A 72,089-nucleotide genomic window follows, 5' to 3' on the forward strand; every position below is an offset into this window, starting at 1 on the left:
GCCATGGACACGGCTCTGATAGGTTTATAACCCTATAAACCACAAATCAATCCCCAATAAATGACCATCTGCAGGTCCATGAAGACAAAGATGGATGCTCCGAGTTTGAGGAGAAGGATTCAGATGAAGCATCCAAGGAAAAGAAAAAAAACTTTCACATTTGAGATATCGAAGTTGACGTTGAGACTTCATCTGCAGGACGTGTGTTGAAAACAGCCGTTACTAACTCTTACCAGCTATTTGGCCCCTGACCTGGGTTTTTTTGGTCACTGAATGGGGGTCTCTGAATTCCCACCCCTGTCAGAGCCTTTACAAGCCTGAGCGCTGCCTCAGCCCCCCTTGACCCCAGCATCACCCTTGCCCAGTGCATGCACCGAGGCATCCTGGGAGGAGAATAGGGCCAACAGAGGGAGCGAGTGGCCGACGGCCGCGAGCCCACCTCGTCAAAGTTTACAACCCAATCAGGCTCAGCCTCATAAACCCACGCCTCCTCCTACAGCATGCAACAATGCCAGCCATTCACTGCGTGGTGCAGGTTTAATAGTTCCTCTCCGGCTTCCTTCCACTTCTTAGCGAACAGCCCAGCCCCCACCTTTCCTCCTCTTGCAAGTTTATAGTGGGAGCGATGAGAAAGCCCAGGCCGGAGGAGAGCTGCACACAATCAGGTCAGCACAGTCATGCGAGGTCAGCATTTTCTGAACTGTGTCTGACCTCTGACCCCCCCATGGTACCACCTGGTGCTGCAATGGCAGCCAAGGGAGTCCCGAGTGAACTTCGCCTGAACCTGGAACTTAACATTGGACCATTGCCTCACCCCTGGCCCTTTGCTCCCAGTTTCCTTTGGACCAAGAGTCACACATGTCTAATATTTGTCACATCTCCAGTTTAGGTTTGCATTTAAAACATGATGCAGAGCTGCTACTGACAGGAGCACAGTTGTAGCCTTTAACTTAGGAGGTAATGATTTGACCACTCGCATCTACAGACTGAGGCTACCCAGGCAATAAAGCAGTTTATAGAAAATAGAATAGAAATCATCCTGGTATACATATTGAACTACTTGTAGATTTCCCTTTTACCATCTTGTTTTCATTTTCCTCCTACTGTACTGAAGGGCCAGCTGATTCATGCTTGTGGAAGTAGCTTCTCCATCTTTATTGAGTTTATACTCCCCTCTTGTGGATATAAGTGGAGTTAAAAGCCATGCAATTACATTACAGCCCTCCACTTCACCACTAGATGGCGCTACTATCATGATTATTGTAAAACTGACCCAGACTGCATTATGAACAGAGACAGATGTCTGACATGTCATATAGTGAAAGGTTAATTAGTGCTACTTCTGAAGTGAAGTCAATTGGAAATGTACTGTGCTTCAAAAAAGTAGCCCTAGTGAGCTGTATCTTTACTTCCTGGTCTGAGAATAAATGTGCGTTTGTGAACTCACCCATGCTGTCGTTCTGTTCAGATTCCAGTGGAAGGTCACTGAAGAAGCCTGGAGAAAAAAGGACAGGTCAGCTGTTGGACAGCTTCACAGAGGGAACACAGCAGGCACAATATTGTAGAGGTTTCCTTTGGACCAAGAGTCACACATGTATAATATTTGTCACATCTCCAGTTAAGGTTTGAATTTAATAATGACGCTTCTGACGGGGGCACGGACGTTGTAGCCTTCACTTAGGTTATGACCTACAGACTGAGGGCTTTCGTGTATATATATATATATATATATATATATATATATATATATATATATATATATATATATATATATATATATATATATATATATATATATATATATATATAAATATAATGCAGCTGTATAACAAAGTACACAAGCTATTTTCAACCCAGTAGATCAGGAACTAAAGGAAGTGCCCTTTGTTCATTCCTGTTGGCATGTTCACCACATCTGAAAGCTATAGTGAAGATTAGGCAGGTGTGTCAGTTCTATGTTAGCGTTGCATTTCTCTGATGTGTTGAATAAGACCAAAGGAGCCATACAGAGGTCTGAGGTTTGGATACATGATGGGCTTTGTACAGACCACTCATGGAAAGAGGATTTTAGAACCTAGAATAGATTCCTATTCTGCAGCTTTTCAAACGGAGGTCTTGTACCTCACACAGCACATGTCGCCTCCTCTCCTGCTTGTTTGAGCAGAACATGGGCTAGTTCTGTCCAACACTTGAACGAGCCTATAGCAGATAATAAATGTGGACCCACATTATTTAGAGAAAAAAAAAAATGGACTGTACTTGTAAAACACTTTTTTTAGACTTCCGACCACTCAAAGCACTTTAACACACATGACATCATTCACCCATTCATGAATCAGGATTCTACCGATCCATCTATCTGACCATCCAAACAGCATAGGCACGGGAGCCGGGGATCAAACCACCGATCCTCTGATGGAAGGACGACTGCTCTACCACGGAGCCACAGTTGAGTAATTCAGTAATTTCACCAGAAATGGAACTTACTGGTGATTACTGACTAATTGAAGCACCAACTTAAACTACAATTCCTGGTTAAAGTTCAAATTGACCCTTTACTAAGTCTCGCCCCTGAAACACAGACAGGCCAATCATGGCGTGCATCGGCCAGCTCCGACCAGGGTCCAACAACCATCCAGCTCTGCTCCATGGACTCAAGGGTCTCAGAGGTTCTTCATGTTCAGGCTGGTTTAGTGGATCTGGAGCTCATCCTGGTTAAACACGGAGATCTTTGTTCTTATAGTTAGGTCTGGCTCATGTTTGCCCAGGTCCAGCCCCTAGATATGCTGCTAAAGGCTCTTTGGGGGGGGGGGGGGGGGGGGGGGGGGGGGGGGGGGGGGGTGGGGGGGGGGGGGGGGGTGGGGGGGGGGGGGGGGGGGGGGGGGGGGGGGTGGGGGGGCGTTTTAGGATACACTGAGCTCCTCTCCTCTCCATCTTCTTCTGTATGAATTAATTTCCCATTAATGTACATTACCAACTTTACTTCTTCCCCGGAGTCTGTGCTTTCACTCCTCACAGGTTTACATGGATCAGGGTTTTATCTGGACTCTGCTCAACACTCCTGCTATTATCATCATTATTATTAGTATTACAAAGTTTAATATTAGCGCTTTTATTGTCATTCTACTATACCACCCACTGTTGCTGGAATTGTTGGTAGTTGTAACACTCAGCCTACTACTCTCATTATATGAATCATCATATTCATTGAATGCGTTTATGTAACACTGTTCATTCTGTACACATGACATCTATTGCTTCCGTTCACCCTGATAGAGGATCCTCCTCTGTTGCTCTCTCTGAAGGTTTCTTCTTCACTTTTTCTCCCCTTGAAAAGGGTTTTTTTGGAGTTGTTCAAGATCCGATGTGAGCTCCCGGACAGAGGATGTCGTAAGTGTACAGATTGTAAAAATCAGAGTATAATTTGTCATTTTGGGCTGTACAAAATAAACAGAATTGAATCTTTCAGTAAGTTTAACCAATTTTGTATTTTATTTTTTTACAAACCTAAGCCAATTTTAACCATAGTTGCAATTAAGATAAGTTGAAGTAAAGCAACAAGTGCACTTCCTAAATGTCTCCTTCTAAGTTTGACCACTTCTATGTCAAACAATATACACAAGTAGGGACTATCCAACTCTGCCATAAGAATTACTTTAGGTTCATGGTTTCTCGTAGGCAATCTGTGGAATATGTATCAACTTTACAGAAAAAACGGAATCAATCACCGTGCACCATAAATCGGAGAGGAGGACCACACTGACGGAATCAAATTAGATCTTAAACGTAAGGCCTGATATCATCCGACTCCCACACAGGTCTGAGCGTAACCCCAGAACAATCTGTTGGCTTCATATTGGTTACTCTTGCCATGTTTTATACCCTCTTTTCCCCCACATCTCGCCTCCATCAGCAGCCTTGGCCATCTGTGCGGGCCGGCGTCTGGAGACACCAGCGTCTACTTCTCACTTACAACGGTGCCCGGCCAGCTCCATCACTCATATCCAGACGGTGCAGAGTGTGGGCTGTCGGTGCATCAGATCCCCCTATCTGTGTCAGTGTACCACCCTGCTATCAACAGCTGTAGACCCCTGACCCGACACACGCCAGCTGCCCCCCCCCCTCCCCCTCCTCCTACCACAACCCCTGCCCCACAGTCAACACCAGCATATGTTCTCCCTGGAGCATACACCGACACACACAAGCTCTGTTCCAACACACACGTGCCTCAGTGGCCCTCCCTCAACAGACACACACTTACACTGACGTGTAACACACAATCACGCATGCAGACAAGGATGAATGACTGAGCCCTCCCCCCCCCCACACTTGGTTCCTAGAAGCCATCTCTTCTAGCAAGCTGACTCACTATAGCAGCTCTACAGAAAGTGATGAGTTGGAAGTTAATGTCTCGTGTGAACCCTGTTTTTCCTCAGTTATGTGTACAAAAAACTATCCATGTAATAAACTGTCAAACGTCTGTAAGGTTAAGCTTGCAGATATGAAAATGAATGCACAATGTTATACAACCCAAAATATATAGGCAGAGACCACCTGAACGTTTAGACTAAATATACAAGTTTAAACATTACCATTACAGTATAATGTATTAATTATCTTAGTTTGGCCTTTTATCTTGCAGCTCACTTTATGGTCCCCGTGCTAAAGCCAAAGCCTCTGCAAGAGGCCGTGGAGCTTGGTCGGGCACCACGGAATTCTTGCAGCGCTTTTCAGAACCGACTGCCACAAATAGTTCACCGATAAAAGAGCGATGTACATTTGAGTAAATATGCTCCAGTCAAATCAACTGCTTGATAATGCATGCGATACTTGACTTGCGTATTTTACGGGGTAGTCCTTGAATATGAGATATGCGTTTAAAGATAATTACATCTCCTTCTCTGCATTGAGGAGGTTGGTTTACGGCGTTTTTGGCGGTTACACTGGTTGCCTTCTTTCTTCTTCAATTTGTTTGTGGCGTTTACGATAACAACAAACAGCCCACTGAGCATAAATGGCGTTGTGGATGCTCACTACTGTGCCTCTGAACCAAGCTTTAGTTTAAATTCAATCAATTAACTAAACATTTAGTTGGAGGAATGACATTAGTTTTACAGGTACTTTGAAATATCAAGGGATCTCCAAAGTTCATACGTTAGCTGTTGCGAGATCAGTCTGGACCAAAGTGGTGTGCTGACCAACATTGCCATCCCCAGCAACAGGTTGTCACTCCCAACTCGTCACATAGCGACGCCTGGTCACTGGCCTGTACGCTTCAGAAGAGTCGGGACAGCGTGCCAGTCTCCACTTGTTACATGCAGAGAGCTTCTACAAAAAGACTTCCAGTAGAGGTCAACTTTGTGGTTTGACTTAGTACTGATAAAGAGTTGTTGCCTAAACCTAAAAACAATCTTTTCCTGATACTAACCCTTTAAATGTTAGTTTTCTCCCGTCTTCCACGTGTGAAAAACTATCCGTAATGACTTTAAAGTAGCGCGACATCATTCATCATGTCTGCGTCTACTTTTGTCAAACATATGTTCGGTCTGTGTGTGAATGCTCTCATGTTTCGACTCGGCACAAGACAATGTCCATAGTGATTGGACATGTTGGCAGCCTGGATTGAAAACACTACAGCATACTTTGGAAAATGGTCAGCTTCCTATTTAAATGATGTCTGTACAAGGACACACTGGAGGTTATTGGTCATTGTCATTTCCAATTTGCTCTCAGCTGCTTTCGGGTCAGCTCGTATGAGTGGCATTTCTGGGATCAGGATTAGACCTGGTTTTAGTCCCGCTGATAATGGAGCAGCACTAGAGAAGAATGGAGCTCTCCAGTGTGTGGTCTCTGTTGCTAATCCTCATGACAGTTTATTGACCATTATAGCCCAAGGCTGGGAAGGCTTCCAGCAGCAGCCAATACAGGCAGCCTGCTCCGCTGTGGCCCATTGTGCGTTGACAAAGAAAGGCTGCATCTTTAACCTTTCACCTCTAAAACCTCTGCAACCTCCAATGCAATCAGCTCACCATCAAAACAACATCCCAACTCTCGTCTCCTCCGACTCCCTCCTTGTGGCTATGCGTGCCCAATACGGCATTTAGCTACTCCAATAGCTCCTACCTACAGTACTGCCTCAAATATCAGTCAGATTGAAAGTAGGTCTGGGCTCTAGAGCTGAAACAGTCAATAAGGGCATAAGAAAATATCGACAACGTGTATCGATTCTCAAAAACACTAATGTTTTTTTTATTTATAGTTTGCATAGATTGGTGGCAGACAAACTCAGATTGCACAAAAAGTTATGTGATGATGTTGGACGTTACAGGGACTATGATATATGCAAACACAATCAGTGTTCCGATTGCATTAAAAAAAAAAAATTGACTTTGTTTTACTCAGCTTTTATGTTAGAATGTTCTTTATACCGTGACAGCTTTCCTCAAATTAGTTTTAATAATTGCAATATATTTAAATGTAATGCACTGTATCAAGATACAGCCAGACAGGAAAAATAGCAAATTCCAATAATATACCGCTTCTTGCTTCATACATTTTTAGGATCTGATGCTTTTTTTTTTTCCACACATGATAGTAAAACTGAATATCTTTATACTTTTGGTTGGAACGAACAAATGATTCCTTTGACCGATTTGGGACATATTTGCTGATTGGCAGCTGTCTCAGGCTATCACAGTAAGCTTTGCCAAGCCTGCGGCTCCAGTGAGAAGACAGACGAGTCTGCAAGTATTGATTACTTTTCAGATCAATTCAGCCATTGATTATATTTTTGTTTTTAATTATTGATGTAGTGCAAAGTCAATTTTGTCCCACGGCTTTTCAGGCTTGACAGCATATAGCGCATTCTATTTTTAGACCATCAATTTAGATTAGGAATAAATACCCTGGGAAAAATCCAAACATTTTCTCAGGAAAAAATTGATTAATAATAATAATAATAATAATGCATTGAATTTATATAGCGCTTTTCATAATACTCAAAAGACACTAAACATAATTATAACATCCTAAAAGCTAAAAAAATAAATATATAAGAATAACTAAAATACAGGTAAAACAAATAGGGACTTTAATGGTGGTTAAAGATTAAATGATTAGTTGATAATCGGCAACTATGCATGCATTCGTTGTGTGTGTGTGTGTGTGTGTGTGTGTGTGTGTGTGTGTGTGTGTGTGTGTGTATATATTATACACACGTGTGTAAATATGTGTAAACATAAATACTCTGTAGAACCAGTTAATCAATTTCACAGAGTTTGTTATATTTTATTCTGGTTCAGTGAAAACAAGGAAATTAATTGGAAAATTGTGTTGGGCTTCTTTTTAAAAAAAATGTTTACACCATTTAGGAAACTAACACATGATGTTATGTCCCTACAATTACAGACTGTCCACAAGGCTGCTAGCCACATTCCTTACTAGAAAGTGCCATATGGCTGGACTTGTTGGTGCACAAGGCCACAATGTATTGAAGCGGCTTCATCGGTTATGTACATATACTGAAGCCCCCCAACCTCTGAAAGCCTCAACCCTGAAGCCATTAGCACTGCCCAGGAATGCCTCCAACACTTCATACGGCCCCTATACTCAGTCCATCACTGTCCTGCTGCGGGTCCCAAGATGGCTGGGGTTCCGCATGGCCAACGGAGGGCAACGCCAGGCCTGTTATCCGAGTAGGGTTGGCCTCTACCTGCCAGCCTGGCCGGCCCTCAGCCAGCCCTGCTCTTATCTAGCACTACAAACCACAGGGCCACCATCTATCACATGTCTCACTGCAGGTCGGAGCTCCAAACAGCCGAGGGTGAGCAACCTCGCTATTGGCCATGAGTGAAAAAAAATGGTCCTTTGAACCTCTGACACCCACAGAGCCCCCCGTCTCCGTGACGAAACCCATAATGCACATTGTGTCCCACTTTGACTAAGCTGTAGGAGCTGATGGACACATCAAAGTCAGTTTTTAATGCGTTACGAAATCAGTTTTAAATTAAATTGTTTAGTTTGTTCAAAACTTGGCAGCCTGACTCATATCACTTGTAACCTTCTGAACACACAACTCTTTGAATCCTATACATCTTCATGGCAGAGCCGCACCGTTACTATAAAACTCCTGATTTTTATAATTCAGTGGGTCTTTTTACTGTTTTTTTGTCATGGTCTAGTAGTTTGTCATGTTTTTTTTAAAATGTTTAATCAAGTTTATCCAGGTTGTTTTTATTGATCCATTTTTCAAATCCAGTCAATTATTGTATAAATAATGTTTATTGTTCAGTTTTTTTAATAATCCAATTTGACATATGCGTATGAGATTTCCTCCTCCACCCCAATGGAGGTGAATGGAATTATGATTGTGTTTTGATTTGCAGAAACAGCAACAAATGTCTCAAAATGATCGGACGAGAAAAGCGCAACACACAAGTAGAAGTCTAGGGTGACTGTGGGTCAGTGGTTAGCAGGTCTGTCTTTCAATCAGAGGGTTGGTGGTTCAATCCCCGCCCTAGTCGATGTGTCCTTGAGCAAGACACTTAACCCTGAGTTGTTCCCTGTAGCTGTTCTACAGTGTATGATTGTAAAATGATTGTAAGTTGCTTTGGATAAAAGCCTCAGCTAAATGACATGTAATGTAGAAGTCCATTTACCAGTAGCCTGATGCCACACCTCTGAAGTGGTAGATTACATAACATGGTTGCGCTACATTTGAGTGAAATAATTGAGTACCGCTTTCATTTATTGTATGCAACAATAGAATCAAGCTATTTTCAATATTGTTGTTCTGTTTTACTCATCTGAAATGTTAGTCCATTGCTGAATGAGTCACTGCCCAAAACGGATGCAATGCTAAATGGACTGTACTTCCCTTTTCTAGTCTTCCAACCACTCAAAGCTCTTTAACACTACATGTCATCATTAATACCCTGATGGGAGGAGCTATCATGCAAGGTGCCACCTGACCATCAGGACTAACTAACATTCATACACTGATGGGAGGAGCTACCATGCAAGGTGATACCTGACCATCAGGACTAACTAACATTCATACACTGATGGGAGGAGCTACCATGCAAGGTGATACCTGACCATCAGGACTAACTAACATTCATACACTGATGGGAGGAGCTACCATGCAAGGTGATACCTGACCATCAGGACTAACTAACATTCATACACTGATGGGAGGAGCTACCATGCAAGGTGATACCTGACCATCAGGACTAACTAACATTCATACACCACAGTAACAGTCTGCGGGGCTATTTGGGGTTAAGTGTCTTGCCAAAGGACACGTACGAGTGGAGCCGGGGATCGAACCTCCGATTCTGTGATTGAAGGACAGGTCGTTTTGTGATACAATGATTTGTGATACTTTGTTTAACTGACCTGACCCAGATTGCATAACAATAATGAGCTGAAGTGTTGGTCTTACAGAAGCTCTGTGTAGGCAAAAATAAATTTAAAAAAAAGGACAATCGGGGGTTTAACATGTGCCAATCTTCTCACTACACGTCCTGTCTGTGTAAGCAGACTGGCTGATGCAGTGAGGACAGCCCAGATGGGAAATGTTTTGCAAGATCGCAGGTGTGTGTTATGCGACGTCAGCTTTTCACTCACTCAGCCCTCCTGACTGTAAGATGGATGAGGGGAAGCAGCAGCCACAGGTATATCATTGTTTTCACTCCGTGGTCCTCCGAGAGGTCAGAGCAGAGAGGGCTGTGTTACCCTTTGGGCACCATTCAACCCCGCCCCCCCCCAACAGAGACACCCAAGCATGACAGTAAGGGTTTCAGTTTGCACTCAGACAGCCTTGAAGGAGCAGATGGGGATATAACCAAGTGGAGAGGGAAGACGGGACCACCTGGCTTTAGGGGACTGTTGGATAACTATCTAGCTGGCTGCTATCAAAGCCTTATTGGTCCTTTATGGGGTCAATGTTGCTTCCAGTGGGTGTGAATGGGAGAGGGGTGCTACCTCACACTGGCTCCCCAGGTAAACTGTAAATCAAAACACGGGAGCCTCCTTACAACCACCCTCTTCACCACCACAAGTCTGGGTCCTGATTGGCAGTCTGTCTTTGGCTTAGAGCCTCTCAGCTCCCCGTGGTGGACAGGGCCTTATGACGAAGTCAAAATCGTTTACATTCGTTTTCATCTTTGGACCGTGATGTTGTAAAGCCAGCAGTCGGATTGCTTTCTAGCAATATTCACATCAGCTGGACGCTGCCTTACGTTCTGACCCTTGCATATGGGAGGGAGCACAGCTGTTTTGCTTTGCAAGGGCACAACATGCGGAAACACTCAGACTCCAATCCAGCAAAACAAGAGGCGTTCCTCGGTAAGTGTGCCACACGCCGGTCCCTCTACAGGCATAAGGGGCTCCATCACCTGAAACAGACTACAGTCTGCGGTACACAGAAATGTGTGCACTGGGTTTTGTACAAACAGTATCTCTGCTGTACCACACACATACAATGGCTAAAGGATAACACATCTATGGATAACAGATAATTAAGTGGACATGAATGTTTCCTTCGCCCTATGTCAGCTGGGATAGGCTCCAGCGCCCCGCGACCCTAATGAGGATAAGCGGTATTGAAAATGGATGGATGGATGGATGAATGTTTGATACAAGAGGCCAAAATGAGTTTCCTCCCTAGAGGGGCCAGGCTCAGCCTTAGAGATAGGATAAGGAGCTCGAACATCAGGAGGGAGCTTGGAGTTGAGCCGCTTCTCCTTTGTGTCCAAAGGATTCAGCTGAGGTGGTTCGGGCATCTAATTCGGATGCCTCCTGGACGTCTCCCATTAGAGGTTCTACAGGCACGTTCAACTGGTAGGAGACCCCGGGGAAGACCCAGGACACGCTGGAGGAATTATATCTCAGCTGGCCTGGAAACGCCTCGGGATCCCGCAGAATGAGCTGGAAAATGTTGCGGGTGAAAGGGAAGCCGAGGTCAGCCTTCTGGGGCTGCTGCCACAGCGACCCGACCCCGGGCTAAGCGGATGAATGTTTGACGCTATCACTCTACATGCCCAATGACCTAACAAGCAGGTCTAAGACTAGAACAAAACCTCCTTGACAGCTAACGTGAGTTATTATAACCAGTGAGGTTATGGAGGCTCTCTACACCTTCATTCAGGAATAGTTCAACAAATTATCTTGGACCTTAATGTCTACTTCCTGTCCTGTGAAATGCTACTATTAGCTAATCATTTTGTTGCTGTTGAGAATAGGAAAAGAAACAGGCCATGTGGTGAAATCCCCGAAAACGTATGTCATGACGTTATCGAGATGTGAACCTGTATCGTGTTAGAAGACTTTGGCCGAAGACCCAGCTCTAATGGTGGATATTCGCTTAAAAAGCTTGTGAAGGAACTTGAGCGTCGGCTTCACAGGCTGCTCCGCGGTCGTCCGTCTGACCTCTACACCTGACCCTTGACCTCTGTGTGTAACACATCGCAGCACAATTGCCTAATCTGTCCTCCCCGCCGGCCCGAGGTGCTGCAAGTTCACAGATCACCGGCTCATATTTTGCCCAGCGGATTGCATCTCTAAAAGGAAAAGAGTTCTACATTTTTGGAAATATGCTCATCTGCCTTCTAGTGAGATGAGGGTTGATATCTCATGTCTGTGGGTGACGTAGAGAGCTGGAGGAGCTGGAGCCCGTCTCTTCTTTACCGATGGATAGGGACAAACACACAGGAGATTCATTATAGATCACTATTAATTAATATGTGTAGTTCCCAAAATGTTGAAGTATTCCTTCACGGATTCCAATGATAACAAATAAGTGCATCTTCACTTTGAAGATTAAAAAGAAGAAATCCAAAAAGTGAGTAACCGATATAAAATATTTGACTTGTTTTGTAGTGTACTTAGAGAACTATGACAAATAGGCCACCATGGGTCAAACTACAATCATCCAATGGAAGTAAGGAAACACTTCCATATACTACATAGAAAATGATTTAGCACTGGCTTTTCATATTTTAAAGCATAAATGTCTCTTTTACAAAAAAATGTGATTAATCATTGATGATGTCTGAGGGTTATAGTTCAGGCATCTTTTTTATTTAATGCTACATTGATGGCCATAACGCTGCCTTGGGGGTCAAGCAATGGGTTGAAGGCCACTTTTTATAGCCTCACACTTTGGCAGAGTGCAGTCGTCAGTGTATGTTGTGTTAAGCCAATTAATGTATGGCTTTATCTGTGCTAATCCGGGTCGCCGGGCGGGCTGAGGGTCACGCTGTGGTCAGAGGGGCGGGGGCGCCGTCACCGCTACTTGACACGCTCAAAGGAGCAACTTCCCTTTCATCATACCAGGGGTCAGAGTTTTACTACCTCACAGAGCCAGCCAGCGCACTGCACTGTGCAAACTGAGGCGTAAAGCAGCCATCTGATAATAATCATCTTACAAAACAAACCCAAAACTAAAAAACAAACCAGGGGTCGCCATGCTGCAATCTTTCAGCTGCATCTCACTCCTTGTTAATCCCAGAGGGTCTTCTGACACCAACGTTAAATCTGGGTGACAATTTGATCAGATAAATATTTAGGGTGATTTGTTTTTGTGAAAAATATAAATAAAGTCTTCAGTTCAGGTTTCCCTATTGTGTCACGTACTAACACTTGAACTCATCTGTAATATGTTGGGTAACTATGGGTGACTTAAATTAAAATCTGTAACTTTTAAACATTTGTTGCAAACTGAAAGTCACCAGCTTAGAAGCCCTCCCTCCCAGTGCGACAATGGAGTCGCAGTAAATGTCACCAGTTTACCAAAGGGCACGAGGTTCAATGCATTTACTCCCCTGGTCTCACACTACATGAATCATCTTACAATTCTCACATCAGTATTGTGATCAGAGTTCTCTTGTTTTCTGTTTGCGAGCAGTTAGTTTACTTGCACTTGACTAGGAAACTGTAAATAAAACAATTATAAAAAATCATGAGCTGCACCACGTTGTAATTAAATAATATCTAACATGTGCTGAACTACAACTTTAGCAGTCACTTCCCTACAGCTGGCCATCTGAGAGAGGCTCATCACTTCTACTTGGCACTAAAGTGTCAACAGCATTCTCAATGCAACTGGTCTGAGAGTTATATTTAAAACAACTTCATGTCCTCAAACTGACAGACCACGACTAACTTGGTTGGCCAAACTGAAATATGGATGCCACTTTATATTAAGCAAGACATTTAGATATACTACGCAGTTCATCCGATGTGAGGTCCTGGGACAGGGATGTCGTATGTGTACAGATTGTAAAGCCCTCTGAGGCAAATTTGTAATATTGGGCTATACAAAATACACTGAATTGATCAGCTTAATTAAAATATAACAAGGGGAATAAAAGCTTTATTACAGAAACATACTAATTATTTGTGGTTTGCGTTTTATCCGATACTTAACTTGAGTTGATGTGTCCACCTAAACCTCCTGGTCTACTGAACATCAGTAGATCAGCCGTCATGATCCTCAGAGCCCTCAAGAAGGAATCCAGCCAGTCTCCGGTTGCTGGTTTTCTGGATTCCCACCACAGATCGATTAGTCTTGGATAGTTGGTCCATCCTCTACTCTCAGATGACCTCCAGTCTGTACCGATCACTTTGTTTTACATGTTAAAAACAAACCGAAAATGTGGTTGCCAATTCCTCAAAATGGTTGCCACCTGGCAACCCCTCCTGTCGTGCCCTGCTGAAACCATTGTTAATTTCTAGAAAATCCTAAATGTTATGCAAGTGCAGCTTCTCTTGTGTGAGGATTTGCTGCTTTATTCTAGTTCAAACTGAAGGTCTTATCTAACCATTTTACCGACTAAACAATAAATCAACCAGTGGAACTAGTAGTGAGACTCCGCCCATAGGCCGTTCACAGCCCTTCAAAACATAAAGTCAAGTGAGCAATGGGGAATGTTGGCCCATAACTATGGTTATTTGTGTGTTTGGCTAAAGAACAGGAACTGTTTAGCAGATTCCTGTTAAAATTGCCAATGTGTCAACTCTGTGTGTCTTTTCTGTTGACTGCCAAATGACTGTGGTGCCTGGTGATGGGCTTGGCCCATCGCTCAGTGAGGATGACTGTGCTACATCTTCAACAGATTACAATCTTCTCAGCATGGAAGGACCGTTGCATCTATACACAAAGTCAAATCACTCGTGTGAGCTGAAGTGAATCTTCAAATATAAGTGACTCCTAATAGTTAGGACTGCTAACAGAAGACCGTTTCCTTTTCTCAAATGGAAGTAAACTGCAAAGGAAGAGACATCCCTACTATACATACCAAGTTCAGTGTTTTACAGCTGCCTGTAAACTCATCCTCCACCCAAATTCAAACTCAAATTGAAGATGTTTATGGCCTCTGGCTATGCTACGTGTTGAATATCAGAGGCATGATAATCACCAGAGTCACTGTACCAACTGTCCCCAGTACTTACTGTAATGTCTTCCCTTTCAAAATATGCTTTATGGCTGCTCCTCCCCCATCCTCCCCTGAAGCTCATTAGCAGCTGTTAGATCCTCAGGTTGTGGAACCAGCGACCATGTCAGAGAGCAGCCTCACTGCCACCCCGGCCTGTAGCTCATGGATCAAGTGGAGGCTGTAAATACTTTGCTGGGTTACATGGAGGTCAGCAGAGAGCGGGCCATTAATGCTTCAAGAGCAACATCCCACCGACCCTGGTCACCGTTCCCATAGGACCCACTGCCACCTCCCCCACGTGTCCGTCATAGTCCATACAACAACAACAACAACACAAGCACAGCCTCGGGGGAAGAGCTCGGGGCTCAGTGTGAGGATGGACGTTTAGTCCGTCAAAAGGATTTTTTTTTTTTTAAACAATGATCAACTTAATAGATAAATACATGACATCAAAAGTCACACATAATGATGAATTGCCGAGTTACCGATGACTGGCCGTGTCCAAAATCACTCACTTCATACAGTGAGTATATCCGCCATTTTGTAGTGCTGTATGTATAGTGAGAATTATTAAACCCTATATAGATCCATATCAAAGTGCCCCGTCTCTATAACTGTGTGTGATAGGCCTGTTTGAATGTTGTCCTGATAACACTGATCTGAACCCGCTTGTGGTTGCTGCTTTCGTCACCTGACCCTCTTCATTCAGAGCACACACGCATGTTGCCTAGAAACCGCAGCATCAGGATGAAGGACATTCAGCCTCTAGACCTCAGAGGGGAGGAGATTCTGTGTAAATGACCAGCGTGAACATGATGAATGCAACCAGTGCAGAATATTGTAAATGGGCATAGTCATTGCCCCAATAATACCATATAAAAGGCGAGGAGAGGGCTAAGGAAAGTCTTTCAGTTTTAACAGCTAAAGACAAAGAATGGTGAAAACAACAGAGTCACCTGAGGCTCCAGCTGTCACAAATAAAGAAGAAATGGTTCCAAAGTGATCGATGACTGGAACAAGAGGAGCTCAGATCATTGAAGATGTAGTAAACGGCATCAATAGCCAATTTAAATAAATGGCGATATCTTTAGGGCTCTATGAATACATTTAGCATGATATTAGTCTACACGTCAAACAGGGTTATAATCTATAAATGACAATCCATTAGAGAAAAACTAATGACTCATACGATCACTTTCTGATCACTCAAATTGTGTTTCGTTATTAAGAGAAACATCCTAAATATGAATAAAATTGGTGAAAGCAGAAAGGACAAGCCCCTTAACAAATCAGTTCCTCTCCCTGGTATGTTTTTGTATTATCTTACAGTGAAAACAAACTTTAATAAAATGTAGTTAAATGGCTAATTTCCATAAATAAAATTGCCTGAACACTAGCAACAATCACAGAGAACAACTCCAACAATAGATGACATTTAGTCCTGAACTCATAAAAAGTACACACACGGTATGTGGAATTTAGAGGAGGAAACAAAACACACCAACCATTTCATAACAATCTTTCAATTCATACATTTTTTGTAAAGCAAAAAAAAAATTGTATTTGTTAATGTGTGAATGTGTATACAATAAAGGTGAATCCATGAATCAATCCTCTCTTTATTAAAACAAATGTTTCAAATCAAAGTGCGTTTTATTGTTATATAACTCTGAAAAAAACAATACTGTGCGTCATGTCAAGGTTTTTCTTTATGCGCCATTAGGAAACCGGGATAATCAATACAAATTAAAATAAGTAAATGCAATCTATTGCAGGGCCAAATGTGTGAAGTTTCTCTCATTGTCCCAGCACACTTTGAGATCCTCTCATTCATCAAAACAGTCTTTAAAAATGGTGAAACCATCTGCTGCGGAGCGTGCTGCCAGATAAATCACTTTGTTTGAAATGCTAATCAGGCTGGGAGAGCAATGCTCTTCAATCTGGTGAAATTATCTTGGAGTCCCAACATTTACACCCTTGTTTCGCTCTGAAACTAGTGAAGACCCTGATCCGCTCCTTCAGTTTTTAATGGATTTTATTGAGAATAAAAGATCAGTGCCAACGGAGTCAGCCCCGTTTCACTTGGTGACAGGAAAATAGAAACTGCTGCCAAGTTTACTGTCTAGTATTATTCAACTAAATCAGATATGACATGTTTCTTACATTCTGCGATGACGGAAATAATAATTAGATTATTTCTTTCAAAATATATATTTAAGGTTAGCAGGGCTGCAACAATTGTTTTAAATCAAATTAATTTGTTGATTATTGTTAATTGATATAATTGTTTAAAACAAAATTAACAGTAAAAGAAAAAAGCTGTTACAATTTCCTTAAGCCCAAGAGGATGAAATGAATAAGACAAGTGAAAACTGATTCAAATTGTAAATCATAAATCAACTTTTGGAATGCTAATCATCCTGGGTGAGGAATTGTCTTCAATCTGGTGAAATTATCTTGAAATAGGTGGAGTCCTAACATGTACACCCTTGTTTCGCTCTGAAACTAGTGAAAATCCTGATCCGTTCCTTCAGTTTCCAATTGATTTTATTGAGAATAAAAGATGGAAAAAAAGGAGGCCGGACCACGATGTGATTGTCCCCGTTCCAAGACAGTGTCACTTGATCAAAGAAAAACTGTTGCAAAGTTGCTTTACGAAATGCAATATTAACGTTTAGTATTATTGAACTAAATCCGTGTCAGAACACACAATTCAATTCAGTTTATTTTGTATAGACCAAAATCACAAATTATCCTCAGAGGGCTTTACAATCTGTACACATACGACATCCCTGATCTTTGACCTCACATCGGATCAGGAAAAAAAAAAAGAACTTATCACAGGGAAAAAAGTGAAGAACCCCTTCAGAGGAGGATCCCTCTCCCCGGATGACACAAAGGACACTCTGCTGGAATTACTTTACTGCGTCTAAAATGGGAATCAAAATACTTGATGAAAATGACTGAAAATAGCTGTTAAGTGTGTTTGTTGAAGAGTTAAACCAGAATGACATCTAAGAAGACCGACAGCCCTGATCGTGATCTATGTTTGAAAAAAAAAAAAAGAAAGAATGGTTTCATTTCACCCCTAGTTTGCTGTAGATCCTTTCTGTTGCAGCCATTTAGAATACATCATTTGCTGTGTCTTTGTTAGTGTGTGTGTGTGTGTGTGTGTGGGGGGGGGGGGGGGGGGGGGGGGGGGGTGTCACTGTGCTGCTGTTGACACAGATCTAGTGATAGTGGAGAGAGTCAAGTTAAGAAGAAAACACGACATGATGGATCACATCTGCCTGCATTGCCCCTCCACCCAGCAGCAGCCCCTCCTCCTCCTCTACTGTACTCCTCCAGGCTCATCATTCAAGCGTCACGGCAGGGGGTTTCGCATCCTGTCCCTGTCCCACCCACTGCCAGCCGTCCCCTTCGCCCTGCCCCGAGGGAGAGGACAGACCCCCGGCCGGAGCAGGGGCTGACAAAGCCCTTTCTTTCAGCCGGTCGGCCCTGCCGTGCCAGCCTGCAAACCCCCGAGGCCCAAACATGGAGCCACACAAAACACGGGACTCCTCCACCCAACCAGTCTCCTTTCTGCGCCTTCTTCTTCCACCCAGTTCAATTACATTAAAACACTCACACGTCACTGAGTAGAGTGGGAGGTGGGATTCCTAGTCAATTCAAAGATCAATCAAAATTGAGTTCTTCCAATGTGGTTATGTGGAGAGCTGAAGCTGGAAGGAGGGATTGGCTGCTTTGTTTTCTCTGGAACAATGTGAGCCGACAGGTTTAACAGTCGACACTTCTCACCAGTCAGAGATGGGTTAACCAGCTGGATTCAACATCTGCAACTAACAATCATATTCTTCATCGGTCAATGAGCAGACTACTTCTTATGGGCGTGTGCTTTTCTCTGCCTCTGTAAAGAACTGGAACTGTCTCGTTTGAAATGTGCACAAAGCGGCGTTGACTATTTTCTTTGTTGAATTGAATCATGATTTAAAAAATGGCAAAATGTCAGAAAAATAGAGATCCTGCTGATATCATTATGAGCTGCAAGATGACTCAAGAAGTTATACACTATTAAATTAATCCACAACTATTTGGATTATCAATTGAGTTTTTTTTTTTTAAAAAGACATACAAGTTATGATTCCAGCTTCTTAAATGTGAATGTTTACTAGTTTCTTAACTCCCCTGTGACACAAAACTAAATATCTGTAAGGGGTCTATTTGGGCTCTGGGAAACATTTCAGATCAAACCACTAATCAATTAAATCAAGAAAATAGACAATGAAAAGATATTGTTAGCTGCCTTTTTTTCCCTGTCCAAAACCAAACATTGTGCAGTTTACGGTCACATAACTAAAAAACAAAACCTCATGTGATGCAAAACATCTCAACTGAAAAGATACTAGAATGTTTGGCCTTTGTTAATCACTTCCATAATTAAATCGATTATGAGCGGTTTCTATTGATATAGTTATGATTTAAATGACTCCTCAATTCAGCTCTACATTACGTAAAAGGCCTTATACACCCAGATTCCTTTGACTGTTTATTACTACATCTTTATAGTCTCTATTGTTTGAATTAAAAAGAGCTCTTGATTTGATCAGTCTTTTAGACAAAAGAAGAAAAAAAGCTGAATTTGCAAATTACTCAAACTGACTGAATAATTCCATCAAGGGCTGACAAAACATTCAAAACACATTCAGCTTTCTTTGGTCCATACCATAAGGTTATTTGTTTATGCATGCATTAAGTTATTTATGCATGTTTATTTACTTACACTTTGCGATGACGGAAATAATGAGCATTATTTCTTTTAAAATATATATTTAAGGTTAGCAGGGCTGCAACAATTAATTTAATCATTGATTAATTTGTTGATTGATATTAAATGTAGGGTTTTTTTTAATAAATAAAAATAGTAAAAGAAAATGGCTGTTACAATTTCCTAAAGCACAAGGAGGATGAAATGAATAAGACAAATGACAACTGAATCATCTAATTGGTGACAGTTTATTTGGACAAAATAGTTTCAGTAATAAAATGATACTGTGCCTTAAAATAAAGCCATTTACGATCTCTTTTCCATTTATTAAAATAAAAAGGTTTAGGAAAAAATGTCAAGCTAATTATTTAAGTGTTCTCCTTTTCCCTCGTTTTTTGTAATTGTTAGAATCCTCTTTTGTAAAACCAAGATCAGACTAATCCACCACATGTTGGTGCAGGCTTTCAATCTCTTCTAATTAGGCTCATTAATCTGCCATAGTAGTGTGCTCAGAGCATGCAGAGTTAAAGGAATTTGAATGTTGGAAATGTCAATAAATCTTCAGTCCCCCGCGTGGGGGGTTGGGGGGGGGCACGATATGGGACTGGCGCCGGTGACACGCCGCTGCAAGGAATTGTGGAGCTTAGTTTGCGCAATATAGAACATAAGAAATAATAAGCAAACTAAAAAAGGGGGAAAAATATTTTTTAAATGAAAATATTACGTTACAGTGTGACATGTCCACAGGACTCTGAAACTCACGCTGACCCCACGTACCGGCATCATTCCCATCTTTCCCTTCCCGTGAAGCGCATCCGCACCGGGGTTGGGGACTCCAGGGCGTTCGCCAAGTTCAAAAGTTCACCTTTTACGATCTCCCCGAGCCTCGCGGGCCACCTCCAAATAAAAACATTCCGACCTCTGTTCCCAGCGAGCCCAACACACACACGAACACACGCACGACCACACGCGCACGGAGCTCGAGAAGCAAGCAAACAATCCAATCACTTCCCTGGTGCAAAGCACGGGAACAAACATCTCGCTCTCCCACCTGGCCGCAGGCCATGCCCGGCATTCACTCCCCTTGCTGAGGTACATGTGGCGTTCCGAGCCCTAAACTTTCTTTAAGCAGGTAAAACCGGGGGACAAGTCGCACAGTGAGCTCACACTCCAGGTCTCCTTCTCGGGCTTCATTCCCACCGCACGCGTGCCCGTGAGGGCTCGGTAGAGTTGAGAGAGGTGGGTCTGAAGTGGCTGCAGCGGCTGTGAAGTGCTCATGCAGCTGTGATGGATGCGCGGATCCGTTGTGGAGGTGAGGGAAGGTGCACGTCGTGTGGTAAAGTGTGTGGGGGCATGCACGATCATGCTCAGGGTCGGGTTTGCCTACCGTTAACGGACCTGGCGTTGTTTCTCTCCGGGAAGTCGAACCCATTCGTCCTCTTCTCAATCTCCATCCTCCTGCATGGGCTGATCCCGAGTCAGCCCGACGTCGCCGCTCGCCGCCACGAAGAGACCTGCACACTGTTGAGGATGAGCTGACAGCTGCGGCGGTGATGGACTCTGAAGTGAGTCAAAGCTGGCTCTGCTTTGTCCCCGTTCTGCACCTGGTTGGCTCACTGCTTGGACCGCCGTCCCATGATTTAGCCTACTGCTTCCAGTCAGTGGGGAATAACTGGATCCACACCCCCAGGGGTGGTGCGTTCAGGAAACGTGAAAAGGGTGGAGGATAGTTGTTTCCTTTCATCCGATGAGAAGAAGTAGCTTGACTAAATAATAATAATACATTTTATTTGTATAGCGTTTTAAAAAGGTACTCAAAGGCATTTTACATAGTAAAGACAGAAACAATAAAACCATTAACAATATAAACAAAGAGAGATGAGATTATCAGAATCAGCACTGTTTATTGCCAAGTAGGTTAGACATACAATACATTTTACTTGGTGCATAACAATAACAATATGATAAATAAACAAACAAATAACAATAATGAAAAAAACATACATAACTAGCATCACAGATTAAAAGCAGATTTAAATGTGATTGTCTAACTTCTGAATGAAGAAATGAGACAACTATAGAGGGCACAAATTAAATGAAAAGTTTAATTCCAAAGCAATTAGTAGTGCCATACAATGAACTATTATTTAGCCCCCCCGCATATTAAGTCACTTTCTGTTCCCTACTCCTCTAACGTGTTATCGTATAACATGATAAAATCGAATTACTCCCACAGGACTTGAAGGCAGCACGGACACAGAACGGCGATAGGCCTTCCTCCAGCAGACTGGAGGAAATGCACAGGTGTTACTAATAACACTAGTTATGTGACGTGCGCCAATGAGTCAGCGTTCACGAGACCCACATTATTAATCATTAGTTGTATTATTTACACCTGTGCTTTTCTTCCTGTGAATATACGTCGTCCTGCTGGCAGTATAGTCAATGGAGTCTTGTGTCAGTTTTTTACCAATTCAAGCGAAAAGCTAGCAGGCAAATGCTAATGCTATCATTAGCTTCTCGTAGGCTAACATTCAACATTAGCATCCACCTGTGATGCTAGTTACATATATATTTAATATTTAGAAATTATGGATTTGAGACTTTGCACTAATTGTTGGCTCTGGTTTACGAACACCAGAATTATGTGGCCTCTATATGGACTACATTTTATTGTGTTGTACATTATTATTTTTGATATCATTTTTAAAAAACACCTCAAAGCTACTTAAATAGCTCAGTCTGAGGCTTTAGAGTATCCCGGCTGACCGGCCTGATTGTAGAAAACAGAATGAGAAGACGCCACACAGACACCATAGTTCCATTCTGTTCTGTTGGTTCTCAATGAGAAGACTCCACACAGACACCATAGTTCCATTCTGTTCTGTTGGTTCTCAATGAGAAGACGCCACACAGACACCATAGTTCCATTCTGTTCTGTTGGTTCTCAATGAGAAGACTCCACACAGACACCATAGTTCCATTCTGTTCTGTTGGTTCTCAATGAGAAGACGCCACACAGACACCATAGTTCCATTCTGTTTGGTTGTTCCATTCTGTTCTCAATGAGAAGACTCCACACAGATACCATAGTTCCATTCTGTTCTGTTGGTTCTCAATGAGAATACTTCATTCAGACACCACATGTGTATTCTGTTCTGTTGTTTCTCAACGTGTCCACCACCTATAAACTTTGATGTGGAGATGATTGCATATACAAACAATGATCTTGGATCAAAAAGCACTTAGACTTAAAGGTCCAGTGTGCGGGATTTAGTGGCATCTAGTGGTGAGGTTGCAGATTGCAATCAAATGTCATAAAGCTAATATGAAAATATAACACCTGAAACACAGGACTCCTCATAAACACACACACACACTCACTCAGTCAAGCCAAACTCTTCTTTGCTTGTTTGTTTTTCCTTCTCTATGCACATTCACACACCATTTATAATTCTTATACTTATTCTTTTTACTATTATTATGATATACTACTTGGTTTGAAACAGTCAACAAGTACTAGCATCAATACTGTCATTATTGCTGTGACCAGTAATTGTCCTCATCTAGTTCTTCTCAAATACCCACCAAATGAGTTCTTAAGAGCAGGTCAGGACTTCCAATCAAGCTCTTTCTAAACTAACGAAAACACAACAATTATTAGTGTCAGTTGACTATACACTAATGTAAACATAGTTATGAATATTGAATTCCATTTATGCCAATGATTCCCCCCAAATCCTACACACTAGTTTTTTAAAGCTGTTGTATGTCACATGGCACCCTTTACCCGAATGTGTTGGGAATTTGAGAAAACTGATCTCATGTGCTGGGTAGTACAATTTTGAATTTCTAGAAAATAGCCTAGATCATCCTGTTTTCCCATATACAAAAATAACATAATTTGTAATCATTGTGCTGAAATTATAAAAAATAGTATAGAGAAGCTGATAAATACAATCAGGATACACTGTGACTGCTAATAAACACAGTTAAGCCCCTGGCCCCAATGACTCCAGGGCCCCCAGAAGCCCCAGACTCATGTTTCAGCTGGTGTGTGCTCATTTAATTGAAAATGTGTTCGGTAATATTCCTGCTGGCATAATACGGGCATTGTTTACCAAACATCTCATTTGTTTGGTAATGTTTAGTACATACATTCCACAGACCCTCAGCATGGAGTCCATGGGAACCCCTCAAAAGGGACTTAAACTGTCGCATTGGTGTCAACCTAACAATTGGCCAGCTGATGGCGCCAGAAGCCCTTCAAACATCTAACGGGTGCTGCGCTTTGATTTGTTTTACACTTACACATAGTGACACTTCAATGTCAGATAAATAAATAAAAGAATAGAACATTTGACTACAGAATTGTTTTTGGTATGATTATATAAATTCTTCTATCGTATTGTATTAATACGCTCGTATTATTATTATCTTTATGACCAATATTATTGTTGTCTTTGTTATGATTATACATATATGATTGTATTATTACGCTCGTATTATTATTGTTATCAGTGGTACTGTTGTGGTGGTTGTTATGATTATGATTATTCCTCCGTACAGACAGGACGCATCGTGCTGTGCTGGTAAGTAAACCCCTCCCATCAGTGGAGGACAGCGACGACAGATGAGGCGCGCGGGGCAGCACACACTGACACCCATCGAGTCACACACACACACACACGCACACACACATTCCGTATCGGTCTCCTGTGTGAAAGGAAATGGAGTTAAAATAAGTGCGCTCCTTCACCTCATGGACTGTCGCTTCGGATTTCTGAACTTCACGGCCGGACACGCAGGAGAGACAATGTGGAGCTTCAGCAACGTGTTCGCCTGCCTGCTGCTGCTGCTGCTGTGTGAGGATGCGTCTTCACAGAGCAAGGTAAGAACAGGGACGTGCACGTCCCATTCTAGTCTCCAGGATCCGCTCATTGCATTCCACAACAGCTGTTCGGAGTCACTGATGGGGAGCAGGTCACCACTGACACCATCCCACTCTTATTGTGCTATTTCTGTCATAATAAGGGACTTGACCAACATTTCCCCAAAGTCAAGCCCTTCAAGTTTCTGTTAAAGCCGGCAGATAGTTCGGGCTATGTGTTATTTTTTTTCAGATTGGAGGTAATCCTCCCAATGAGGGCTTTTGTGTGACACGAGACACAGTGGGTGTGTGGGTGCATGTGATGATACCTCCGCTGTGTGACCAGCACAGTGTGGGAGACATGGCAGCCAGTGGGGTAACAGTAATGTGTGGCTGCCCTGGCTTGTACAGCTGCTGGACTGCAGTAAGCCCTCACTCTCCCTCACACACACACACACACACACACACACACACACACACACTGCCAGACGATGACATGCATGTACAGCACATATTATAGGACCAGACGCTCTGTCGCACATGTATGGCCAAGTATGGTGTGTGACTAAACAACTGTCTGCTCTGGATATAATCAGAGAGTGCAGAGTAAACAGCCCATAGTAGGAGTAGCAGCAGTACTTTACAACAGTGAAAGAAGCAGCATGTGGAGTGTTAGTCGTAGTAACAGTGTTTGTAGTGTATGTGTATGGTTCTGTGGAGGCCAATGGAGGGCATCTAAATGCTTACAACGACCATTGAGACAACGCGGTTCTTCCAACTGTGGCAACAGTTTTGTCCCTCTTCAGTTTCAACGTGACGATGCTCTAAGCACACACACGGCTCCGTAAAGATGATTAGGAACCCGATTGAACCACAACACCTTTGGGATGAATGGGAACACGGACTGTGAGCCAGATGTGATCCGGTGTTGGACCTCACTGAGGTCGCTGTGTCAAATCCCTGCAGCCCGGTTTCAACATCTGGTGGATAACGTGAAACCAAAAGCTCTGCGTGTAGCGTCCATCCAGGCATCTTTGTTGCATGCCTCTTAGAGAGGTTTCGTTTCAGCTACCTGAACATGCGCATCCTCCAAAAGTACCGATCCGATACTGATGTTGTACTGGTGAGATTCTTTCACTGAAGAATATTGTCAAAATTGCTGACATTTTGCTAGCTTCTGCTAACGTTACCGCCTCTGCTTGCACCTGGCTGATCGGTACTGCACATGTGCAACTCTCAACGGAGCGGACGCTTTTTTCTGGAGCTGATGGTGGAAGAAGCTAATGAGTGAGCCGTCCTGCTTCTTTCTCATCTCTGTTGAGAGTTGCACATGCTCAGTACCAATCGGGCAGGACGTAGAGAAGGATTTATAGTAAATCCATTGATTGTTTGTTTTTGCTTTACATCTCCTCACAACACCATTCCCCATCATGCAGCAGTGGCACAGCTCCAGTCTTGTGGCCAATGGTGGCACTGATATTAATGTGAGACAAAGCCCGCTCACAAGAGGGCATGGAGGGCACCAGAGGGTGGCGTGGGAAGCAGTGCGTGCACCTGCTCCGTGTTCTGGTTGTAAACAACCCGAGGACAATCGGTGCAGGGTCAACTGGGGGCTGGAGAGGAGGAAGCGGCAGACTGGGGATGCTCAGTCGGCCTTAATGAAATAGCCCACAGCAGCAGAGACAGGGCTCGATGGTTACAGTCACTTACAGGTGCTGGAAGGTGCCTTGTAGCTGTAGATGATTGCCACGGTGTACACAAACCGACATTTTGTCATGCCATGTTATGCCAACATGGCTTCATTTGGGGATGTGTCATGGGGCTTGATGAAGAGTCCACATTATCAGTCTGCAGAGAGTCAAGTCCCTCTGTTTGTGGTTGAACGCTACAAGCTGCTGTAAATGAGAGAGACTAACACCTCATTCCCACTGGGCCAATGACCCGGGTGTCAGGTCAACGTTCACCATACGACTCGGACGACATTGCTCACGAGTGGACTCGGCTGTGGTCCACAAGGATGTTGTATTTTAAGCTCTTCTTGTGGGGATGATTTTGACTGTTCTTGATCAATAAATATTACGTTAACTAATTCAAAGTTCCACCATGACACCAATCTGCATGGATACCAAAACCACAATGAGTGTGCTGTGCAACAATTCAAGAAAGCTCTGCTTTTTTTTAAATCAGTGTAGCAAAGGGTCAACAAATTAAATTGCAGTTTGGGTACGTTGGTTAGGCTAATTGGTTAGGCTTAGGAAAAATATACATAGCCTACAGTACATATACACATACAGAATCTAATGTGTGCCAAATAGCATTGTTGTTTATGTGAACTGGGGGCTTGTCTTTGCCATGCTGTCTATATAGACCCTGGTGTAAATAGCAGAATTGGCTATTCCACGTGTTTGCACATTGTGTTGTTGGCTTCTGACACCTGGATGCTGATAGCATCTGCCTTAAAAGAATTACTGTGGGGTTGAAGCGCTCTAATCAAGAGAGAGATGCACACAGCTCGTACTTAAACTTTAAAAAAGGCATCCGGATTTCCGCCAGGTTGTGATTTCACCACTAGTAGAAACCTCAAATACATGGATGAACATGAAAATGAGCATGATTTGTCTCCTTTAATCAGCATTTCAGTTTCCATCTCTGCGAGAGTTCTGAAATTGTGCATTTAAACGCGTCATTGGCCTTTTTTTCCCGCAAGGTTCAATGGTTTCACATGGCTCGGGCTGTTTTCTCTCTATGCAGATCCCTTAATCCTTGAGAGCAGGATTTATGATCACAGAGATTGAGTGTGGCTCTTATCTGGAGTGTATGTCCTGATTCTTGATTCGTCTTTGTAAAGTCTCTCCCTGGGGACCTTAACCTTTCACAGACCTGGGTCCCTTCTCTTCTGTAGATGAGTAAATTAATGAGGAGCGTGAGGTCTTTTTTTAAACTTAAACACTCAAATACCCTTCATGCACATCCAGTGAGCAACTATAAACTCATGCAGGGAAAAAAGTTATCTTCAATACCCAAAAGCACCTCTAACATTTCTGACAAGGCTGAGATGAAAAATCAAACAACATATTCAATTCAATTCAGTTTATTTGGTATAGCCCAAAATCAAAAACTCCCCTCAGAGGGCTTTACAATCTGTACACATACGACATCCCTGACCTTTGACCTCACATCGGATCAGGAACAACTCCCAAAAAAATAGAAAAAAACCTTCACAGGGAAAAAAGTGAAGAAACCTTCAGGAGAGCAACAGAGGAGGATCCCTCTCCCCGGATGGACAGAAGCAATAGATGTCATGTGTACAGAATGAACAGTGTTACAGAGTTACAATACATTCTATGAATATGACAGAAATTATTCATATATTGAGTACTAGGCATCTCTTTTCTTAGATTGTGTGAGTACACAAGCTGCAGCATTCTGGCTCAACTGGAGGGACTTAAGAGACTTATTAGAGCAGCCTGATAATAAGGAGTTGCAATCTAGTCTAGAAGTAACAAACTCATTTTTCTGCATCACTTTGAGACAAGATTAACTTTCATTTTCTATTAACCTACAGTCTGTCCCTAATTTTGGAAAATCCTCTCGTCGTCAAAAAATGTCCCTTCATAAAAACCAGAACATGTCTTTTTTATACTTCAGTTGTTGTACATATTAGTCGTTTGGAGTTGCCCAGTGCTGATTCTGCGTTTCCAGACTAATAAAGGATTATTTTATATTATCTTTCTTTCAAAGTGTTGTAGAATTTCAAATATCAATGAGCACTATTCGCCAATATCTTCCTGAGTTCGACCATCATGTTAGGGGTTAAAATGCCAGCCCTCTTGAGTGTGTATCGATTCTGTTGTTACCTGAGACCAAATCCCAGAATCTTGGTGAAAGTCATCTTTAGAACAGGTGATGAATGTTGTCAGTTGGTGACACCAGCTGCTTCTCCACCAGGACCTTTAGAGAAGAGGATGACCTTCTTCAAACAGAATGCATTGCTTGTTATGTGGATGCAAAAGAAAATACAGTATGTTCTCATGTTGGAGCATGCTTTCCCCCTCACTCAGACATACATTTAAAGTAACTATGTTATACAAAACAAAAGGTTCAAGGGTTTTAACATTCCTTTTAAAGCTTAGAGAAATGGCATCTTCCCCATTATATTAATCAACCGAAAATCCTCTGAAAACAGAGCGTTATACATAAGAATCCATTGACAGGCAGAAGGAGACACTAAGTGTTAGTGTGTGTCTGGTGACCTCAACGAGTGGAATGATGGATGTGTTTTCTCAGGGTGATTTGTGACAGCAGATGTGAACAAGCAAGAGGTTATCAATGCTCAGGAAGATGCTGTGCTCCATTTATTTGAGAAAACAACATCTTTTTTTAATGAATTTCATTCAAAGAATCACCATCTGGTGGCTAGACAGGAACTGTCACACAAGTAATTCATGAATTGTTTCAGTAGAGCAGGTCTTTCATTAAGGTCGATATGTATTAGTCTTGTTGTTGTTGTTGTTGTGTGATGATGTGCTGTGAAGACTTGGGACACAACAGACTCAGCAGGAATGTAGATATGTACCCGCAAAAGCAGCAAGTGCTCAATACCCTTTGTGTTCGGCTAATTAACATGCCTGTGCTAATGCCAGTGTTGTTGTTTATAGTCTGAGCCCCCGACCTCATGGTTCATCTCCAGACTGATGGGCCCGTAAGAATCCCCCCCCCTCCCCCTTCTTTCCCGTACCAAGTTAATCTTTACAGTTGCACAGTAAGACTGTTTATCATAAGCGCGGCTAATTAGATACAAAATCCGGCGGACTCTTTGGACTGGAATGTGGACCCCGGTTTTGTTCCTGAGTACCCTTGACAGGAGATGATGTGGAATTTAAAGGGATAGTCCTTCCTTTTAAAATCACAAGCTGGACAGGTTTAGAGCTGCCTTTTTTGTTGGTGCATTTGTGCTCTGCAGGTCATAACAGCACTTGTGTTTATGTTTGAAGGTTGGAGCAGGACATCTGCACCGCTTGCCTTTTTTTATACAGTTGTCCCAGTGGTTACCCAGCTGGCTAAGCACTAAAAGGGGAGGACATCCTTGTTTTCATGAAAGGCTGCAGATACAGTGCTCCTGAAACACTGAGCCTCATGCATCCTCATTTGAACAGATTCATTCTTAGAGGCTTGTTGGAGCCTCATTATCAGCTCTTTGTCTTTATTCTGCTGCTAAGAGACTTTGTTCATGGAGCTCTGAAAGCAGGACGTCTGTATTTACACACACGTGGCATTCATCATGTTAACGCTGGTCATTCACACAGATATCTGATGTTAGGAGACTTTGCTGAATCTGACGAGGCTCACTAGTATGAACCCACTGTGCAAAGAAAAAGGACGAGAAATAAGAATACCAAGATGTTACCTGAGGGCCAGTGACTAAGGGCCTTTAACTAACAAATGCAGCAGCCATTGTGGAACACATCTTGTGTTTTTAGCAATCCTGAGCACAATAGGGGTTTCACTTCCTCACTGTCAGGGAGAGTTAGCTGTTAAAGGCTGCAGCGGCCGATCTAATAGAGCTCTTTTCTTCCCACACAAGTTCATGTTTGAGTCGTGTTCTTTTTGACCTGAAACTTGACCGCACTTGAGCGGTCAAAGCTGTAAGCATGCATTAAATACCCTGTGCTCTTAATTATTAGCACTCTTAATTGTGTTGCCTGTTGTCATGCTGGTAGGTCAGCTTGGCATGAGATGCTGGACGGTCAGTTAGTCAAACCAGCACATGTGATTTGACAGGAGGAGGAGGCAGCTGCTCTGATTGGCGCAATGATTCAAATATGTCATGATAAGATGCAGTAAAGCATGCCAGGTCACGATTGAGTCCTTCTTAGACAAAACACAAAGTACCAAAGTAAATGGTGGCTGGAATTGCTCCGACTTCTCCAACGTAAAGCAACTTAAGCTGATGCAGCAGTCGGGGTTTGGGTTGAACAATGCAGCTCAGCGGGGCCGTAGGAAGAGCCTCTGCTGAACGAGTTGAATCTGCTAATCCACTCTGTTTTCATGTGGCTGTAGGATTTGTCAACCTGCTGCCTTTTCGCTTGACATGGGTCAAGATGTGGCCGGCTCTGCACACAGGAGTCCTGCCCCATCAGACCCCCTCCCAGTATGTCTGCAGTAATGGAGGGGGAAAGCCCCCCCCCCCCCCCACACCCCATCACTCGCATGCATTCTTTCACTAATGAGCCCCCACCACCTCTACCTATTCCACTCCCCCACCTTACCTTCAGCCTGCTGATGTCCCGCAAAGAAATTATAAACTGATATAGAATAAAAATCGATTGGAATTGTAACTACGAAAAGCCGTTGAATAACAAACGTGACTGAATAACAAAGCAATAATTCTTACTTCCTACCTCACCGTTTGTTTCACAGCATGCACGGTAAGTGGCTGCATATGTACATAATATTCCCTGTCATGTATTGTTTATTGTTATTTTGTCCATCTTTAAAGGGATACACACCGTGCATGACACGTACAAATGTGAAGCTTGATGGGTAACTAGAGCTCCTAGGGCCACTGACCAAGCAAGTATTTGACGAGTTGGGATTTACAATGGGTTGACTATGTATTATTAATACGTCTTGTCTTTTGACTCATTGTGGGTCATTTAAAAAAAAAAAAACAATGGTTTTAATCCAGTGAACCTGTACAGTGATGTTGTACATTTCACAATGAACTTTCATGAAGTGAAGACACACAGCGAAAGGGTGAAGTTGTAAGATGAAAACAGGGCCAACTCCTTGACCACAAAGCTGTTGTAGCGACCTGTCAATCACAAGGTAGCTCCGCCCTAACGTATATCCTGCTTTATAGTTTATTTAACTCTAAATGGACCGTAATTTACTAAATGAACATCATGCTGTATTGAAGAAGACCTGAAGAAAGAATGTATTGTGCTGCAACTTTGCTCAAGTTGAAACATTGTTGCTTCCTCACATCCCCCCACAACTACATCTTCTCCTACATGTGCACCACCCAGGAGACATTTGTGTCTCATTGTAAATGGTAAATTTCTAGTCTTCTGACCACTCAAAGCTCTTTAACACTACATGACATCACCCATGCATACCTATTCATACACTGATGGGAGGAGCTACCATGCAAAGTGCCACCTGCCCATCAGCACTATCTAAAATTTCATACAACAATTTTGGGTGAAGTGTCTTGCCCAAGGACACATCGACATGAACTAGAAAAGCCAGGGATCGAACCTCCGATCCCTCTGATTGAAGGACGACCCTGCTCTACCAATGAGCCACAGTAACCCCTTGTACCTTTTGCAATCTCTAATGTGACATAACTGTTGCTACACAAGGTTTCGGTCTCCTGACGTAGCTCACCCCCCTTGAAATCAGGGGAGACGGATTCCCAGCAGGCCTCACTCACTCTGCCATCTCCCCATCACCACTTGAACATTCACATTATGAACATGGACACATATTCAGTACATTTTTTGTATGAAAGCTATCTCCACTATATGTTAGCTTGCACTTGTTTCAAGTAGGGTAAGTGTGGAATGTCAGCTCAGGCTGCCGTGTGTTGCTTATTAAGTAGGCCTGCCAGAGCTCTGGCATCATACATGGCGGCCAAAGGCTGGTTATGCGTCCTTATGAGGTATGTTTGTGCCTGAGGCTTTCAGACACCTGTTCAAAGTAAGGGAAGTGTGTGGCTATTTTTCAGGATCACTTTCCTTCCCTTTCTTTAGTTTGCCTTTCATAAAAAAGTATATTCCATGAAAGTCCAACATTGGTTGGACTAGTGGAATAGATGACATTTTATGGTTTGGGGTAAATATACAGTGCAACCCAGGTCATTGATGTCCGAGTGCAGGACTCTGTATTACATTCTTTCTCAGCCCTGAATAGTACAACAATAAAGAGATGTGTACACTTCATCCAAGAGTTTCTTACGAGCTAAAATGAAAAGAAGATTATCGTAAGAACACACAAAAAGAGGCTGAAAATACATTTTTCTTTGGATTCTGCCTTCCCAGATCTTTGGGGAGACTGAGCCAGTCCGGATGACGTCCGAGGGCTCAGACTGCCGCTGTAAGTGCATCATGCGCCCTCTGAGCAAGGACGCCTGCCTGCGTCTGCGGAGCGGCAGCGTACGCGTGGAGGACTTCTACACGGTGGAGACCGTCAGCTCCGGGTCCGACTGTAAGTGTTCGTGCACGGCCCCGCCTTCCTCCCTCAACCCCTGTGAGAATGAGTGGAAGATGGAGAAGCTAAAGAAACAGGCCCCCGAGCTACTGAAGGTGAGGAGATGAATATCTATGTGATCAGAGCATCTGTCAGATTCCGATGGATCAGATGTTGTTTGTACAATAATTACACAATTCCAGACTATATTCATTTGCATAGTCTGTTTGTTACTTTCTTCACATTTGAAAACAAGTTTTAAAAAGTTTTAGTAATAGTCATTGTCAGAATTTATAAATCAATGCAACAACAAAATGTTAATTTTCACATTATAATACGTTATGATCCTTGCAAAAAAAACAACGTTTGTGATCAAAGTGTATGAATATCTATGAGTTCTATAACTATAACTAATATGAATTATAACATCAATATAAAATCAGTATAATAAGTATAATACATATCTTTATAATACATTATAGACATAGGCGTTATAGAACATAACCAAGACCATTTCTTCAGATAAATAATTGAAAGTTTATTTGGTTTTATCACATGCAAACAAAAACTCAATTGCCAATTCATACTATACTATATTATAATATTGTATACTATACCACACTATAACTATTCTTAAATCAATATTGTGGAAATAAAATGATTATGTAAATGATAAACAGGATCTGCAACGTTTTTTCATAATTGATCAATAGTTTGAGACAATGTAAAGCACAAATGACAAACATGTGTTGATTATAGCTACTCAGGGTGTTCTGTCTTATATGACCGTGAAGTAAATCTCTTATATTTAGTTGGTCGGACATTACAAGCAATTGGAATTGAAAAAATTGTGATCAGAAATTGTGCATTTTGACATTTTATTGATCAACAAATTATTCAATTATGAAAATAATGACCTGTTGCGGTCACCAAATCCATTCCCATAGTAATAAGGAGTCAGATAGTTTCATACATCCATATCAGTTTTGCTGAACTGAATATAATAATCTATGATAAGATGAGAGATTTTAAATGCACATAGTAACACAGAGAATAATGAAATAAGCTGTAAAATATAGTCAAAAACCTTACAAGTTTCACTTGTGAAATATAACTAAAAGAAAATCAATAAATGAAAAGGTAAAGTCCCTTCAGTTTAGAAGGTCATTCTTCAACTCTGTGTGAAATGATTATAGTTGTATGTCATCGAACATCTTTCATGAGCACGTCAGCGCACCTCTGCACATACTGTACATAAAGCACACTTTAATTTTTCACAGGCAGGGGAAGCACGCTATGTAGCATATGAATCAAAAGACAGTTCCAGATGTCTGACTCCACTTTCAAGTGCAGACTAAGCCAACACATCTCTAAAGGAAATGATTACATTGAAAAGGAAAGGTCTAAATCATTAAGACGGACAATCAGTGTGGATGTCAATAGTGGTAATCAGAGAAATGTGTTTGGAGGGCACTTTAAACTGGGACTGCATGGAACAGAGGCACATAGAGCTGTCAGCTTGGTGTTCAGGAGATGGTGAGTAACGCTACTTCTTTTCTTTTTATGGCATGAATGACCAGCTCCAATCTATGGTGGACCTCCTGGAGGGAACACTTTACAGCATGGATCTAATGAAGGTCCACTCCTACATCAACAAAGTGGTGTCTCAAATGAACAACCTGGAAGAGGTAGGCCAACGCCCAAACAGCATTTCCTCATGCCACCATAATTATGGATGCACCGATCTGACCTGGTCATACCCAATAACGATACCTGGGCTATGGGTTCTGATCAGATAACGTTGTTCGAACATTGCTTTATTAACTTTGGGAAACAAAGTGGAAGGTAAATACATAGATATGAATGTATCCAATTGTTATTTATCATTCAAATAATGACAAATACCTTGGCATAACTTCTTCAAAATTAAGCAATAAATTGGTCAGAACAGTAATTTAAATTCTAGTATATATTATTTATACACAATTAACTTAATTAAATAGATGGGCCATGTTGTTACTGATACACGGTCTAGATATTTGAGTCAGTATCGGTGGATCCTTAATCATAATCAAATGGTTGTTTATTTAATAGATCATGATTGCTGAAAATAATGACGTTATCTTGCAGACAATCAAGACGAACCTTACGCGAGATAATGAATTTGTTCGAGACAGCATGACGAGCCTCACCAACCAGTTTAAGAGATATGAGAACTACACCAACGTTATGATGAGCATCAAGAAGGAGATCTCCACCCTCAGCCGGCAGCTGCTTCAGAAAGACTCCTCTGAGAGCAAAGCACAGGTTCCAAGAAACACTGTCTGCACTGTTGTACACACATGGTAGCATTAGAGCCACTAGGACATTGTATTACTTCTAGTACTGGCACTACTAGCTGTGCCAGTAGTATTAGTAGTTGTAAGTTGTAAGTGTTTTCTATTATCTCATGTCTCTGTGTCGTGGGTGTCTTGACTCTCTACTACAGTTCTAAGTCTTACTATTTGACGAGTTTAGAGTGGGAACCGGTTCTGTTAGTACTGCTGCAACAGAGATGCATTTGGTCCAGTAGTAATATTACCAGCAGCAGCACTAGTAATAATAATACTTGCAACATTATTAGTACTACTTGCAATGCCAATAGTGAGTGTTACATGTTTACAGGACACTAATGATGAGAAAACAAAAGAGACTGTCAAAGCACCCAACAAAAAGAACCCTGCAGCCAAACTTTCACCCAAAACGCCAAAAGAAAAGGTCGTAAAGCCCAAGAAGGAGGTCAATAAACCTGGGAAGCCGGCCAAGCCTGGCCCTACAGCCAAAGCCAAGGTGGTTGGCCACCAGCCCGGCGTGGTGAGGGGCATCACATACTACAAGGCTGCCAAGACCGACGAAGATGAGCACAGAGGAGGTGAGCGTGTTCAGCTTGGCTGGGACATTGTATACTCTAGGGGTGTGTTCCTAAAGCACCACGCACTCTGAGCTAAAGCAAACTTTGTGCTCGTACTTTAGCTGAGTTTGCACTCCCATCTGTGTGCGATCATCTGTGAGCGATCCACTGTGGGTGTTGAAAATAATGCAAACTTGTTTCTTCAGCAATCTAATCGAACCCCACAATAGACTTTGCTGGATCAGGATCAGCCAGCTGGCATTGAGCCACAGTGTAGGTCTTTATTATCTGGATTTAGTCTCCACTTGAGGACAATATAAATATTTCCTTTGAATGTTGTTTTATACAAGAACAAGATAAGGCTCTAATTGTGTTGCAAATTTGACACTTACAGTAAAACAGGAAATCCATCTCTGCGTGTCAAACATGATCCCCTCAATAGAAGATTTATTTCACTGTTGTTTTAAGCAAAGCTGATGTTGTCAGCGCAGGATTGGACTGCTGGTGCACATTCAGCAGGCGGGAAATCCAAATCTTTTATTGACAAAATAGATGGAGCTGATGGAATGCTGTCTCAATGGAGCGCTGCCATGTCCATGACATGCCTCAGCTCCACTCCTCACAACAATGTGTGGGGACCCTCACCAATGCAGAGAAAACATTTCCAATCCTCTTTAAGTCCAGTTGAGTGAATAAGTATGCTGCGTTTGCACAGGGCACACGCACATAATGCTGTTCTGCCACCTGTCTGAACCTCAGCCAGCCCGGCCACCATTGTCAAATCACTGAAACCAGTCGGTGGCATTTCCATAATCTGGCAAAGAGCAGGAACTTTTATTCATCCAGGCAAGGTTGGACCACCTTAATGCTTTTTCCTGAAATGCCTCTCTTCAAATTTAGTGACACACATTGAACTGGGAGTTACCCAGTGGAACCACAGTTCTCTACTATGGCCACTGAGGAGCTGCGTTAGAGTTCAGTGAGCAAAATGCTAAACACCTCCCGTAACCTCGTTTTTTTTATCCTAAACCTCTTATCAGTAATCATAAATGTATCGAGACAACTGTAAGATTGAGACTGAGGCATTTGTTGCCGATGAGGACCATTTGGAAAAGTGTTAGCAGTAATGTCAAGAAACTAGCATGGTCCTTTAAAAACTACTTAAATATCTTCCTCATGGTAGGGGTCATTGATTGGTCTAATAGTAAAGTAACAAAAGTAGTATAATGTGCATCCCATCTACTTACCAGATGGATGTCCGTTAACAATCATCTGATCCGTCCTCTTTCATGTAGTCTCCACACAGAGCCATGAGCATTATTTACCAGATGTCTTCCTTTAGTTTGGTTTGAGTTACATTGAATTACACTTACAATTCAAAACTCCTTAATGTGTCTTAAAGACTCAATGGCTCTTGTTAATTGTAAAAAAAAAAACTCTTAGAATATTGTTTTTACTCCGTCATCAGGTCCACATGTTTAGACAGTGTACTGCTGTACTCTAGTCACATCTGTCTGGCAGCACAGGACATGAGAGTCTGAAGACCATACGGAGAGCAGACTTTCCCTTTGCTAAGATTGTATTTGATTAAGTCTGCTGTCTTTTTTACAGCAGAATGAATACAAGCGACTGTAAAAGCCTGAAACAAAAAACAAAGAACCACTTGTACTGTGTTTTATCCCAATCATCTGCAACAGTGGTAACACCATCAGGGACACTCAAGGCTTCAGTGTGATTAACCCCGGTGAGCATTTTTCCATTGAAAAGACATGTAAATGTTCAAGATTAGTTGATTTAACATTCACATTTAGAGTGAACAATTCATTTGTATTTGTTGAGCTACAATTTAGATATAACTTGAACAATATTCTTTCAATAAAATAGAAAATTACATTTTGTTGACAGTCCAAAATCTCCTTTTCCTTCATCAAATGTGTTTGTCAAAGCCAACCAGGAGCCATATTATAGATGGACTATAATATTATTATATCAGGAAAGGATGAATGTCCATCAAGGGTAATTTGAGCATAACTGCAATTTCTGTAATTGCAATTTGGCATTCACAACTAACTATATTACATAGTATCACACTCTACATGATTTGCATGTTGGTGTATGCAAACACAACAATGTTTTGACCCTCTTCTTATCTGTACATTACTATGTTGTATTCACTCCCTTCCCATCCAAACTATATACAGCCCCACTCATTTTCTATTGAGTTGTCTACAGTGATAGCCCATAAAGCCAGCCGCATTAGTAGGACAAACATACACGTTACACGCACACATACGGTGGAAATAGTCGGTCAGCTTGTTTATGTTTACTGTTGGTCCACGCTGCAGTATGCTACAAGCTAACATGCTACATGAAGACTTATGTCTTCATGTAGACCACATTTCGCCAACCAGAGCAATTTGATTTTGGAGAATAACATTCATAGTAATCAATACCGTCTCTCTGTCAACCTACAACTGAACAAATAATCAACATTGTCAAACTAATGTTTGGCGCATTAAAGTTGCAACCGCATTTTAGCTGATTGAAATGAGGTCAAATCATTCACTCTTAAGACCTGCCCTTTTTAAAACAGAAAGCTGTTTTGTTGCTACTTTTCAGTGGGACAATAGATGCATTTAGTCTATGAATATGTAACTTCTTTCCTTTGAAGAACTAAACTGACATTAGCTAACATTACTTGCAAAAATATAACAATGCTGACAAGGCCTTCATTTCAAACATACTGAGACCTAACCAATGTCCATTGAAAGCCTTTGATATAATGCAATCATTTTAGGTTGCAGCTGTAAGAACATTCTAAACTATCACAATCCCATAGCTGTGAAAAAAAATGAGGCCTCAGTATTCTCTTTCAATAAACCAGTTATGGCTAATAGACAGTAGAATAGGTTGGGTTAGGAAAGAAAGAGGAGAAAAACGCTCAGGGAAAAGGAAGGAAGTTAGTGTTCTGTGTGTCCTGCACACAGCAAAAAAACTGTTGGAGACAATTTCCCCACACACTACTAGACAATGCCCCAATCTAACCATCAGCTAACAAGAACAAGAAGACACTTGTCTAGTATTACTCCCTATCACGTTTCAGCCTCAGGCAACACATCACATCATTTTTACTCACAACATATCAACTCAGCTTTGGTCAGTGGCCCTGAGCTTCACACTATGACACTCTAGGTGCCAGTTTTGGATTCAGGGACTGTCAAGTTTCTGCTTGTTATATGCATACAGTTTATTTCCAAATAAAGTTAGGTTTACATAGTTTTTAGGCTTACTCAAATTTAGTAGGAAATCTGACAAAGGCCATTAAGTATTTTGAATGAAATCCAAAGTTGTATAATCTTTGATTTCTTCTTTTTCTTCCTCCCCCAAGACCATGTCAGAACGTACACAGTCCATCACATCACGGAAAACCAGTCAGAGGATGGAGGAGCTGAAATGGTCCTGGAAACCATGGAGGACACCGTGACTGAACCCACTGCCACTGCTCTTCCCACCACTACAACTACTACCACCACCACGACTACAGCCACCACTACTACACCCACCACTACCACCACACAAAATGCACCAGCATCTGATAGACCAGCTCCGACCATTGTGCTGGTACTTGACAACTCCAACAACAACAGTCGGCCCAGTCTTCACAGAGCTGGTATGTTCTAAATGCCCCTCTGTGATGAATGCTACATACACACTAATATGTTTTCGTTTTAAAATGGGAAAGGTTTTCCGTCCGGTACCGTTCTGATAACACACCTGAAAACACGCCTGAAAACACGCTTGAAAACACGATTGAAAACACGCTTGAAAACACGCTTGAAAACACGCCTGAAAACACGCCTGAAAACTGATGAAGGGCTTGCTCTGTCTCTCTTACAGTCACATCAATTTACTTTAAAAATGAACACTCATTGCGACAGGGCCAATCGGGGGGCTGGAAGGCCCTGTCGCAATGGAGAGCAATTAGGATTTTTTTGTTTCAGTTACAGTTATACTGTGAACTTCACAATAGTTTTGCAGAACAAAGCCTCTAATCCGTTATCCATGGTCAATGAACCACTGGTAGTCGATCGCTAATCAAGGCAGATGATGTTTGTTTTCTTCCGGCAGCATGATGAATCAGGGAAGGACACATTGTGACTGTTAAGACCCAGTCAAGTAAAGAACGCCTGGGTGTTTGCATCATCTTTTTCGAAGGTCCTCGTTTCTGGTTGTCCACACTAGAAAGCAACCCCAGAGTTTTCAAACTACCGTGTTAGTTTGAAGGCTCCGGGTAGCGTAGGTAGCGTTTGCTTTTGGGGCTTTAAAACTCTTGAATAGTGTGGACGCTAGACGTAAACGTAGAAAAAGTTATGCGTATTAAAATGAAAACGTAGTCGTGTGAATGTAGTCGAAGATCAGTGTTGTGTTGCAGACTGTCACTGCAGTGACAGAGGACAATTTACAAGCCTGCCAATTCACTCAGAAATATATGAGTGTGAAATCAATTTAAACCCATGGTAATGCAATTCCATTCTTATTGCATTCTTATTATGCTCTCCCATGCGTACATGTTGAATGTTCTGCTTGTTTATTTCAGGGAAGATCCTAAACTGTGACGGGACTCTAGCATCCATTGACCAGCCAGAGAAGCAGCACAGTTATGGGCGCAACGAGGGAGCCTGGATGAAGGACCCCCTGGCTAAAGACTCCAAAATCTACGTCACTAACTATTACTATGGCAACAACTTGGTGGAGTTCCGCAACCTGGACAACTTCAAGCAAGGTGTGCTTAAAATAGCTTTTGATTCTGCACCCTAAACCTTTTTAGTCTATGGTTATTACTACTGTCATATATACCTTTCTGCTTTTGGCCCTTTGGCTTTTCACTGAAAGGACAAACCTTGTGTAAAGGTGTTACGGCGCTCTAATAAATCAAACACCTTGTTGCTATCGGCACGTACCCCCAGAGAGCCTGAGAGTACGTTCTACTCAGGCTGTGGTCACTTCCTGGGCACTGTTACAAGACATCACAGTAGGTAAAGGGTGTGCTGCTGCCTCTTGGGCCACCACACAAACACCTTTGGGAGATGTTATAGCCTTGATAAGATAGAGTCTTCAGTAGCTCATTTATTTTGGATGCTGCTTAAGACACAACATTTGGCCTTAGTCCGAATTCTTTCTCATTCGTAAAACCAGAGCTTTAGCACAACCCAAATGTTTTTCAATACAAGAGCATTGCAGCCTGAATCTAGGGGAGCAGAGGAGGAGCAGAGTATCCATGTATGCACATAGCGACGCTGTAGCCGCTCAGCAACACAACACCCAACACCCATAGGCCATTAAATAATGGAACATTTGCTGTCTAATCAAACATAACCGTATCTGGATTGGAGAATTACTGAACGCATGTGTTAATAAAGATAGTGATATGACATAATTGGATCCTGAATTCCCCTTAGGGGATCAATAAAGTACTTATCTATCTATCTATCTATCTATCTATCTATCTATCTATCTATCTATCTAACTATAGCTCTAGTTTAGCTATCCCAAGATTTAGTGCTAAGAAATGAAGGTTTGAAATGCCATAATAGTCGATGAAGCAATATAAGTTGTTTAACACCAATATAACTATTAAATGAAATATTTAATATTTTGAATATTCAAATACAACATAGATATTTTGTGGTTTTGGCTAGCAACTCCATTCATGTTCTTTACAGATTGACACATATCTTGACTTTTACATATTTTTCATCATCTATCTCAAACATCATTATCATCCCAACACTTAGATCTAACTACAGTATAACTAATGTTTGAAGGGAAAGCTGTATTTTCTTTAATAACATGATGACATTGATTCATGTTGATAGTCCAATGAGCTCTGTGAGACTGATGAGATCTCTGGAATGTAGGTCTTCGTTGTTTCATGGCTCCATTGGGTGGGAAAGTCAACTTCTTCCACATCCAAATCCACTGAGGAATTGGATTACACTCTCTAAGAGATTTAAGATGATCTCTCCTCGTAGGACTTGGCTTGTTGATCTAGATGTGTTTAGACAATGGGCTTTCTAAATGCATCTACATGAGAGGCGTCCTGCAGTGCGGTGAGCTCACAGCTGTGTGCGGATGACTAGGTATTTGGAGTGGCGGTGATGCCTGCTGTTCCCTGACATGTGCTCTGGCCTTTCCTTTGAACTGGGCACAGTGGAGAGGGATTAAAAGTGTGGGCCGGCCTTATGGGTGGGGATGGGGGGGGGGGGGGGGGGGGGGGGGGGGGGGGGGGGGGGGGGGGGGGGGGGGGGGGGGGGGGTGGCGGTCGTTGTTTTTTGTCCTTCACTGGGCTTTTCATTTAGTATCACTATCTAAATCAGACTTCCTGAGGTTGGAAGGTTAGGATAGCAGACAGGATGTGATTAGAAAATGATACTTTGTTCAGGAGTTCACTCTTTGTTGTCACATGAAGCCAGTGTGTACACAGGCTGGTATTGTAAAAACATTGTCATTGCACAATGCTATATCAATGCATGGGTCTGATAAGTGTCTGGCTATGCAATACTTACCTTTGGGTGTCGCACCGCATATCTCCAATTTGTTCAATTCAAATTATTCTTGTGTTGTCCGCATTGATGACTGTACCCCACAGTTAGACAAACTGTCGATCAATCAGAGCTTTCACAATTAGAATCAGAAACGGTTTATTGCTAAGTACGTTGCAACAAATTTGGCTTGGTGATTGGTGCATAACAATAAACACAGAGACATAAAGGATGACATTGCAGGTGGGATTTTAAAAAGGAGACATTATCTTTATACACAAATAGCAAACTACATGCATGAAAAAAAGTGTGGATGATAGGATTTATATAATTCAATTCAGTTTATTTTATATAGCTCAATATCACAAATTATGAATTTGCCTCAGAGGGCTTTACAATCCGTACACATACGACGTCCCTGTCCCAGGACCTCACATCGGATCAGGAAAAACTTTCACCTGAAAATTAACCCGGACAAGACTGAACTTCTCCTCCTTCCAAGAAAAGGCTCTCCCACCCATGACCTGACTATTAACTTCAACAACTCAGTGTTGGCTCCGACTCCGACTGCCAGGAACCTCGGTGTGACACTCGACAGTCAACTCTCCCTGACATTACCGCAATAACACGCTCCTGTAGGTACATGCTGTACAACATCAGGAGAATACGACCTCTTCGCACAGTTCCTGGTCCAGGCTCTGGTCATCTCACGGCTAGACTATTGCAACTCCCTCCTGGCAGGTCTACCTGCTAATGCCATTCGACCTCTACAGCTCATCCAGAATGCAGCTGCTCGACTGGTCTTCAACCTCCCGAAATGTACCCACACTACTCAGCTCCTCCGCGACCTTCACTGGTTACCGGTGGCCGCCCGCATCCGCTTCAAAACATTGGTACTTGCGTACCGTGCTGCGAACAGATCGGGTCCGGTCTACATCCAGGACATGGTCAAACCATACACCCCAGCTCGTTCACTTCCCTCGGCTTCTGCCAATCGGCTTGTAGCTCCTTCACTTCGAGCTAAACACTCAACAAAGTCACGACTGTTTGCTGTGCTGGCTCCTCATTGGTGGAACGAGCTCCCCATTGACATCAGGACAGCAGAAAGTCTCTACATCTTCCGTCGCAAACTAAAAACACATCTTTTTCGACTATACCTTGAATAGGGAAGGTAGAGCCGTAGTAGCACTTCAGTAGCACTTAAATGTCTCTTACTGATAGCACTTTATAGTTTAACACATTAGTAGCACTTAAATGACTCTTACTGATAGCACTTTGTAGTTTAACGTTATTGAAGAAATTGTACTTGCTTGATTCTTGTTGTTCTGAGTTTGGACTCATGGTTTAATGCACTTATTGTAAGTCGCTTTGGATAAAAGCGTCAGCTAAATGACATGTAATGTAATGTAATGTAATGTATGAATGGACCTCCAATCCATGAAACAAGAGGTAGAGAGAGGCGCATCAGCAGGGCCAAGGCAGGAGGCCGGCTCACCAGGCAGGAGGCATCAGACACAGCCAGGTCCAATGGAAACCTATGAGATGTGAAGTCACAAAGACTCCGGGAAGGAAGCAGAGTTAGTAATGTGCAATGGAGAGATGTAAATTCATCCATAAGTAGAGAGAGAAGAGGAGATAGGTGCTCAGTGTATCCTAAAACGTCCCCCAGCAGCCTATAAGCCTGTAGCAGCATATCTAGGGGCTGGACCAGGGAAAACCTGATTCAGCCCTAACTATAAGCACTATCAAACAGGAAAGTCTTAAGTCTACTCTTAAATGAGGTTACTGTTTCTGCCTCCCGGTCTGAAAGCTGGTTCCATAAAAGAGGAGCTTGATAACTGAAGGCTCTGGCTCCCATCCTAATTTTGATGACTCGAGGAACCACGAGTAGCCCCGCATTTAATAGACCCATTCAAGAATTTTCCACGACAACAAGAGTGACTCCATCGCATTAGATTCATCATTTCACTTCTAGCTGAGAGGGACCTAGCTTTCCAAAGACGATCAACGATATCTTCAATGTCAAGAATCATAAAATTATAATAAAGAGGAGGGAGCAATCACAACAACAATGTTAAGACCACAAAGTGAGGAGGTTGGAGTGTTGTGGGGCATTGTACAACCTGCATTCACCTCCCAAAGCACTTGAAGAACCTCAAGTGCCTACCTAAGCACCTGTGTGCTCTTCCCATTTCATGGACAGGGAGACCCTTACCCCCAAGTAAGGGCTCGGCTGCAATACTAGTTAGCTAACATTAGTGAGCTAACGTGCTCCAAATACATTAATTATCAGTCAGTTGAACTTATTGACTTAATTGTAAACAGTTACAGGGGGCCACAACGTCATGCCATGTTCACTCACTCTCATTCTCATCTAGTTGCTAACTTTGTGTCCCGAACCTTGGCAAGAAGCAGGTCCTCACAGTAGTCAACAATTGGAAATGTCTAAGTTTTGAAGAAAATGTACTCCTTAAAATGTCTGTAATTAATGCTGATTGTAAAGCTGTAGACACTTTACTGATTATTACATATATTCAAAGCACAGATTGCACTAGCGCTAGGTCACAAGCAATTTAACATATGACTAGATAGCTTACTTGGCAACCTTACCGAAGTAACTTCTTTAATGTACCATCTTAGCCATGTCATTTCTGCAAGTAAGGGTCTTCAACTGTTAAGATAACAATAGAATAAATAAATCCAATGAAGCTGAGTTTGATGTGGAGATGTTCTGATGTTCTGATGACTCAACTAGCTAGGTACTGGAAGTGGGATGACAAAGGCGAAAAAAGGGAACTATAGAGTGCTGTAGCCCAGAAGTTTGCCATGGTTCCCTCAACAAAAAAGCCAATGGCATTTTCTAATGGATTCTGGATTATTATTTTTTTTGAAGCCACAATGTTGCATCAGGGGTGAAACAGTGGTATGTTTCGTGCAACAGAATGTGTTCATTGGAAAATAATAATCAATAATTAAGTTCATGAAATATTCTTGTTTTTCATAGGCCGATGGAGCAACCTATTCAAACTGCCTTACAACTGGATAGGCACAGGCCATGTGGTTTATAATGGCGCTTTCTACTACAACAGAGCCTTCACCAAGAACATCATCAAGTATGACCTGAGGATGCGATATGTGGCTGCCTGGACACTGCTGCATGACGTGGTTTACGAGGACACCACCCCCTGGAAATGGAGGGGCCACTCAGACATTGACTTTGCAGTGGACGAAAGCGGCCTGTGGGTGATCTACCCTTCCATGGACTACGACTACAACCAGCAAGAGGTGATCGTCATCAGTAAACTGGATCCTGGAGACCTGTCGTTGAAAAAGGAAACAACCTGGAGAACAGGTCTCAAGCGGAACTCTTACGGAAACTGCTTCATCATATGTGGTGTTTTGTATGCCGTCAATGTATACAACCAAAAGGAAGGTGAGGTGAACTTTGCTTATGACACCCACACCAACACTGAAGCCATTCCCCGCCTGCCCTTCACCAATGAGTACTCCTTCACCACCCAGATTGACTACAACCCCAAGGAGAAGGTGTTGTATGCCTGGGACAATGGCCATCAGCTCACTTATCGGGTAAACTTTGTTGACCAGTGAGCTCAGCTAGTTTGTGCTGCAGCTCACTGTAGGCCTGCCATTGTGGCACCTACATAGAAAGATGCAGCCACATTAGACTCAGGAGAAAGGATGAACTTACACAAGACTTCCAGTACCAATGCACGCTATTCAAACACCTGACTGACCTCACAGTGTACCAAACATTCATCATGTCTCAAGATGTGACTGTACAATATATCAATAGAATGGTCAACGAACAGTGAAAACAATCTCACAGGTTGAGTTAAAGCTCATTGGGCAGGTCTTAGAAAAGCATAGAGACTTCCTTAAATGTTCATTTATGTCAAGTCAGCAGGCTGGCGAACAAGCAGACAGATAGATATCTATGCAAGGATAGTTTAAAATAGGCATATCATGTTAACACATAACTCTTTAATGTAGATTTGGGCACCTGAGTGATGTATTGAAATAGACTTCAACATGTCAGACCTAATCCAACTACTTCTAACTACCTACATACAAGATGTGACATGTCACTTACAGGTGGAATTGGACTTTAATAGAGAAAAGTGTCTGATTATAATGGCACGGCATTATAATCTGCATGATTATGATAGACTTTTCAAGTCAGCTGGTAGATGAGGAACTGATGAATGAACCAGGGATGGAGAAGCATTAATGAAACAGCTGATGCTGATCAGCTAATGCAAGTGTGACTTCAGTTCCCTATCTGAACGCCGTGCTCTACTTTTTCAGTCAATACTTTTCTTTAAACTAGCATCTAGTTGGAGAAAGAGTAGCGTAAGAAATGTGCATTTACCTTCAGTATTACCTTCAGCCATGTTTGCTGTCACTTGGTTTGAAGTTTTGAAGTTTTAAGTTGTAAATTAAGATAACCCAATTAACTAGCTAACCTATTAGCTAATTATAACATGGCAAGATTAAGCAACCATGATCAGGATTCCTAATGTTTGATACCCTGTATTTTCCTTTTTGCCTTTTACTACAAATATCTCTACACAGCTTGTGTTATTTGACTCCACCCCCAACATTTAACTCAACCAATGAGATTTGTTCTGCCTCCACAGTAGTTCTCCCTCTGATAAATGTTTGTAAAACTAAACTATCAACTGTTGTTTCACTTGCCTATCTACTCCATCCTATCACCAAGCACTTTGATCATGAATCTGCTTTTAATTATTATTCCGGCCTCATGATGCTTCCTGTCTCTTTATCTCTTTAGGTTGTTTTAAGTGATGTGTTAAATATAGTATAAACTCCAAAAACAAAACCATGTAGACACATTTTTTTCATATTAACATGAATTAATTTGACAATATGATACAACCTTTTCTTTGCAATTGCCATGCATCTTGTTGAATTTCTACATTGTATTAAAATATTCAGTTTTCATTATTGTTAATATTATTAGCATAAACACTACATTTGTTGTAAGCATTGTATTTGAACATTTTGTTAATACAAAAGGTGGATTGTACCATTAGCTGTGCCATCTTCACAAATGGAAACCATAAACCATGAAGGTTTTTGTTTCTGACAATGACTGGCAGAACTGTGTGAGGCCAATACATTCTCACTCTCAACATGTCATGTGTCACACACTGTCTTCTAAAATGAACAGACACAGGAAACAACGTGGTTAGGTTAAGGCAATAAAATCAGGAAAAGATTGTAGTTTGGGTTCAAATAAGTATGTTTGTTCGATAATTAAGCAGGCTATGTCCACATAGTGCGCTGGTAAGTTTGAAAACACATGAGGTAACTCGTACAGCACTTTATAGTGTTGTTTTGGTCTTATACAGCATTAATGATTCACAACCACATTATTGGGCTTGTTCTTGAACTACCATGAGTGTTTTGTATGTCTATTCATAAAAAGGCATCCTGATTGCAATAAAGTAATGTGTTCAATTGCATGGTCTTTTTGCATAAATAATAATGTCATGAAATGTAACACAACACTTGAAGCTAGATGTGTGTGTCTGTGCTATTAGAAGAAAATGATTTTATAAAAGTCTGTTATGAGCCTTACAGTAAGCCAAACCGCAGTGACTTGGTATAGCAGTACTTGCCTTGCCCACTTTGTGTTGGGATGATGACTCAGATCTTCTGACTTCTGGATTACAAAACTCTCATGAGCTAGTTCTGGGGTAACGGTCAACATTCTCTGCTTGATCTCAATCTCAAAATACAGTAAAAGGAGCAGCACTGGCTGGGGGCATGCCTGCCTGATTTCTTGGCTGGGAATTTTTCAATCTTAAACCTCAGCTTCAAGTTATGCAATTCTGGAGGGAAATATATATATATCAAGAGCCTAATAGTCGATGTGTTAGGTCCATGCATGTGGTCCTCATTTAAAAAGATCTCAGTGCACTGTGTTCTTTTTGTTTTGCACCCCCATAATGAGGTTCATTAATGAGTGCAATGCAAGGCCATAGGTTTGATGAGCTCAGCACTAATGGTGTGTCCAATCATGAACTCTGTCACGAAATGTTGACATGTTGTTGTAATGGAACAATGAAGTCCATGCTTGTCGAGGTGATGAACACTGACAACTCACATGACCTATGCTTCTTCAGTCCCTGCACCTCATGGTGAACACAAAGGCTCTCCTGTTGCTAAATCAGGACTCAACATGATCCTGTTCACATCAGTAGGGCCTCTTGTTCATCACCATCACATACCCATCATATACCCTCATAAACTCACAGTGGATGGGATGTAAAGCCTTTGTCCCCATGTTATATGCCTATGTGAAGCCGGAAACTGCACTATTGAGCCACATATCATTCATGTTCAAGAAGTAATTGGGTTAATGTAAGAAAAGGCTGTCCTTGACCCCCTCACAGGCCTCTGCTATACTGAGGACTTCTCCCCGTAAAGGGACCTTCCATTGCATGATCAGCCCACATCTAAAGAAACACACCCAACACTGCAACAATTCATCAGGACCTCTGAGTATTAGTCTCATACTAAACATAAAGAAAAGCTTACATCTAGCCAAGAATATGCTAGAGTCTTAAGGTTGTGGAGTCGTGTAAGATAACACATGAATTTGATGACTTTAGACTCCACTTTGACTTATCATCAATGACTTGTGACTTCTACCTTTTGACTTGATATCCACAAAACCCAAAAATTTGAATAGAAAAGTGAATCAACCCCTGGGTACAGATCATTTTAATCAGATGCTTTCAATCTGACAGCAGCTAATCAAGTAGCACAAGCAGAATGAGAGTGTCTGTTTGTAAGTACAGGCCTTACTTTGCAATAGATGTCATGTTTACAGAATGGACAGAGTTATAGAGTTACATAAACACATTCAATGAATATGACAGAATGTATAATTGGACCTCCACAATCCATAAAACAGAAGGAGGTAGAGAGGAGGGGGGGCGGGTACTGCATTCATCCCCAGGGGGACATTTGTTTGTAGCAGCAGCAAGCAAGGTTACAATATATACACTACAATAAAATAGGCGTGTGTCACACAACACAAGAGGAAACTGTTTATGCAAAATAACGGATTGGCTCTAGGTAACAAACCAATAAACAGGTCGGATTAACGTAATCCAGTTTATTAATACATTCAGACAAGAAAACATTAATAGACCACTAATTTGCATCTTTCCAAAGTTAAAATGGCTAACTTCCTGCAGATTATATCAGCTGTGGCTTATTCAAATTAATAGTGCAAGTCACTTGTCAAAATCTCTACTACTCTACATCCAACCTCACTGTAACTCCACTTCATTGTCTCTGACCACTTCTTCATCCCTTACTCTCTCTTACTCTCTGGAACTGATAACCCGCCCACATCAACAGACGTTGCACCTGTCCGTTGCAACATTCGCCCCCTCTTTTCTCACTGTCCTCTTACGACACGACCAATTCGCAAGTCCTCTCCGGCTCCGTGGTTGTCTGACTCGCCCGAGAGAGCTACATTGCGAGCATCGGAAAGGAAATGGTGAAAATCTAAAAATGCAGACGACTTGCTCGCCTATCAATCTCTCCTTCTTCTCTGCCTCTTTCTCTGCAGTCAAAAGCTCTTTCTACCAAAACAAAATTCAATCTTCTTTCTCTAACCCCAAAAAACTCTTCTCTATCTTTTCCAACCTCCTTGACTTCCCCCCCCCCCCCCCCACACCTTGTCCCCCTCCTCCTTCCAACCTTCTACCAATCCACTCCGTCAACTACTTTACAAACAAGATAGATGACATACGCTCCTCCTTTACTAATCCATCTTCCATCAACTTCTTCTTCATCCCCTTCGCTTTCCTCTTTCATCCCCCTTCCCATTATGTCTCACATTCTCCAGTCTATTGCTCCTGACCTTCTTACCTCTCTCACCCATCTTATTAACAGCTCCCTCTCAACTGGCTGTTTCCCTAACTCTCTCAAGGAGGCAAGAGTCAACCCTCTCCTGAAGAAACCCACCCTCAGCCTGTCTGAAGTCAACAACTACAGACCTGTCTATCTTCTTCCTTTTCTTTCCAAAACTCTCGAGGGAGCTATCTTTAACCAAGTGTCCTCCTATCTCTATAGTAACCTTCTTGACCCTCACCAGTCTGGATTCAAGGCTGGCCACTCAACAGAGACTGCCCTCCTTGCTGTCTCTGAGCAGCTTCATACTGCTAGAGCAGCCTCTCTCTCATCTGTCCTTATCCTTGTAGCCGATCCAGACTGCCAAGAACCTCCCCAACATCACTGCCACAAAAACTTTCCTGTAGGTACACGCTTTACAACATCAGGAGAATACAACCTCTTCTTACTCAGAAGGCGGCACAGGTTCTGGTCCAGGCTCTGGTCATCTCACGTCTAGACTACTGTAACTCCCTCCTGGCAGGTCTACCTGCTAATGCCATCCGACCTCTGCAGCTCATCCAGAATGCAGCAGCTTGACTGGTCTTCAACCTCCCTAAATTCACCGACACTACTCTGCTCCTCCGCTCCCTTCACTGGTTACCGGTGGCTGTCCGCATCCGCTTCAGAACATTAGTTTATGGTCTCAATCTATAGTTTCAAGTCTTCTTCAATACAGAATTATGTTCTTTTAGTACATTTTGGTCCATTTAGAATCAAACCGACCATAAAGGAGAGTATGCTTTAGAAGCATCATTCAGGGATTCAAAACTAAATTCAGGGATAACATACCAAAGTACACCTGACCATTTTGCTTTTAATTGTCCTTTAATGTAGAAACATGAAGAAAACTAATTATCTCTATGAATGTACTGACTGGTGCACTGGTCAAATAATTTACAATGCCATTACATTTGGTGACTTTTTGAGGACTCAAAAGACAAAGTTTAGGACTTGAGATTTGGAGCTTCTTTGTGCTGACCCGGGACCATATAAGAAGTGTATGGTAGTAGTCCCTGTTACAATTAACGTTCATGTGCTACTTAAAGATTGTTTAAGTTAAAGAAAATGTGTAAAGCACTTCAGTGTGGTACTAGTTATTTCTTATAGCAATCAGCAGGATCCTGTAAGGTTAAAACGTTAAGCTTTCCTCAATAACATATTGCGAACATATTATTGCTCACATTGAAGTGTGTGTAAACAGAAATGAGACTCATGACAGCTCGAGAATATAGAGAAGGTCAACGTGATTTTAATTGAGACCTTTGGGCTATTTCCTGTAGCAGTCACTTAAGAGAAAGAATAGTCAGAACAGGATGTAAGAACATAGCGAATATACAGCACCATCCTTTTTAAAGCTGCTTGGTCAACCCTTTGTCAATCCCCTAAGCTTCATGGATTCTCATGTGTAAAATAAAGCCTGGGGGTCCAATACTCAATACCAATCCAATTATGAAGTGCTGAGCGTGTCTATGTTCTTTGCAAAGGGGCTTTCCTGAGGTTTGGGCTAGCAACCAAGGAGCAGACTAAAGAAGGCCATTGTACAAGATACAATAGAGGCCTTTGGAAAATTATGGGGGAGGAGAGGTTGTGTCAGGACCTCACATCAACATTTTGTACCAGAAGCGCAGACAAAACAGACAGACATTTTTGCATGTGATTGAGGCAAAACAATGGAGGGCATAAACAAATCTCAACTAAGATAGTTTATGAAGGTGAAATATTCTTCCAAATACATCCATAAGCCATCTTGATGAAGTGTTGAACTCTAGCCCCTGCTTCACTTTGATGTGAAAAGGATATCTTGTAATCTCACCTTTAAGATGAGATGACAAGATAAGACCAAATGGAATCTGATTTGTTTAAGATGTGTTTATATTTTGGGCTTCGTCTGTTCACTATTGTGAGAGTAAATTAAATCTGTCAGCAAGTAGGAACAATACAGTTTTATTTCATCCTTCCTGACTGTGAGACATTGGATATCTTCTGTCTCGTGCAGACGCAGGTCGAGTCTTTATAACAACAAAGTCACCTGTGACCTCGGATGAGTTCCGGCATCATCCTGAGATCAGTCTTTTTTCATCTTCTCGCTTACGTAGGCTGACTACCATGGTATCACTAGCTCAAGCTGAATTAGAAAAAACTCTAGACTGGCCGAGGTGGAACACCCGATGGTTGAGGTCGACCTCCCCCTGTCATGGCAGCTGAATCCAGTCCAACCTACCCGTTTCAAACTGCGGGTTTGGAGCTCAGATGAAGTCTCTTCTCCTGACCCACCACCCTAGTGCGGGTAGGGCTGAGTCATTAGATCTAATGAGCCGGTCCCTTGTCGGAGATTTGTAGGAGGACCCTCCATACTGTCCCAGTTGAACCTTGGGAGCGGTTTGGCTCAGCAACTCTACAGGCGCTTCAGCGGACTGCGCAAGTTAATCAGACTAAGCATCAGTTCTCTGCAGACCCAGGGGCTCCATGTTGGCCACCGTAATACACGCCACTGGCCTCAGCACCCCGCTGAGAGGCCTATCCGCTTCCACCGCGACTCTTCTGTGCACCCGTCTATGGTTTTATTTTGAAGGGATTTTATATGCAGCGGAGTGCCGTCGATTCACACTCGCTTTACTTGCCTGCGTTTACTCGCCGGACTATTTGTGATTCGCTTCATTAGCGCAGAGGAGGAGTGGCTTATGGCCATGAAAACAGTTCATTACCGCTGTCCACCATGGAAGAAATATCCACTATTTCTGCTTTGCACGTGTTGTGGAAGGCCCACAAATGTCGAAAAATCAAAAAGATCGCCCTTGTGTCTGGGTTCATAATATTAATATTAATATGATATATTATCTGTAGCCGAACACAGCTTCTCCAGGAACTGCGTCTGGATGACTGAAGAACTGTTTCCGGGCCTAACCCTAACAAGCTTAAATTCCGACGCCGGCCCCCAGGCCTTCAGCCGGGTCAAGATGACCATCATCACCGACCCGGCAAAAGTCCGCTGCAAGGGCGCAATCAAGGTGGTGGACCCCCTGTCACAGCCCGGGGGGGTTCTACTCAACCTACTTCCTCGTAGGGAAGAAAGGCGACGGACCCAGTCCTGGATCTGAGGGTACTCAACAAGCTCCTGAAGGTCTTACCGTTTCACATGCTGAGCACTGCAGACGCCATGGCGTCTCCCGGGACGGACCTCCTATTGCAGCTAGGGAGGCGGATCTGGCAACCTGATCCCAGCTACCATCAACTATGAGTCTGGCTGCTGGAGTGACCGGCAGCTGCACAGAACCAGTCAGAAGAACTATTCTGAATGCCAGAATGCCATGTACCTGTCTGCAGTATGAGTGCAGATGAAGGCTGTTTTCTGTCTGGTGTGCAGTTCAGAACATGGACCCAGTACAGTGCCCTGTGCCCTGTGCCTACTGTACTCGTGTTTCTGCAGTCCCTCCTAGATAAGGGCCGTTCTCCCTCTACCATCAATGTGTACATTTACAAAAGTAATATCTTATTTTATCTTGTCTTACATGGCCGCTATTTCTTGGCAGCATGCTAAAGTTGACAATGACACGTTAGGGAGCTGGTATCCCTCTTCTTTCTTCTTAAAAGACTATTTTTCTGTCTGAGAGTGAATCATGTTTGAGGTGAAACTCAGATGGCTGTCACACTAAGTCCACACTGTGGCAATAGAAAGAAAGTTATGGATGTAACTAGATTTCTATAAATCCCGGAGGACCGCAATAGTTCTTGGTCACTCGAACTCTCATGAACTCACGAGAAGATTCCGTAGGCCGGATCTCAGGATGACGCCCAAACTTATACCCGGCTGGGGTCATCGAGGTCACAGGTGACTGTTTTTATAAAGACTCGACCTGCGTGTGCGTAGGGTTGTCACGATACCAAAATTATAACTTCGATACGATACCTGCCATAAATATCACGATACCCGATACTTACGATACAATACCAGAATTCGATACGATACCACAAATACGATACAATACTCGTATATTTATCTATGATAGTAATAAATAAAACATCTGTATGGTTCCCTTTTTATCAGCTTGTTCCTGCCCAGCTTTTTGAACACTAACGAATAGCATTAATATTAGTATTAGCCGACAGCAAGATATTACATGGTGCCATCGCAGCATTGATTATACATGGCTATGTAGGTTCTATTGTCCGCATCTGACCAAATGACTACATAGTTCCTTCCATAAGTATGAGCAATTGTAGAGTTCATATTTTATCTTAATTCATGGAATTATTATTTTTCCTTAACTAAAAATAAAAATAATTAGCTCAAGATCCACCCTCAGGCTCCACCAGCATGTAGCCATTTTGCATCAACTGTGTTTCATTTAGTACATTTGTGTGCATTGTGACCTCGTGATCATATAGGCCGGTCGTTAAACTAGGCTAAGGCTACTTGTGTTAGGCTGTATGTGGGTGAGCTTAAGGTGCGCACCATGTTTATAATCACATTTGATTACCTGTCGTTTGTTGAACTCTTTGAAAAGTTTGGTGTGTCTGTCTGAAAGGTGCTTTGCCATGTTTGACATGTTGCCTCCTTTGGTCTGAGTGGCTTTGAAACACTGTCCGCCATGTTGCCAAAGTACTTCCAGATTTCACTTCTGGCATCTTTTTTTACAAAAAGCCGAGGACGGTCGGTAAAAGCTCCGGCACGTTGTCTCCCCAGAGATCATCTCTGTGAGTGAGCGCTGCCTGTTAATGTGTGAGCGCTGGGCAGCCCCACCCCTTTGCAGTCAACGTGCTGGGCAGCATTAAAGGAGCGGAACAGTGCGTGCGCTCTGATCGCGCGCTAGTTTAATAAAGTATCGATACAAAAAATATGCAAAACCGTATCGTTTTGAACGTACTGGTACTGTGGTACTTTTTTAGTATCGGTACACCGTGCAACCCTACGTGTGCGTGAGACAGAAGATATCCAATGTTAAGCACTGCCTCTGGCGGTTATCCAGGATTCATAGAACCGTAGTTACATCCATAACTTTTGATACTGCAACTAGATAAATATTATATAGGGCTTTATCTTTTAAATATAAAATATATAGATACATAAATGAATGGGTTAAAGTCAAAATGGCAATCCTGCTACTGAAGGTTCAGCAAGAGGTTAATCTCTGCAGTCAGTGGGCAAATTGGCTGAAGTGAAAAAGCAAAGCAGACAGCGATGTGTGCTGCTTTATATACTTTATATAATTTCTTTTGTGAGTGAAAGTCTAATGTTAGTTTTTCTTAAATATATATATGTTAGCACCGGTACCAACCAGCAATCGGTAGCAACAACAGAACACAAACCACAGTGCTTCAGCAATAACCCATGGTTGTCCACAGAGCAAGGACTCAAGTTTCATTGTACATATCCCATCATCACCAGGTACTGTCCTTAACACCCATTTTGCTCCAAATGAATATATTGGTGTCCATTATTGTACAGTAATCACATTATCAAACTACCCCGGGACTCTCTCCCTTGAAAAAACACTACAAATTATTTCTAGACCACATTTTTCCACACCTCTTGTCCTTATTTTTGAGAAACAAAAGAACCAATTCTTTTTTGTTCTGGGCTCAGCATGAGAGAGTAGAGAGAAGTGAAATGTGTCGGGATGGGAAACCGCCGTGGAGGGGGGCTGGTGTGTCCTAGTCTTGATTTTAGGTCAACTACAATGTAGTGCAGGGTTCAGAGACACAGTACTAGTAGACCTAATTCAATCCACAAAGCCACACAACCCAGTCCTCGGCTGGAACTGCACCGGAGGGACTACAGCCTTAGTCAACCCTGCCATATCCGTCATATCGCCCCACCCAATACCAGACACCACTTCAACACCACTTTGCAGCTGTTGAGTGGGGGGGTATGGAGTGTTGAGGTGTTGCCTCATCAGAAACAGGATTGACTTGTTCTAAATGTCAGAAACTTCTTCACAGCTGTCGAAGAACTGACTCAGGAACAAGGCATGACAATTATAGCTGGCCTTATTGTGGAAAGCCTTACTTCACTTTACATTAACAGCTGGTTTAGGTTCAAGCCATGTCACAAAAACAATTCAGTCCTAACACAATCCGCCTCATGAAGGCCTGATTTGAAGAATCAAGACTGTGCAACTTTAAACCACATTTGTTTCACATTAATTCACAGAGGAGATGATTAAAAGAGTGAGCTGACATGGTCACAGCCAGCCTCCACCATGCTGCTGCTGGAGACATGATAGCCGAAACAAGGGTTTCATGGAGAAGCACCATGTCCTGGTGGTCAGGATTCTTCAGCAAAGCTAGAGGGAGGTGGAGCTCCAGTCCCCAAGTCTCAGCAGGGCATCAACAGGGCTATGGTAGGGGGCAGGGCCACGGAGGCCAGGCCCTTGAGGCAGGAGGCACAAAGAAGGAGGCAGGGACATTGGGAAGGAGGCCAGGTACAGTCCAGGGGCTGGATGCAGGAAGCAGGGGCAAGGAGCAAGGGCAAGGAGCAAGGAGACAGGACCAGCTTCAGACAAAGCCAGGTCCTATGGACCCTATGAGACATGAAGGAACAAAGACTGCGGGGAAGAAGTAGAGTTAGTAATGTGCAACGAAGAGCCGTAAATGTGTCCATAAGGAGAGAGAGAAGAGGAGAGAGGAGCTCAGTTTATTCTAAAACGAGAGCCAGTGCAGAGCAGCTAATACAGGAGTAATTTGATCTCTTTTCTTAGTTGTTGTGAGTACACGAGCTGCAGCATTCTAGATCAACTGGAGGGACTTAAGAGACTTATTAGAGCAGCCTGATAATAAGGAGTTGCAGACCAGACTTTAATGTGTAAAGATTGATGAATGCAATTACGCATTGACACTTTTGGGGTACCTTAATTTTTGTTGAATTGTACTCAATTCAGGATGGTTGTTAATATAGTCCTACTTATGGCCATAGTTTGGTGAAGTGAATGACTGCTGGGGAGAAAAGGTCCCGATTTCAGTCTGGCGTGGAGCAACAGCCATGTGGTAGTTACAGCTGTTTGCACTACAGCTACAATTACAACTATACTACTTGTATTTCTATCACTACAACTACTGATGCTTTCTACAATTAAAGAAAGGTAATTAAAAAAACCTAATACTATAACCTAAAGCTACCAGTAATGCTACAACTAGTACAGTTACTACTGTATATTTTAACTATTTTGAGGTTGATTTATTTTGCTACCACTGCTTGTGATGTTTTAAATGCATACTCTTTCTAACACTTTTTGCCTCGTTCAGTTTTATGGTTTTACAGTACTGTCTTTTAATATTTTTGACTCTCACATAACATTCAGGAATCCAGGCTATTCCTCCTGATCTTTCAGCACCACTTTGGGAAAGCAGTTTCCTCTGAGTTTTGTATTAGGTTATAACAGAAAGTGAATGTAATTTTGCAAAGGCTTTGATCTAGGCTTCTGTTGATGGTTCCACGCAATCCCAGACATACTTGACATTTAGCACAAAGCCAGTTTCTCCTCTAGTCTTGAGGAATGCTGGCTGGGTGACAGCAGCCTGAGTCTGGGCTAATGAAGAATGTGACCATTGTGGTGACGGTCAGATCTTCCTCCACCATGACATGCACCACAGACAGCTGTTGTTTGGAGACTAAAGGCTGTGACACATATTTCTCCTACATTCACACATGCACACACAGGCTTTATTCATCGGACAATATCAGAAGATCAGTCAGAAATGAGCACAACAATTATACGGCTGTTGGGTCCAGTAGTATGCCAGTTTAATCCTGGACAGACAGACAGACAGACACAGAGATGCAGACACACACATACACAATCATGCACCCACAGCAGGGTTCAACATTAACCACAACCTGTGGCGAGAGAAAATTACTCTGTGGCTGTTAGGGAACAGACAGTGAGGCATTGAGGAAGCAGGAGTCACACAACAAGGCACAGCCTCCGGGGGAGACTTGGACAAAACGCTAATAAGAACCTTGCTCCTAGCTGTATATAGCATGTAATTTCCAGTAAAGGGAGACATGGGAAAACATGCAAAGACAGAAGAACCTTTCCAGACGGCTAATGCTAACCACCTAGGCACTGTGTGTTTGAGTGACACTGCTCAGAGCACGGTCACACTCTTGACTACAAATGTGATGCATTGAGGACAACTGTTGCTGAAATCAATTTCACCCTGATGTCAGAGGGGGAACACCCTGCGTAATCCCCTCCGGCTGGTTCACACTGACACCCATCCAGCAGTGCAGATCAGTTTCAACTCTGTATGAGGTTTGGCATTTTTAATGCCTCTACATCCATAGAGACGTGTCAAATATTCAACACGTAATGCTGCTTCTCACAGATGTCAAATTACCAGCGCTCAAACTGTGGAGCTAACAAAAAGACAGCTCAGGGAAATGACTATTAAACATGAGGTGAGATACATTGCAGCCTGACAATGACTTGTGCTTTGTTTAATGGTGGCTGATAGCCACTATTGCATCATGTTTCAAAATAAAACACTGTTTAAATCTATCATCATCTGTGCTCAAGATGTGGTTAATCTAATTAGTATGGAATGTATTTGACACCCTGCCGTCACATACGGAGCGTTATGAAAAACCATAGGGGATCATATCTCTACCCAGTGGTGGTCCTGTGCGCTGACCTAAGAGAACAAGCATTCAGAACAAAAGAAAGCAGCCTGAGGTCATCTTAGAGGCCTTAAAGCGTCCTCACGGTTTAAACACCACAGCAAATATTCCCGCTGTGCATATGCAGTGCTCCAGTTCTTTGGATAAAAGTGAGCAGTAAATCTACTTCTAGAGACGAGGGACGAGAACAGAGACTTCCGGCGCGGCACAGATTTCACCCATTAGGTTGGCCATGCCAAGCATATCAAAGGAATCCGGTTTCTACATGCTGCTGTCTCCTGAGACAAGAATGCTGTGCGGATCCCAGCACACTGAATGATAAAGAGTCAAATATGAAAGTAGATTTACTGCCAGATGTTGGCAGAGTATGCTTCATTTTACTTGTAAAACCGAGAGGAAAACAGAGTGACCATAAAAGCATGAATAATTCCAGGACATTCTTTTGGGGAATCGTTTGAGTTGCCTGAGAAAATGGCAGCAAGAGTGGATACCGAGTCTGCAGAGGACAGAGTTCTGAAAATACCCAAAAATGAGAGGGCACAGATACTCAAATGTGTCTGTGGCTTTTTCCTATACAGGCCAAACAGAAGAGCATACAGTTCTTCAACCTGCTGTCAGCTTACTGTTGTCTTTATGTTTCTTGTTGTTTGAGAATTGTTTAATGCCATTGAAAATGTCCTTGTTATTGAAAAACACTGGACTTTCATCTGACATTATATATATTTGAGATTTGCACAGAAATTTCCCTTTGGATAGATGAAATTATATCTAATCTTATCCTAACTTTGTTTCTCCACCAATGCTTCCTTCTTCTTCACCCTGTCCTCGTCTGCTCCATTTGTGTTGCTGTTCAGGTCTTGCTGTGCTGAAATCTGTCCTCACGCAGATCGAATGTCTCGAGACATTGTGATTGAATACAGCCCTCTGAGACTTTTTACTTCACCTAACATGGCTTTTGGGTGCAACCATGTGTCTCTAAAATGGAGGCTTGTTAGGAGCTCAGGGTTCTGGTTCCAGCAAAGACATGTGAGGACTCTTCCTTACTGAACTCCTCTGAACTGGTCAATTTACCTACCCAACTTATTTCTCTGCTCAGCCTGTGACGGCCAAGAGCTCATTGAGAGTCACACACGTCTGGGATACGTTTACAGACGTCTTATCCACAAGTGAGGAGACATGCGCAAAAAGAACCGCTAGCCCTCGTGCGAGCAGTGGTAATTAATGCTTGTGCATATACTGCTATGAAAATAGAACTACTTGCCAAATCTGACGAGAAGGCCGAGGAGTCAAAATGCTGTGATTAGTGCTCCAGTGGACCAGCTGATAAAGTGATAATTTTGAGCTTGGAAAGCAGGTGGCTTCCTGGAAACGTCCGCCAGCAACCACTTCATATAATTGTGGGGGTGGGATGCAGATGTTGGCATATTGTGCAATGTAGAATGAGAAAATGTCAGAAAATTAAAAAATTTGCTTAATAATTGCTAGGAGCTCAGATCAGTTGCCTTAGTACAGTACAGTGTATTTACAGTATTTAATCCAAAGGGGGTTCAAATGGATTTATGAATCAACTGATGCTGGATGCAACCAGAAAACCTAGGCTTTAACGTGACAACAGAAGTCTGCTGGGAGCGGTCTGAGCCAAACAATGGACATGTGCGACAAAGATGTCTATTGTCTGTGTTCTCACCATATTGGACAACACCAACTGGAACATTTCTCAGAAATGTCACATAGTCTATATTGCAATAAAGGACTTGCTCAGTCGAGTTTCTTTTTTACAAAGGACATCTGCACCTTGTTGAGATGGTTCTAACGAGGACTCAGACCCCTTGCAGCTATTTGCACATCCTTTCTCATCTGGTATGATCACCAGTATACCAGTATATGTCTGATGTATTTGCCTTGGAACTAAATAACACAGCAGTGTTCCTTTTTGTTTTACAAGGGAATATAAGTATGAGTGAACCATGTCAGATTCAGCAAATACTTCTAACTTCAGATAACTGTGTAAATGACCAGTTTTAACATGTCAGATCAGTCTCAATATAAATGAATGGGATTCACAAATGTATGATATTTTTTTATTTATGTTAATTACTCTCTCCAAAATAAAATGTCAACACACACAAAAGTAGTGCGCAGTCATTATATAAAAATGTAAACAAAATCCATTCATAGAAAAATAAGATTCACATATATATTCATGATGCACACAGAAATCCACGCATATATGAATATAAAAAGTCTTGGAAATCTCGTCAAAAACATATTTGGATCCTATTACATTGATATAACTGCTGAACCTTGTCATGTGTGAACTGTTGTGAAGTTTTGTGTTTTTTAAACTCCCCCTTTTTTTCAACAGGGAATTTTCTGTTGCCAATCAGACGTCGCCTGCATTTTCAACCAGTGTTAAGCTGGTGAAAGCGATGATTACTAATGAGCACTGTTTGTACCCAGCGTAAATTAACGAGCGTTAGCGTTAGCATAGCTATATGTTTGTCTGCCAGCTGATATTTGTGTCCGTCAGCTGAATGATTTCCGGCATACTGTGTGTATGCCGGATTCATTCATTTGTTGTAACTCTGTAATGCTGTTCATCTGTACACATGACATCTATTGCTTCTGTCCATCCGGGGAGAGGGATCCTCCTCTGTTGCTCTCCTGAAGGTTTCTTCCCTTTTTTCCCTGTGAAAGGTTATTTTTGGGGAGTTTTTCCTGATCCGATGTGAGGTCCTGGGACAGGGATGTCGTATGTGTACAGATTGTAAAGCCCTCTGAGGCAAATTTGTAATTTGTGATATTGGGCTATACAAACAGGTCATGTCACGTTACCATGACGATCATGTCACGTTACCATGACGACCTCCGCTGCTTCCTTCGATGTTTCCTCTGCTGCTTCCTACACCACTGACTTCCAGTAAAACTCGGGGTCATGCCATCTGCAGAAGTTCTCTGATGCCAGTGGTTAGGTGTATAAAGGATGTATGGGAAGTGGAGTACAGGGCAGTTGTGGATGACTTTGTGGAGTGGGCCGGCAGAAATCACCTGCTTCTGAACGTGAACTTTTCTTTGTTAATAGGAAGGCACAGACTCGGGCCCTCCTGGCTACATTACTGCTCTTGGGTCAAATATTTACAGAGTTTGGAGTTTAGCCACAAACACAGATTCCTCTACTGTGGCCATCCCTAACTTTCACTTGGCTTATTGTCAGAAATCAGGACCCCTGCTCTCCCATCATTACTGACTTCACAATAAAAAATGAATTAATTTAAAACATAGGACTGCACTATGCAAAAGGTTTTCTCAGAGATAGCGCCTCATTTGCAAAAGCCTAGCTTCGTCTTTGAAAAGCTTGACATGGAAACCCGTTTTTTATTTAAAATTCACCCGGGATTAGAGCACACCAGGGGTTTTATAACACACACACTGTTCACAAAGAATGTGTGGACATCCCAGGAGTAAGGACTTTCTCCACTGATACAAACTTTAATCTGTCCTCAGTGTATGCTGGTAACACTGTGGGCGACTGTGGGTCAGTGGTTAGCAGGTCTGTCTTTCAATCAGGGGGTTGGCAGTTCAATCCTCACCCTAGTCCATGTGTCCTTGAGCAATACACTTAACCCTGAATTGTTCCCTGTAGCTGTGTCTAACATGATTGTAAGTCGCTTTGGTAATGTAATGTAACACCAAGAGGCCGGAACGATCTCAGATTCCCACAAGTTCTATCAACAGACCTCCTCCGTGTGCTTAGAGCTCCCCAGACAAGTAACAAAGCCAAAACACACATTCGACTCAGTAGCTGATTTTGAAACCAAACATGTAGTTGAAGTCTTGAAGATTCCGTATGCTCAATAAACGTTTCTTCCGTCAAGTCAACATGTATTTTACACATTGTGTAAAGAGAAGAGTACATTGTTTTCTGTGGGTGGGGGGGGGTGGTGAAGCTTCACCAGGTTAATTATTTTATGTGGCCAAAGATTTGTGCCAATTCTTATATGTGGACAGTCAGAAGGCATCAGAAGGCATCAGTAAACACGACCATCATTGAAAAGATATTTCTGTACACTGTCCCATGTTGTAAAAAGTGAGATTTGGTCTTTTTTGTTATAAAGCAGGTCTTTTAAACACTGTGGAAGCACTGTATGCTGTCAGAGCGTTTCAGACAGAAGGTGAATACAGCTATATTCAGACCAGTGAACATTAAAGCATGTAAACATGTTCTAGTGAAAACCCAAAACACAAGTATGAACCTGGAAATGACCATATGCCTCCTTTAATAACCTCTTAGCGTTACTGTACAAATTTGCCTAAAACGCATATCCAAGGCAAACCTCAAAGTAAATGCTTTTTGTCGGTGCCACTGGGTCGGATTTCACGCAAAATCAGACAAAATGATGCAGGTTCACCAGAAACTCCTTCAGCTCAGACTCCAACAGGGTCTTAGATGACCAGCTGCCTAGACCCACATCCAGCTTCGCTATCGCCTTCAACACCGACATCACGCTGCTGGAGGTCCAGGCCATTTCGTTGTGCCCACTGGAGGGAAGGGTGACATGGGAGAACCTGAACCACTACTGCGCAGAGTCAATGAAATGAGTCTGGTGTTCGGAAACACTGAAATGAACACAAACATGAAAGTTCCTCGTAGTATGTCACGTATAACACTTACAACATAATGCTGCTAACATTTTTCACTCCAATGCTTGGCCCAAAGTGGAGTCTGCCATGCCGACAGCAGATCATGTGTCTTACATGTGTCCGGTGCTGCTTCCAGTTTGCACCATGTTTAAGCACCATCATGCTGCTGCTTCATTACCCCCAAACCAGCATCAGACAGGGTGTAACAATGACACCGTTTCTCCCCGCTGAAGTCATAGAAGCTCAAAAGACATGTAATGAAACACCTCATCAGCGTTCTGTAGTTCCAAGAGGAATGGGTGGGAGAATTAACCTAGTGAAGCTTCAACACCCCCCCACCCACAAAGAACACGCCCAATATGCTGAGTCTGAGAAAAGCCTGATGATATCATGGCTGCGACCAGGAAAGCCCCCAACTTATCTTGAGAGGGCCATGGCATGAAGGTCATTTAGACAAGGGCAGCAGTGTGGTGAAACATTTCCACATTCACTCTCTTTTCAGAAAGGGGACCCCGGAGGAAGAGGGGATGTTGGAGAGTCGTTGGTCAATAGGACCTGTGTGAGGATTCCAGTTTTCCTTTGGATTAATGGTTTACAGAATACAGAATGTGTGTACAAAATGGGTCTAATCAAATTGAAACAACATCAAAACAGCAACAACAAAACAAGTTGCGTCACTGGAAGGTTCTCCAGCTGACATGGAGTGTTGTTACATCACGGATCTGCTGTTGTGTGGAAAGCTTTGTTGCCAAGCATCTTTGTTTCAGTTGGAACACTTTGGAGACATTTCCAAAGTCTATTCATGGTCTTTTACTGATGCCTTCTGACTGTCCACACATAAGGATTGGCACAAATCTTTGGCCACATAAAATATGAAACCTGTGAATTATATTTGTTCATTTGCAATGATATGCTCTAATCATAAAAGCTGTCACATAATTGCAGTGTGTTTAAAGCCCACTGTAAGTACTTCATCAAGCAAAGTGACAACAACAAACATACCATGTTTTAAACTCTACAACATATCCATCCATATGAGCTAAGAAACAGCTTATATCAGTTTGACAGTGGGTATAATAAAGTTACAGTGAAAGCAGATTTTTACTTAGAGGAAAGAGTTTTTTCCTTTTGTCTTAAAAATGGTAAATGGACTTGGATTTGTACAGCACCTTTCTAGTCTTCCGACGACTCAAAGCGCTTTACACTCACATTCATACACTGACGTCAGGGCTGCCATGTAAGGTGCCACCTGCAAATTTTTAGTAACAAAAACAACAATTTCCTGAAAACAATGTATAGACTGATTAAAAAAAGTATCCCTCTCAATCATCCCTTTTGACCCACTAGAAATGTGTGGCACTGTGTGTATCCCTTCACAAATGTGAAGACTCTTGGACATTCTTGGGGTCTACAGGTGAGCAAGGTGACAAGTGTAGTTGTGGAACTAATGAATTGTAGTTTTACTAATGGTTTTTAGTAGAAAGAGAGGTTGTGGGTGACATGGGGTTTTAAAAGGTTGTTACCACACAGAGTGGAAGAAAGGAGCTTTAGCCGGCATACGATAGACTTAAAAGAGTTTTTTTTAAAAAGAGTTTAGTTTTTAGGACATGTAATAATTGAATAAAGTATGGATGTCGTGGATTGAGTGGGTTATAGGGGAGGGGTGAGAGAGGAACGGAGAAAGGAATGGGGGTGGGGGGGTGGACTGTTTGTTGATATGGTTTATTACTGCAGCAACCCAGTTTTCCCACAGGGATAATTTAAGTTTCCTCTTACAGTAATAGATCAAACTGGACTACAGAAAAAAGCAGAAGATTGATGGTTTGAAAACCAGTTTGTGATGTCATCACACCCCTCAATAACTGTTATTAAGCTTTGTCAGAGTATTTATCACAGTTGTTGCTCCAATGGAACTGCTCAACATCCAACTGTCAGAACTAATAGCAGGTAAACAACCCTACAGAGAGCTTGTGGCAGCAGTGGTGAAGGGTCATGTGAAACATTGTCCCCGAAGGCCTGTGGAAAGCACACACACATGCTTTCTATTAAACTATTGTAGATGAGGCTGATTTTCTAATGTGCTAAACATAAACATCCTTATTGAGTCAGTTCCAATGGTGCATGCCCTCCTTTTTAAGCAAAATAAAATTTAAGAGGAGAGACAAACCACCGAGCCTGCAATGCCTCTTACACTCCACTATACTGATCATTGAAGAGATTATGCATTAACATAATTTTAAGCTTGCAGCTAGTCAAGTTTAAGAAACCTACTTTTACATACAATTGTATAGGGTGGTCATGTTTTGTATTTGTAATATCTCTATCCACAAAGTAAATAGTAACTATGTCGTATATATGTATGTTGTCACTGTAATGTCACCCACTGGTTTGAAGGCTACGGTTTACAAGCATCTTGTTTTTTTACAACAAGAAGTGACACAAGGGGGTCGAGCTAAGTACAACCAAACGCTGAACAACATATTATTAGGCGACCAAAATGTGAAAATGAACATTCATGAACTGAAAACACTGTGAAAGGATTAAAGTTCGAAGACAAAAACAACAAAGACAATTCCCAGACCCAAGCTGCTTGTCATGTGTGAACATAACTACATAGAGAGGCTAAGTCACGTCATGGGACCTTTGGGAATAAATATGTACAGTAGACAACGACAAGAGAGAAATGTTTTTTTGTTAGGAATAAAACTGTAACTGATGTTTGGACACTGCCAGCTGCTTCTAAATGGATATTAGGAACTCAAAGAAGTGTTGTCTCGCGTGTATTAAAGCAAAGGTCAGGGAGAGCTTGAAAGGGTGGGATGATATATATTTATTCCTAACTGTTTAAATCAAAAAACATTATAAATAAAAGGCCTATTATATACTAAAATACAAACACATTTTTGCTTATCCTTTCAAAACAAAAGTTAAAATTTCAAAAGAAGAGAATAAATCAAGATCAGATCTAAAACCCTGAAAGATATTCTTACGTAGTGCCTGTAATTTCATTTAGCATGGTGGGGAGCATTCAACATCATGAAAGTTGTTTCCATCAGACAGCCAAGATTCTGTTAGTAGGAAAAAATCAATATTGCAAGACATAACGAGATCATTGGATATAAAGGATGTGTTAGCCAGTGACCTCATATTGGGCAAAGCTGATGTGCTCTAATTGATTGTTAGCTGAGTCAGTGAACAAGGGAAAGGTTACCCCGGCTGTTATTGAGACGCACTGGAATGCCAGATACAGGGACATGATCATTCAATTCAGTTTATTTTGTATAGCCCAAAATCACAAATTACAATGTTTGCTTGAGAGGGCTTTACAATCTGTACACATACAACATCCCTGACCTTTGACCTCACATCGGATCAGGAAAAACTCCCCAAAAAAATAGAAAAACCCTTTCACAGGGAAAAAAGGTAAGAAACCTTCAGGAGAGCAACAGAGGAGGATCCCTCTCCCCGGATGGACAGAAGCAATAGATGGCATGTGTACAGATGAACAGCATTACAGAGTTACATGAACAGCATTCAATGAATATGACTGAAATGTATGAATAATTAGTAGTATGCATGGACCACGATCCAGATTTCCATAATCCATGAAACAGAAGGAGAAAGAGAGGAGGGGGGGAGGAGGCCGGCCCACCAGGCATGAGGCATCGCGAAAGAGGCCAGACCAATGAGGTCTAGGTAAGGAAGACTGCGTGGGAAGAGTCAGTTGGTTGATGGACTACAAATGTGTGACATACATCTACATTACAGTAAGCCCGTACCACTCCTAATGGGGTGACGGTTATATTTTATTATATTTTTTTTATTTAAGAGATCTTACACAGCCCTAACACAGTGTAGAAATTTGATCACATAAATTACACTGTTTACCCAGACTTTCAACTATTTCTGCGAGTAGTTCCAAGCTCTGCTGAAGCTTTATTGTCTCAGGTTGGGACGGTCTAGAGAGAGACAACAGTAGCCAAGGAGGGCTTGGTAACAGAATATCCATTATATTTATCCGGCACGATCGGGGGTACACCTGGAAAGATGCCAGGCTCAATTAAAAACAATTCAGTTTATTTTGTAAAACCCAGAATCACAAATTAGCTTCAGAGGGCTTTACAATCTGTACACATAAGATGTCCCTGTCCCGGGACCTCACATCGGATCAGGAAAAACTCCCCCAAAATAACCTTTCACAGGGAAAAAAGGGAAGAAATCTTTCCCCCGGATTGACAGAAGCAATATGTCATGTCTACAGAATAAACAATGTTACAGAGTTAAAATACATGTAATGAATATGACATAAATGATTAATAATGAGTAGTAGGCATGGACCACAACAATCCAGATTAACCACTCCAGCTCCAGGCCAGCCCATAGCCTCCGGAATCCTTGGAGACAAATTAAATCAATGTGATTGTCTGATATTAAATAATTTACTAATACAGCTTTAGATGACAGAGATCTAATATTTAGGAGTCCCCATTTAATTATTGTATTTTGTTGCACTGTTGCAATAGTGGTGTTAACTTTTATGAGGTTATTTTGTATGACTCCTCTTCTGGTTGCATTTGATTAAATTAATTTAAGTGGCCGTGGGACACTCAGTCTCTAAATGCAGCCATTCAAGAGCTGAGTTGAGTTTGCCACTGCAGGAGTTCCTTGATTAGACATTCAATGGCTCCGCCTGACATCACTGACGTCGTGCCGTTGTTGAATCAGAAACTATGGAGGATAAGTTGACATTCTCGCAGTTATATGATAGATAATATTAATATTATGAACCCATACACAAGGGCATTTGATGTTCCGATGTTTGTGGGTTATTTCTTCCATGGTGGACGGCGGTAATGAACTGTTTGCATAAGATAAGCCACACCTCGTCTCCGGTGCTTCTATTCAATTCAATTCAATTCATTTTATTTTGTATAGCCCAATAACCACAAATTACAAATTTGCCTCAGAGGGCTTTACAATCTGTACACATACGACATCCCTGTCCCAGGACCTCACATCGGATTAGTAAAAACTCCCCAAAAATAACCTTTCACAGGGAAAAAAGTGAAGAAACCTTCAGGAGAGCAACAGAGGAGGATCCCTCTCCCTGGATGGACAGATGCAATAGATGTCATGTGTACAGAATGAACAGCATTACAGAGTTACATAAACACATTACATGAATATGACAATGTATGAATGGACCTCTAATCCATGAAACAGAAGGAGGTAATGAAGCGAATGATCACAAAATAGTATTTTTTTTGCCCAGGCAAAGGTGATCATATGTCTTTCAAGCCATCGCGGGCCACATAAAATGACGTTGCGGGCCTGTGCTGTAAAGCAACTGGCGCCGCTCGCCTGAATATATAGCGGTTAAATCCAAGAAGAAGAGTTTTTAAACTTTTGGCATTGCAGATACAAATGGCAACTGAATTAAATAAGCAAAGCAGAACAGGCCCCATCTTCCAAAAATGCTGATACGCTATAGTTCACTGCTTGTGAAGAGGTTATTATTTGCTGGGGATTGCATAGCTTGTGAATGCTTCATTGAACATGTCCCTGTTTTTGGGGATCAGTGAAGTGCTGTCCAAACTATAAACATGAATAATATGGATCCAGGAAGATGTCAAACAGCTTCCAGGTGTTGCGAAACAGATACATGTCCTTACTATCTGATCATTATATTTCTCATGCACAAGTAGAAACGTGGGAGACGGGATTGTTGTCACAACATTTTTTAAGATTCAGCCCCTGGGGACTATGAGCAGTTGCCTGTGTTTGATGACGGACATGATCACACTATGCTAGTGGGGCAAAACAAATGAAGTGAAGATGGAATAATAGAATGCAGCAACCACAGTAGACGCACGAGAGCCTAACTTGATGGACTCCTGCTCATTCATTTGTCTCTGGGATAAAAGATGTCAAAAAATAAACCCAGCTTCTGTGTCCTGCACCAGATTTCACCTGGACAGCATCAAAAAGCAATGCTGCTGATGAAAATGATGTGAAAAAGAAAACAGACGGCCCCTGAATGCAACAAGCCCTCCTTTGCTGGATTCTGTCCCAAGTGAAGGTGCAAACGAAGACAGACGCAGTACAGACTGTATGAATTATTTCTGCACCTGTTGCTTTTATCACTACGGTATGACGTAGTGATAAAAGCATCACAGAGGAGCCCCAAATCCAATGAGAAATGTTAAGAACTGTGGGATCCAGTAGTAGCAAAACAAAACTAAAACAAATTTCTGTAACCTGCAGAGATTTTATTCTCAACAAATCTCCAGCTCCTGTAATAACTCTTTTTCCTTGGTGTGTGTCAGATATGAACACATGAATACAGACGTCATTTTGCAATGCCTTGCTTGTTTGAGTTACTGTGTCTATCTCCAAATTACCCACAAGGCCTTGCATTGAGGGTAGTTTACTGCAGTTGGTTTGGATTCCATTCCCACTCTTTAACAACCTGTACCACAGCTCTGTTGGCAGAGGACTGACGGGCATTCAATGTGTTTATTTGCTGCTGCCGCATTCCAACAGCACTGTACCACCAAATGACCCAAGGAAAGGGAGGATCCACACCAGAGGTCAGATAAACCACTCATGCTGGATGGGAACGCACACTGATCAGCTGTTTTTGAACTGTTGAGCTGGTACTGTGGCTCTTCAACACAGTAAACAGGGAGTGGGTTAAAATCCCTAAAAGCCTTGTTAAAATATCAACCATATTACCAGTGTCACACAACCCCAGGCTGGTAACTATGACAGTAGACAAATATGAAACCTTACCGCCCCCCAGCCCAGTACCCCTACCAACCACAAACAAACTCAGAGAGTGAGCTCACAGTAACCTTAGCAACAGCTGAGTGGATCTACAGAAACACCACTGCTGTAGAATCAGCGGTTGGGTGTGGATCCATATCCAGAGGAACATTACAAAATGGGATTTCATTCAAGATCTGCCTGTGTGATTCCTCAGGGAGCCTTGCTGAAAGACTTGGATGTCTGAATGAGAGCAGGTAAGAGCAGTCACAGAGCTCGTATCACTGTGGGAGAGTTGCTGAAAGACAGTCAAATGAACTGCAACCCTAGTCCAAGCCACACGCACATGCTTTCTGTTAAAATGCTGTTGATAACCCTGCTCGTCCAAGTCCCTGAAACTAAACGGCTGAATCAGTTCCAGAGGTGGGTGCCTTCTGTTTTTCCTTAAAATATGTCAGGCCATTAAATGGGCCTGTAAAAGGTGCTAGCTGTGTGAGCAGTTGTGAGGTATTGTCCTCGGAAACATCTGCCATGTCCTCTTCAACTCAACACCGAGTTACCAGACAATCAGTCACACCTACACTATACTGACAGTGTTGGGAGGAGGTCAGGCTGTGGCTTCATTCACATGGTTTGAATTTGGTGACAGTGTTTGCAGCTGGGCATGAAACCTCAAAAAGGTGCTTTGTTTTTTAGGGTTGAACGTGTACAAAACCAAGATAAATGAATAAAATATACTGTATCCAGTACCTCATAACCAGTTGTATGAGCAGAGATTATTGTCCAGCGTTGTCAGCAATCAGTGCGCCCTCTTCTAGACCTTTACCTGTCAGCATACAGAAACAGGGTCAACATGACACCTGCTTTTTACGCAGCTCTGTTGAATACTCAGTTCTGATATTATGGTCTGTTCTTCTGTATAGCAGACCACGTCTATGATTAACACACCGTTGCTGTGGACACTCTAATTGATTGCCAGTTGCGTAGAGATAAGAGCAGGGACATGAGTGTAAAAATACAAAATACCAGTTTAATGTAAATTATTAAACAAAAGCACTTCATGCCTGTTCATTTTAGATTTTTCTTTAGCATTCAATTTTTAAAAACCAATAAAGGCTACGTTGAAATTTGTCAAAAATATATAATAAATACTAAATATTTTTGGGGCATTTGCGTCTTTGAGACTATGATAAAGGAAAGATGACAGGAAGAGAGATGGGGAACATGGACATGCAACAATGTGTCATCCAAGATATTTTAAATTATTGGTGAAAGAAATACATGATTGCAATGCTCAAACATGGGTGTAGTTTGAGAGAATGGAAATAATGTAAAACATATTCTGAGACAGCTCCCAAACAACCCAACGAAACACAGTTATCTCCACCATCACCATCATTACAACATAAAAGTAGATGATGTCTTTTGGAAGAATGTTCATCCCCCCTGTAGAGTTACAGAGATTTGGAGACTTCATGACAGCCAGCACAGATTTGGTAACGAAAGCTTTGCTCCACAGAACCATCTGAGAAAGCGCCATAGTGCTGAGCAATACGTCATAATACCAAGAAACAAGTTGTTCTTATTTCAGGAAATACTTGCCAGGTTGAACCATCTGTCAATCAAACTCAGTCAGCAAAAACATAATTTTCTTGGAGAAAAGCCTTTGTTCTTTGCTCTTCTTTCAATGAAGAAATACTCTCCAGTTCTGAGAGAACTGATGCTGCTGCAGCATCTACGCTAAGCTCTTCAGCCGGCTCTCCGTGGTGTCTCACCCAAACCCTCTGCGTCGCTGCCTGGTGCTCCTCACGAGGCGCTGATTGTGGGTCAGTGGTCAGCAGGTCTGTCTTTCAATCAGGGGGTTGGCAGTTCAATCCCCTCCCTAGTCGATGTGTCCTTGAGCAAGACACTTAACCCTGCATTGCTCCCCGTAGCTGTGTCTACGGTGTATAATGTAACATGTAAAAGTGTCTTTGAGTATGTTAAAAAGCGCTATATAAATTAAATGGATTATTATCCTTTTGTCACAAGTTCCACAGCTTTAGCAAGAAGAAATTCCTGTATGAATTATTATTATACTAAGAAATACTTTGACCAGACCATGTGGTTGACACATTACTTGAACATATTGAATCCAATGTAAATCCTGGTTTCACTTAGTGGATTTAAACAACAGAACCAAACAATTTAGGAATGTTTCAGCTCCAATACAATAAATTCAATGCAGATCGTGAACAGAGACTTTGAAGATTATTTTAAGTGATACATTCATCCCATATTCCAAAATGTAAAAGTGCCGGTAACTCCCAATTACGTCAAGTCATCATCTATACCTTTGAAATGTATACCAAGGCCTGTGCAACAACAAGTACTCACAATTCAAACAAACAAAGATTATTACATGTTTGATCATTT

The 72,089-nt window shown here is 42.2% G+C and overlaps 1 protein-coding gene across 1 annotated transcript; it reads left to right on the forward strand.

Moving 5' to 3' along the window:
• Positions 1-24,019: 24,019 nt before the first annotated feature.
• Positions 24,020-45,304, forward strand: LOC117736592 (olfactomedin-like protein 2A). Its single transcript, XM_034542026.1, has 8 exons — positions 24,020-24,094; positions 32,116-32,379; positions 33,844-33,951; positions 34,394-34,570; positions 34,928-35,174; positions 38,542-38,823; positions 39,751-39,936; positions 44,700-45,304. The coding sequence occupies exons 1-8, from the start codon at positions 24,020-24,022 to the stop codon at positions 45,302-45,304; spliced, it is 1,944 nt and encodes a 647-aa protein (XP_034397917.1).
• Positions 45,305-72,089: the final 26,785 nt, after the last annotated feature.

This window comes from Cyclopterus lumpus, chromosome 9 (assembly GCF_009769545.1).
Source record: "Cyclopterus lumpus isolate fCycLum1 chromosome 9, fCycLum1.pri, whole genome shotgun sequence".
NCBI classification, from domain to species: domain Eukaryota; kingdom Metazoa; phylum Chordata; class Actinopteri; order Perciformes; family Cyclopteridae; genus Cyclopterus; species Cyclopterus lumpus.

What these genes read in the sequence shown, in the direction of transcription:
- LOC117736592 (XM_034542026.1), top strand. Translation starts at nt 24,020, where the DNA reads ATGTGGAGCTTCAGCAACGTGTTCGCCTGCCTGCTGCTGCTGCTGCTG. An exon ending in AGGCCCCCGAGCTACTGAAG is followed by an intron (nt 32,380 to 33,843) that starts GTGAGGAGATGA and finishes ATGAATGACCAG; the next exon opens with CTCCAATCTATGGTGGACCT. An exon ending in CCTGGACAACTTCAAGCAAG is followed by an intron (nt 39,937 to 44,699) that starts GTGTGCTTAAAA and finishes TGTTTTTCATAG; the next exon opens with GCCGATGGAGCAACCTATTC.